General features: G+C 43.5%; 1 pseudogene; it reads right to left on the bottom strand.

Annotated features, from left to right (window-relative positions):
• Positions 1–34,468: 34,468 nt before the first annotated feature.
• LOC125548700 (uncharacterized) lies at positions 34,469–45,153 on the bottom strand (annotated as a pseudogene).
• Positions 45,154–72,089: the final 26,936 nt, after the last annotated feature.

Below are 72,089 nucleotides of genomic sequence, written 5' to 3'. Positions count from 1 at the left end.
GATCTTCATCAACCTCTCCTTCTCCCTTGCTGGATCAAGAAGGAGGAGACGTCTCCTGTCCCGTACGTGTGTTGAACGCGGAGGTGCCGTCCGTTCGGCGCTTGGTCATCGGTGATTTGGATCACGTCGTGTTCGACTACATATCACCGTTCTTTTGAACGCTTCCGTGCGCGATCTACAAAGGTATGTAGATGCATCCAATGACTCGTTGCTAGATGAACTCCTAGATGATCTTGGTGAAACGAGTAGGAAATTTTTTGTTTTCTGCAACGTTCCCCAACAGTGGCATCATGAGCTAGGTCTATGCGTAGTTCTTCTTGCGCGAGTAGAACACAATTAGTTGTGGGCGTAGATTTGTCAACTTTCTTGCCGCTACTAGTCTTATCTTGCTTCAACGGTATTGTGGGATGAAGCGGCCCGGACCAACCTTACACGTATGCTTACGTGAGACCGGTTCCACCGACTAACATGCACTAGTTGCATAAGGTGGCTGGCGGGTGTCTGTCTCTCCCACTTTAGTTGGAGCGGATTTGATGAATAGGGTCCTTATGAAGGGTAAATAGAAGTTGACAAATCACATTGTGGCTTTAATGTAGGTAAGAAGACGTTCTTGCTAGAACCCTAATTCAGCCACGTAAAACTTGCAACAACAATTAGAGGACGTCTAACTTGTTTTTGCAGCAAGTGGTTTGTGATATGATATGGCCAAAGTTGTGATGAATGATGAATGATCTATATGTGATGTATGAGATGTTCATGCTATTGTAATAGGAATCACGACTTGCATGTCGATGAGTATGACAACCGGCAGGAGTCATAGGAGTTGTCTTTATTCTTTTATATGACCTGCGTGTCATCGAGAAACGCCATGTAAATTACTTTACTTTATTGCTAAACGCGTTAGCCATAGTAGTAGAAGTAATAGTTGGCGAGCAACTTCATGGAGACACGATGATGGAGATCATGATGATGGAGATCATGGTGTCAAGCCGGTGACAAGATGATCATGGAGCCCCAAGATGGAGATCAAAGGAGCTATGTGATATCATGCCACGTTAATTATTTGATTACATGTGATGTTTATCATGTTTTGCGTCTTGTTTACTTAGAACGACGGTAGTAAATAAGATGATCCCTCATAACAATTTCAAGAAGTGTTCTCCCCTAACTATGCACCGTTCATAAAGTTCGTCGTTTCTAAGCATGCCGTGATGATCGGGTGTGATGGATCCTTACGTTCACATACAACGGGTGTTGACGAGCCTAGCATGTACAGACATGGCCTCGGAACACATGCAAAACATTTAGGGTTAACTTGACGAGCCTAGCATGTACAGACATGGCCTCGGAACACAGAAGACCGAAAGGTCGAGCATGAGTCGTATAGAAGATACGATCAACATGAAGATGTTCACCGACGTTGACTAGTCCGTCTCACGTGATGATCGGACACGGCCTAGTCAACTCGGATCATGCAATACTTAGATGACTAGAGGGATGTCTAATCTAAGTGGGAGTTCATTAATAATTTGATTAGATGAACTTAATTATCATGAACTTAGTCTAAAATCTTTGCAATATGTCTTGTAGATCAAATGGCCAACGTAGTCCTCAACTTCAACGCGTTCCTAGAGAAAACCAAGCTGAAAGATGATGGCAGCAACTATACGGACTGGGTCCGGAACCTGAGGATCATCCTCATAGCTGCCAAGAAAGATTATGTCCTACAAGCACCGCTAGGTGATCCACCCGTCCCACAGAACCAAGACGTTATGAACGCTTGGCAGACACGTGTTGACGACTACTCCCTCGTTCAGTGCGGCATGCTTTACAGCTTAGAGCCGGGGCTCCAAAAGCGTTTTGAGAGACATGGAGCATATGAGATGTTCGAAGAGCTGAAAATGGTTTTTCAAGCTCATGCCCGGATCGAGAGATATGAAGTCTCCGACAAGTTCTTCAGCTGTAAGATGGAGGAAAACAGTTCTGTCAGTGAGCACATACTCACTATGTCTGGGTTACACAACCGCTTGTCTCAGCTGGGAGTTAATCTCCCGGATGATGCGGTCATTGACAGAATCCTCCAGTCGCTTCCACCAAGCTACAAGAGCTTTGTGATGAACTTCAACATGCAGGGGATGCAAAAGACCATTCCTGAGTTGTTCTCAATGCTGAAATCAGCGGAGGTAGAAGTCAAGAAGGAACATCAAGTGTTGATGGTCAATAAAACCACTAAGTTCAAGAAAGGCAAGGGTAAAAAGAACTTCAAGAAGGACGGCAAGGAGGTTGCCGCGCCCGGCAAGCAAGCTGCCGGGAAGAAGCCAAAGAATGGACCCAAGCCTGAGACGGAGTGCTTTTATTGCAAAGGGAAGGGTCACTGGAAACGGAACTGCCCCAAATACTTAGCGGACAAGAAGGCCGGCAACACCAAAGGTATATTTGATATACATGTAATCGATGTGTACCTTACCAGTACTCGTAGTGACTCCTGGGTATTTGATACCGGTGCCGTTGCTCATATTTGTAACTCACAGCAGGAGCTGCGGAATAAACGGAGACTGGCGAAGGACGAGGTGACGATGCACGTCGGGAATGGTTCCAAGGTTGATGTGATCGCCGTCGGCACGCTGCCTCTGCATTTACCTACGGGATTAGTTTTAAACCTCAATAACTGTTATTTAGTGCCAGCTTTGAGCATGAACATTGTATCGGGATCTCGTTTAATTCGAGATGGCTACTCATTTAAATCTGAGAATAATGGTTGTTCCATTTATATGAGAGATATGTTTTATGGTCATGCTCCTATGGTGAATGGTTTATTCTTAATGAATCTCGGGCGTATTACTACACATGTTCATAATGTGAGTACCAAAAGATGTAAGGTTGATAATGATAGTCCCACATACTTGTGGCACTGCCGCCTTGGTCACATAGGTGTCAAACGCATGCAGAAGCTCCATACAGATGGACTTTTAGAGTCTCTTGATTATGAATCATTTGACACGTGCGAACCATGCCTCATGGGTAAGATGACCAAGACTCCGTTCTCAGGAACAATGGAGCGAGCAACCGACTTATTGGAAATCATACATACTGATGTGTGCGGTCCAATGAGTGTTGAGGCTCGCTGTGGCTATCGTTATGTTCTCACCCTCACTGATGACTTGAGTAGATATGGGTATGTCTACTTAATGAAACACAAGTCTGAAACCTTTGAAAAGTTCAAGGAATTTCAGAGTGAGGTTGAAAATCAACGTGACAGGAAAATCAAGTTTCTACGATCAGATCGTGGAGGAGAATACTTGAGTCACGAATTTGGTGCACACTTAAGAAAATGTGGAATAGTTTCACAATTCACGCCGCCTGGAACACCTCAGCGTAACGGTGTGTCCGAACGTCGTAACCGCACTCTATTGGATATGGTGCAGTCTATGATGTCTCTTACTGATTTACCGCTATCTTTTTGTGGCTATGCTTTAGAGACTGCCGCATTCACTTTAAATAGGGCTCCATCGAAATCCGTTGAGACGACACCGTATGAATTATGGTTTGGGAAGAAACCTAAGCTGTCGTTTCTAAAAGTTTGGGGATGCGATGCTTATGTCAAGAAACTTCAACCTGAAAAGCTCGAACCCAAGTCGGAAAAATGCGTCTTCATAGGATACCCAAAAGAAACTATTGGGTACACCTTCTACCTCAGATCCAAAGGCAAGGTTTTTTTGCCAAGAATGGATCCTTTCTAGAGAAAGAGTTTCTCTCGAGAGAAGTAAGTAGGAGGAAAGTAGAGCTTGATGAGGTATCACCTCTTGAACCGGTAAATGGCGCAACTCAAGAAAATGTTCCTGAGGTGCCTGCACCGACTAGAGAGGAAGTTAATGATAATGATCAAGATACTTCTGATCAAGCTCCTACTGAAATTCGAAGGTCCACAAGGACACGTTCCGCACCAGAGTGGTACGGCAACCCTGTCTTGGAAATCATGTTGTTAGACAACGGTGAACCTTCGAACTATGAGGAAGCGATGGCGGGCCCGGATTCCGACAAATGGCTAGAAGCCATGAAATCCGAGATAGGATCCATGTATGAAAACGAAGTATGGACTTTGACTGACTTGCCCGCTGAACGGCGAGCCATAGAAAATAAATGGATCTTTAAGAAGAAGACAGACGCGGATGGTAATGTGACCATCTATAAAGCTCGGCTTGTCGCTAAGGGTTATCGACAAGTTCAAGGGGTTGACTACGATGAGACTTTCTCACCGGTAGCGAAGCTGAAGTCCGTCCGAATCATGTTAGCAATTGCCGCATTCTACGATTATGAGATATGGCAAATGGACGTCAAAATGGTATTCCTTAATGGTTTCCTTAAGGAAGAATTGTATATGATGCAGCCGGAAGGTTTTGTCGATCCTAAGAATGCTGACAAGGTGTGCAAGCTCCAACGCTCGATTTATGGGCTGGTGCAAGCATCTCGGAGTTGGAACATTCGCTTTGATGAGATGATCAAAGTGTTTGGGTTTACACAGACTTATGGAGAAGCCTGTGTTTACAAGAAAGTGAGTGGGAGCTCTGTAGCATTTCTCATATTATATGTAGATGACATACTTTTGATGGAAAATGATATAGAACTCTTGGACAACATCAAGGCCTACTTGAATAAGAGTTTTTCAATGAAGGACCTTGGAGAAGCTGCTTATATATTAGGCATCAAAATCTATAGAGATAGATCGAGACGCCTCATAGGTCTTTCACAAAGCACATACCTTGATAAGATATTGAAGAAGTTCAATATGGATCAATCCAAGAAGGGGTTCTTGCCTGTGTTACAAGGTATGAAATTGAGCTCAGCTCAATGTCCGACCACGGCAGAAGATATAGAAGAGATGAGCATCATCCCCTATGCATCAGCCATAGGTTCTATTATGTATGCCATGCTGTGTACCAGACCTGATGTAAACCTTGCCGTAAGTTTGGTAGGAAGGTACCAAAGTAATCCCGGCAAGGAACACTAGACAGCGGTTAAGAATATCCTGAAGTACCTGAAAAGGACTAAGGAAATGTTTCTCGTTTATGGAGGTGACGAAGAGCTCGTCGTAAAGGGTTACGTCGACGCTAGCTTCGACACAGATCTGGATGACTCTAAGTCACAAACCGGATACGTGTATATTTTGAATGGTGGGGCAGTAAGCTGGTGCAGTTGCAAGCAAAGCGTCGTGGCGGGATCTACATGTGAAGCGGAGTACATGGCAGCCTCGGAGGCAGCACATGAAGCAATATGGGTGAAGGAGTTCATCACCGACCTAGGATTCATACCCAATGCGTCGGGGCCGATCAAGCTCTTCTGTGACAACACTGGAGCTATTGCTCTTGCCAAGGAGCCCAGGTTTCACAAGAAGACAAGGCACATCAAGCGTCGCTTCAACTCCATTCGTGAAAATGTTCAAGATGGAGACATAGAGATTTGTAAAGTACATACGGACCTGAATATAGCGGATCCGTTGACTAAACCTCTCCCTAGGGCAAAACATGATCAACACCAGAATTCCATGGGTGTTCGATTCATCACAATGTAACTAGATTATTGTCTCTAGTGCAAGTGGGAGACTGTTGGAAATATGCCCTAGAGGCAATAATAAAAGCATTATGATTATATTTCCTTGTTCATGATAATTGTCTTTATTCATGCTATAATTGTGTTATCCGGAAATCGTAATACATGTGTGAATAACAGACACCAACATGTCCCTAGTGAGCCTCTAGTTGACTGGCTCGTTGATCAACAGATAGTCATGGTTTCCTGACTATGGACATTGGATGTCATTGATAACGAGATCACATCATTAGGAGAATGATGTGATGGACAAGACCCAATCCTAAACATAGCACAAGATCGTATAGTTCGTTTGCTAGAGTTTTCCAATGTCAAAGTATCTTTTCCTTAGACCATGAGATCATGTAACTCCCGGATACCGTAGGAGTGCTTTGGGTATACCAAACGTCACAACGTAACTGGGTGACTATAAAGGTAGACTACGGGTATCTCCGAAAGTGTCTGTTGGGTTGACATGGATCAAGACTGGGATTTGTCACTCCGTATGACGGAGAGGTATCAATGGGCCCACTCGGTAATGCATCATCATAATGAGCTCAAAGTGACCAAGTGTCTGGTCACGGGATCATGCATTACGGTACGAGTAAAGTGACTTGCCGGTAACGAGATTGAACGAGGTATTGGGATACCGACGATCGAATCTCGGGCAAGTAACATATCGATTGACAAAGGGAATTGCATACGGGGTTGATTGAATCCTCGACATCGTGGTTCATCCGATGAGATCATCGTGGAGCATGTGGGAGCCAACATGGGTATCCAGATCCCGCTGTTGGTTATTGACCGGAGAGTCGTCTCGGTCATGTCTGCTTGTCTCCCGAACCCGTAGGGTCTACACACTTAAGGTTCGGTGACGCTAGGGTTGTGAAGATATGTATATGCAGTAACCCGAATGTTGTTCGGGGTCCCGGATGAGATCCCGGACGTCACGAGGAGTTCCGTAATGGTCCGGAGGTAAAGAATTATATATAGGAAGTGCTGTTTCGGTCATCGGGACAAGTTTCGGAGTCACCGGTATTGTACCGGGACCACCGGAAGGGTCCCGGGGGTCCACCGGGTGGGGCCACCTATCCCGGGGGGCCCCATGGGCTGAAGTGGGAGGGAACCCAGCCCATAGTGGGCTGGGGCGCCACCCCCCCCAAGGGCCCATGCGGCTAGGGTTGGAGGGGAAACCCTAGAGGGGGCGCCCCCTTGCTTGGGGGGCAAGCCCCCCCACCCTAGGCCGCCGCCCCCCTAGTAGATCCATCTACTAGGGCCGGAGCCCCCCCCCCTTGGCACCCCTATATATAGTGGGGGAGAGGAGGGACTTCATACCCCAGCCCCTGGCGCCTCCCTCTCTCCCCGTTACGTCTCTCTTCCTCGTAGTATAGGCGAAGCCCTGCTACTGTGACGCCCTGCATCCACCACCACGCCGTCGTGCTGCTGGATCTTCGTCAACCTCTCCTTCTCCCTTGCTGGATCAAGAAGGAGGAGACGTCTCCCATCCCGTACGTGTGTTGAACGCGGAGGTGCCGTCCGTTCGGCGCTTGGTCATCGGTGATTTGGATCACGTCGTGTTCGACTACATCATCACCGTTCTTTTGAACGCTTCCGTGCGCGATCTACAAAAGTATCTAGATGCATCCAATGACTCATTGCTAGATGATCTTGGTGAAACGAGTAGGAAAATTTTTGTTTTCTGCAACGTTCCCCATCACCCACATCCAAACTTCAATGAATAGAGGAACTACCACATGCATACATAAAGGCTAAAAAAACCTGTATAAATGAGGATATATCCCTGCATGGTTTATTGAAAGCAAAATATTGCACCTTCAACTATTCTGAAGGAATGATGACCAAGTGCAAGTATGCAAGGAGCTGTAGAACTTCATCATATCATCCAAGAAACACAAGGTCCAAAAAACACGATCACATATGAAAAACATATAGTATTAGAATCACAATATGAATTAATGTTGAATCATATCTATATCTATATCTATACCTACTAATAAAGCAAGTTGCATTTCTTTAATTTTTTCATCCGTTCACTATTAAAAGATTTTTTTCCTATCCGAGGTGGTACTAAACTTTTTTCGCCGTCTGTTAGCAAAGGAAAAACGATTTCTGCAGAATTATGTGCGTGAGCCGCGCGAGCTATGGCCCAGTAAAGTCAGCCCAGTTTTCCCTGCCCGCGCAGCAATAAAAAATCATATTTCCCGCACAATGTGACAAATAGTTCAGTCACGCACAGCGCGCCCAAGACTCGGCGGCCCATTTCTGTCTGTGTTTTGTTTCAATATTTCTTTTTCTGTTCCTTTCTCTTTGTAGTTCCTGTTTTTTTCCCATTCTATGTCTACTTTTCACTTTTTTCCGAAATTCGAAATTTTCAAAAAATGTATGCAATTTCAATTTGTATTCAAAATTTCGTGAAATGTTACGAATTAAAAAAATGTGTTGCTATTCTAAAAAATGTTTGGATTTCTTTTGTCATGCCAATAATTGTTCAAATTTTTAAAAATACTCCCATTCTTCTAAAAAATGTTCTTATTTAAAAAAACAAGATTAAAAAAAATCATTTGACAAATGTTCCAAATTTGAAAAATATTTTGTTTTAGCGATATGTGCAAAACTTGAAAATAATGTATTCATTGAAGAAACACATTTTTCAAAATTCTTACGAATTTTCAAAACATATTCCCATTTTCAAAAATTGTTCACAACTTAAAAAATAATCGTATTTTTTGTAAAGGTTCGTGTTTTAAGAAATTTATGTGAATTTCCGGAAATGTTCCCTTCAAATTTTTTGATCTATCTTTGTCTTAAAATCTATGGAATTTTCAAAAAAAATTGTTCATAATTTGGAAGATTTTTCACGTTGCCAATTATATTAGGTATTTCATGTTATGAATTCCAAAATTGTGTTCATTATAAAAACTGTTTACAATTTTAAATCTTTTGTCATTCTGAATTTTAAAAATTACTCCAATTTTTTGAAAAAATATTTGTGTTTTTACCGAATTTGTTGAAGATTTAAAAAATGTTACAAATTTTAAAAATATTCTTCTTTTAGTGATATGTTGAGAAAGTTGAAAATGTTTTTTGCATTAAAAGACACATTTTCTAAATTTATTCTATATGTTCAAAATATGTTCCCATTTTCCAAAATTGTAAACAAATTAAAAAATATCATACTTTATAAAACCTTCATGCTTTTAAGAAATGTCTGTGAATTTCAACAAATGTTCCGTTCAAAATTTTGTTAGTGTTTTTTGAAATGTTCGGAATTTTCAAAAAAATGTTCATAATTTGGAAAATTGTTCATGTTGCCAAGTATATTTGGCAGTTGATAGTAATCAATGTCTGAAAATATTAAACAATAAATAAAAATGTTTTGAAGCGGACGCTGCATTATATTCTTTAATGTTCATGCTGACCATTGGTTAGCAGGGCGTGTTTGTTTTTTTGGCTAGCAACATGTGGTCGGGTCTTTAAGGTCGTGAGTTCGATCACTCCCATCCTGGGCCTGCTCCGCATCTGGCACATCGAGCTAAGTTGGCTTGTTCAGAATAAGGGGCTTCTTAAATTATTAACGATGATAGCTTCCATATGCCAATAAAAAAATAATATGCAGGTTAATTGTAATTCAAAGAAATTGTGGACACGTGCCAATACAACAGAATATACTGGTTTGGCTCTAATTAAAGGGTGCTATATTGAACTAGAGAATACGGTCATGGGGGGATCTTGATCCATTCTTATATTGAACTAGAGGCATGTAATTTTATTATCCCGTCGCAACGCACGGACATGTGTCCTAGTACTCCAATAAACAAAACTACATTCATGGCAAAGAGAGAATTCTTTCGATGCTACACTATAAAAATGCATAAACTGTGATGGCAACTTGTGTTTGGTTTCATCCAAAAATTTAGTAGGAACTTTTTTTAGAAAGGAGGCTGTCACCTACCTTTAAACTAATGAAGCCCTCACAACCAACGAAACAACACAACACCACAGCACAAACAAAAACCAAAGAACAGAACAACAAGATACAAGGGTGCTTGGCAGCAACAACGACAAAGCACCATAAACGCCAGGCAAACATTTAGTAAGAACTCCCTACTAAAAGGTAGAAACACTCTTTTCTCTTCCTTAAGGTCATGACCATCTATTTTTCCTCACATTATTTTGTTCTCAAGTGGTCCAGATTGGGAGACTACCTCGTGGTAGTGTTTCAGAGTGGATGAGCCCAGTGGGATCATTACTGGTTAATAATGAATTAATCAAGCTAGTGGACCGGCAAAGGATTGACCAGATCAAGCCAGTTGTGAATATAATGCTAGCTACAGCTACAACCTGGAGCCACAGAAAATTTGTGAGAAAGGACCATATACATTTTTGTATTGACAGAAATGACCACCTGCAGACCGTATTGACAGAAAAAACCACCTATATCATGACGGTAGGTCCGGCAGCCAACACGTGGAATCTGCCGCCATAGCCGGAGGCGGCCTGACCTGCCGCCACAGGCCGTGGCGGCACCCCAAGCAACACAAGATTTCGATAATAGACCTATTTGATTAACATTTTTCAAATAAAAGATTTAAAAAATTAAATACACGGTCAACATTTTTTATACATACATTTAAAATTTTGAAATGCTTGATGAACACTTTTCAAATACATGACTATAATGTTTAGAACACATGGTCAACATTTTTTCTACACACATTTAACATTTTCAAATACTTGATTAGCATTTTTCAGATACAAGACTAACTTTTTAATACATAGTGAGCATTTTTGTATACGCATTTAGCGTTTTTCAAATACTTGATTAACATTTTTGAAATGCTTGATTAACACTTTTCAAATACAAGATTTAAAATTTCAGAATACATGGTCAAAAAATATCAATACACTTTTAACATTTTCAAATGCTTGATTAACATAGTTCAAATACAAAATAAAATATTTTTTGAATACATGGACAACACTTTTTGAACACATGGCAACATTTTTCTATACACACTTCACATTTTTTGAATGCTTGATTGTCAAATACAAGATTAACATTTTTTAAATACACAATCAATTTTTGCATACACATTTGCTTTTTTCTGTGTATATTTTATACATACATGAGAAACATTTTTTCTATATGCATTTTTTAATGCTTGGTTAACATTTTCAATTTTTTTTTATGTAAAATATTTTTGAATATATTTATTTATAATATTTGGATCTATAGGCATTTTTTATAGGTGCACCAACATTTTTTTAACACCTTACAAATATTTCCTCAAACTTAAGTTTTTTTTAAATATGTGTATTTTAGAATTTTTATTAAATATAAGAAAAAGTAAACAAGAAAAATATAAGAAAAGTAAAAAAGAAATCAAGTGAACCAACGTACGAATGAAAAACGATCGAGCGGACAGTGCCATTGGGCCGGCTCATTACTTCCTCGCTTCAAGTGAGCGGACGGTTTGTCTCGCTAGAAGCAAGACATAGCCGCGCCCGATGCCAATGCCTGAAACTCCCCGCCCAAAACATCAAACATAGGTACTCCCTCTGTAAGAAATATAAGAGCGTTTAGATCACTCTTTACAGAGGGAATACATTGTAAGGCCTATTAGGATGGCCCATATCATAGTTTTTTTTTTGCAAACAAGTGAGTTCATCATCCACAAGATCTTTCCCAACCAACACTAAAAAAGATTCTTAAAAAAAACCAACACTGCAAAAATACAAGAGCCAAGGCATAAACTCAGGCCTCACCAAAGAGTCACTGTTTAGATTTATTTGAAAGATAAATATCTCCTAGTTATATTACAATGATGTTTAGATTTGGGCTATTTTTAAATACCCAAATTCCAAAACATCGTACGGAAGTACCCACATCCAGACTTCAATAAATAGAGGCACCACCACATGCATTCAGAAAAGCTCAAAAAACAGTATAAATGAGGATATATCCCTACATGGTCTATTGAAACCAAATTATTGCACCTTCAACTATTCTGAAGGAATGATGACTGAGTGCAATTATGCAAGGAGCTGTAGAACTTCATTAAACCCTCCAAGAAACACAAGGTCCAAAAACGCGATCGCATATGGAAAACATATATTAGAATGAGAACATGGATTAATGTTGAATCATATACCCAGGAAATCAAACTACATTCATGGCAAAGAGAGAAGTCTTCCGGTGCTACACTAAAAAAATGCATAAACTGTGATAATAGCTCGTGTTTGGTTTCATCCAAAAATTTAGTAAGAACTTTTTTTTAGGAAGGAAGTTGTCGCCTGGCTTTAAATTAATGAAGCCCTTACAACCAATGAAACAACACAACACCGCACACAACACAAACAAAAACCAAAGAAAAGAGCGACAAGATACAAAGGTGCTGAGAAGCAACATCAACAAAGCACCGTAGACAGCAGGCAAACATTTAGTAAGAACTTCTACCATATGAAGTTCCTTTGGTGCAATCATCTGATCTACTAAAAGGTAGAAACACTGTTTTTATCTCCTTAAGGCCACGATCCTCTATTTTTTCTCAGCAAATAAAATTATTTTGTTGTCAAGTGGTGCAGATTGGGAGACCATCTCGCGGTAGTGTTTCAGAGTGGCAAGAGCCCAGTGGGATCAGTACTGGTTAATGATGAATTAATCATGTGGACCGGCAAAGGAGTCACCAGATGAAGCCAGTTGTGAATATAATGCTAGCTAGCTGCAGCTGGAGCCTGGAGCCACAAAGCTAACCAATCCACATCATAACTTACGCTCTGAATCTGCACCCACTCACTCTGCTCCTAGTATGACTAGTCTAACACTTCTTTGCTCATAAGCCCATAATTTCGCACTGCAAACCTTGGGGTGGGGCTAGCCGCAGCGATTACTATGGAGGGGTAGGTTATCAATTACCATGAGTGGTTAACAGTGAACTAATCAAGTGGGCGGGGCACACGAAATCAATGTCTACGTGAACAGAAGCCACTTGATTGTGAAACATTACAATTTACAAATGCTGCTTCAGCTTCACTGTTCCTCCACACACACACACACACACACACACACACATCCAGCAGCCAGCCAGCCAGCAGTTGATCTGCAGGAAGGGAGCAGAGCAAGTCAATGTTTGGCAGGAACAGAGGAGAAGATGAGGCCAAATTGTAAATGCGGTTTTACTGTGTGGTGGTGTGGGGGACGAGCGGCAGCACTCGGAATGTTTATGGGTGGAGACAAAGAATTGAGATCTCCTCCCCGCGTGCAGAGAGACGCAGACGTACTACGTAGCGTAGCGTAGGTACGTGGTCCTTCTTCTCTTCTCTTCTCCTCTCCATTGCAGATGGAGGGGCATGCAGGCCCAGAGAGTTGCAGCCATGCGCACTGTTGGCGCATGCACAGGCATTGATCCGACTGATCTCATCTCACTCGGCGTGCATGCCATGGCCAGTGAGGCCAACTCCACCGCACGATCTTAAATCTATACCCATTTTGTTCCGTATGGGATAAAAATAGAAAGAAAAAACGCCGGATAGAGGCCGGACAAATTCGCTGCACGCAACGCTGCTACCCCATTTTTACCCCATTTCACCAGCTGTCCGTCCTCGTCATTTCTTCGAACACGTAGCGGGCATAGCGAACTCGCCGCCGCGGCCGCCTCGTCCGTCCAAGCTCGCCTGTGCCGCCTCGCCCCGGGCCCACGCCAAGCCGCCCGTGCTGCCGCGCCCCTCGCCCCCGCCGCGCCCGCGCACGCCGCCCGTCGCCGCGCCCGCGCGCCCGCGCCATGGCTGCCCGCGGTGGAGTTGGCCGTTCCGTAGGGGCATGAAGAGCAGCCCGACGCCCGGAGAGGCGCGACCTTCTCCCCCTCGCGGTGGCGCCTGTCGCTCCGGCGCCCGGAGAGGCGTAGCCAGAAGTAGCAGAAGGCGAGGCCGTCGAGCCGGGCCAGCGCCGGGAGCGCGTCGGGCAGTGGGTGTACGAGGTGCGCGTGCCCGGGATCTTGGTGAAGTACTCCCCGCTCCCCTGGGCCAGGCCGGACACCACCGGCGCCACGACCCCTTCCCCGGCGCGACGCGTGCCGTTGGCCGCGCCGGCGGCCGCAGAGAGCAGCGCTGCCCTCTTCTCGTCCCGCTCCAGCCGGTACGCAAGCAGCTCGGCCGCGGTGGCGTTCTTTGAGCATTTCCGACGGGCTTGGCAGAGGCATGGGAGGCGGCAGCGAGCAGGAGAAGGAGCGTGGAGAGGGAGAGCAAAGGCGGAGGCGCCATGGGTGTGAACTGGAGGGGGGCCGGTGCTGCTGCTGTACTGGAGTGGCGTGGTGCGCGTGGTGGGCAGGTACAGAAAAGGAGAAAAAGAGAGACTGACATGTGGGGTCGAGGGCGGACACAGACGGACGACGAGGACGCGAAGACGTCCGCTTTCTGTCTGCTTTGGCCCCAAACCGAGATCAACTTTGGTCTGAAAATGAGGCAAAAGCGGACATAAACTGGACGAAACGTCCGTATGCTCCCATGCGTTAGGTCATTCGTTTTGTCCGTTTTCCCTCAAATAGACACAAGGACGATTTGTCACGCGATGGAGTTGGTCTGAGTGAGTAGTGATCCCTCCCCTCCCCGCCTCTAGCTAGCTTCCTGCTCCCTACCACATCCATGGCAGACAGACACACCAGCACCTACTGTTGCTGAGAGAGGGGCGTAGGAGGAGGAGGCAGAACAGAAGGTGGCGTGAGGGGGAAGAGAAGCAGGCAGAGGGAGGAATGAGACGAGAGAGAGAGATGATTTAAGAGATGATGAGGGAGTGGTCACATCATCCATAGACTGTAGGTCAGAGGATCCTGCCACTACAACACACCTGCATGCACAGCGCCGATCCATCCATTCACTCGCGATACGTCCATGATCCGTCGTCGTCTGCCATGTGATGCCCGGCTGTCCCTCCCTGCATGCGCGCGTACGCGTACGTACACGTACGTACATGCATGGCCATATAAGTGAGCCATGCACACACCTACATATGTGTACGCGTGACGATCGTGTAGGTCAGCTAGCTACAGTGCCTGCCACTGTGGCCAGCAGCTGCATGCAAGGCTTTTGTCACCCTTTTGTTACTCTGTCTGTCTCTCCACACTGTTTCCTTGAGAGGAATGCACTTCTTTCTCTTCGTCAACTGCATATTTGTACTAGTAAATGTGTTCTCTGCCATGCTTGCTTCTACTACTACTGTGCTAGTTTGCTGTGCCGCTTTGTATGCAAATGGCGCGTGCCGGAAAGTGGCCGGCTTTTTGGACCTTCGGTCCCCTTTTGTTATATATGGACACTGCCGTCCATCTTTGTCCCCCATCTTCTCTATCTCTCTGTAAGGCGATCTCCACCACACGACCCCATCCTATCCGGTCCCGTCCGTTTGAGATAAAAGGAACAAACGAGGCGGCCCAGCGCGCGACGGCCCGGATTCATCTTGTCCGTTTTATGTCCGGGCCGACCCATTTCGAGCGCAAACTTGCGCCGGGTTTGGGTCACGGTGGACACCAAACGGACACGCGCCTCGTCCGCGTCGGGGCCGCGTGACAGGCGGTCACCTATCTCCCACCCGCCCACATCAATGCACACGAGCGGGCGACCCCACCTGTCATCCGCACATCGGAAGGTCGCCGTCCTTCTTTAAGTGGGAAGCGTGGACCGGTCGTCGTCCACACTGCCCCACACCATCCCGCGGCCTCCTCGAAACCCGACAACCTCGAACCCTAGCCCTCCATTGTCCTCGAGCTCGCCGGCCGGCTACCTCGCCATGGGCTTCTGGAACCGCAAGGGGAAGCACGGCCGTGAGGTCGGCTCCTCCTCGGGGCGCCGTCGCGGCTCCGTGAAGAAGGAGGAGCCCGCGTCTCCGCCGCGCTCCTCCTGTCGAGCCCCCGCGCCGGCCCCCTTCACCATCAACCCTAGGCCCGCCGGCGAGCGCGACCGACAGTACCTGTGTGCCGGCGGTACTGGGATACGAGGACGCCGGTCCCGTGGAGCGACGTCGACCTCCCCAACGGCTGGCACCTCAGCGCCGACCGGGTCCCGATCCCGCCTGTGCCGGCGAGTGGCCGCGCGCGCCGCGAAGAGATCGAGCGCCGCCGACGCCTCCTCCCCGACGACCTGTACCACGACGACATGTACGCCCCGGATTCCTCCCTCTGGGACACGTGGCTCCGGGACGAGCACGACACGCGCCGCGCTTCATACTTTGCCGGCACAGTGTCGGGGCCGCGGCGGCCACGTCGAGAGGTGTGCGGGCGTACGCGCGTGCGCGGCCTGACGCCCACGCCGTCGCCTTCCCCGTCTCCGTCACCACCTCCACCTCCTCGCATGACAGCGGAGGAGGAGGCCCGGCTCGTGCAGCGTGTCATGGACGACTCCATGTGCACCCACGACGAGCGCCAATGGGACGGCTTGGAGGAGACGATGGCACTCTCTGCCACCGGCGACGTCGCCTTCCCCGAGCTGCATATGGTGGAGGAGAGGAGGGAGGAGGCGATGGAGGAGGAGCCGGTGGCCGCGTTCCACCCGGGCCTGCTGGGCTAGGGGTGGGGCTGGTCCTGCACTGCTCCGGAGATGGCCGCCGCCGTGGGCGTCAACTGGTGCGCCACTCCGCCGCGGTCATTGGAGCGGCAGGCGTCGCCACGGGAGGAGGTCGTGCAGGCACCTCCCGCCGTCCAGCCCGCCCCCGTCTACCACACACCGCCGGCCTACGCGAACCTCGTCAGCGACGACGACAACGCCGACGGCCACTGAAGACGGCGACGGCATCGATGGGCACGGGCACGAGCGCGCTGGCGGCGGCCATTTTTTATTTTCCTTTTTATGTTTAATTATGTCAAGTTGGACGTGAAACTGGGCCGTTTTGTGGCCATGGACCCTAACTTAAGTTTTAGGTTTTTTAAACTGCGTTTATTTATCTTTTTAAGTCTTTTTGTTTAATTTTTTTCAAATACGTCCAACACGAATAAGTTTTGGGGTGCGGCCGCGCGGTGGGCACACGCACGACCTAACGGACAGAGGCAGACACGGGCGAATCCATCGGTGTTTCAAAAGAACAAAATCCAAACAAAACGGACATCCGTTTAAAATTGCACGGTGGAGTTAGGCCTAAGTTTTAACCAGTGTGTGCATGAGCGGTGCTCTTGCGGCCGGGCTTGACGTGCAGCACGTCCGCTACATTGGATGGCTATCTAGATCCGTAGCATGGGGTGACACGATACATGACACTGTTTTCTGGATCCGTAGCTACTCACTAGTAGAAAAATGACTTTACGTGAGCCCTATTAGTCCCGGTTTGACAACGGCCCGGTACTAATGTGACAATTAGTCCGATTCCAACGACTAGGGGGTGTGGATCATTAGTCCCGATTCATGGCATGCCTCTAGTCCCGCTTTGTGTCACAAACCGGGACTAAAGGAGTGGTGGCAAGCTTGGGTCCCAAGAGCACAGTTAGTCCAGATTGCATGAGTGGTACCTGAGAGAGGTAAACAACGAGGTAAACAACGGACGGGAGGCCCTCATGGTAAAGTCAAGGCAGATCATTACTTCCATAAAAAAGATTTGTGGGTTGAGTTTTAAGAAATGTTTCAATTATTCAATCAAGACGCACTCGACAAATTTATCGTCAGTTGCTATTGTCTGTAAATGATTTCTTTCTGTAATTTAAGTCTCTAGCTATTTTTCTGTGCTATTATGCAGAATGAAGATTCATGAAATGAAAAGAGACGGACGCTATGGCATTGGGTTCATTGACCCAAATAACATTAATGAAAAGACATGGTCACGTGAGCAGAAAGACACAGAGAAATGCTTGCTACGGTTTTTGAAGCAACTAAATACCCAACCAGAAATACTACTTCCTTACAACTTCAGGTGAGTGCTACTTGCTTGTACTACAAATTCCGTTTTGCTTACTAGATGTTAATAAGTGTAGTTTATGAGTTATGCACATGCCCGCTTAATTATACAAACGTGTGCGCATGCAGTTTTTACTGGATCCTGCTAATCATTGAAGTTGATGAGGGAAAAGTTCAAGTACTGGACTAACTACTTATAAAGAAACTAAAGAATACTCAATCGTGAGGGGGATGATCGACAGGTAATTTCAATCATTATCGCACTATATCGGCCTCTTTAGTTCACTTCCTGATATCAACTAATTAATAAGTCCTTTATTCATTTTCTTTGCTGGCGGGCAGGGCAAAAGTTCATCAAAGATGTTCAAGGCCCATGAAAACAACACCTAAAATGGGTGCGACCCAAGGTAATTAAGTAGTACTAGCTAGCTATACAGCCGTGCATCTTTTTAATTCTAGTTTCAGTACCATTATCATGCTTGATTAATTATTATCTGATTAAATTCTATTCTCGTAAAGTGCATGAGCCAGGTGCAGGGGAATAATTTATGTGCATACTACGTTTGCAAGAACATTCACATTATGACATCCGAAAAGACCAAATCTGCAAGACAAATTTGGGTACGTTTGATAGAACACTATTCATAATTTTTATATAATTATCTAATATATACACACACAACTAATACATTCATATTGATCTCCTTCTTTAAAGATGTGGGAGATGCCGGATCAGCTCCTACCAACGGATCGCGCACGGGCAATTCAAGAGAAAATGACGGGATTTTTGCTTGACCAGATCATAGATCCCAAAGGAGAATAATATTACACCTAATGCCTGCATGTAATGATCTGCAAATTGTAGGAGAAATTGTATATACCAAATTGTATATATATATATATATATGTGTGTGTGTGTGTGTGTGTGTGTGTGTGTGTGTGTGTGAATGGTTGTACGAGAAATTCAATGATATATATATGATCGGTTCTACGAGAAATTCTATTTATATATATGCACAACGTGTACAGTATATAGTAGCGTAAAATATGTTTGAAATAAAAAAATTAAATGAAAAACACAAAATTAAAAGGAAAAACAAACCATAAACCCCTAAACCTTTTAGTCCCGGTTGGTGTCACCAACTGGGACTAAATGACTCCCAGCCCCGACGCGGCCTCGTGACACGTGGTGGGCCTTTGGTCCCGGGCCGTGACGAACCGGGACTAAGGGGGGGGGGCTTTAGTCCCCACCCTTTCGTACCGGTTGGTGAACCGGGACTAAAGGCCCTTACGAACTAGGACTAATGCCCAATTCTGCACCAGTGACTCTTTGGCCTGCATGTTATCGATCTCTGCGATAACAATGGACTCGGCATTGCTCATCTTTGCGTCTTGCAATATCGGAATTCCCCTTATTAGGTTATACACTTCAGCCAAGAATTACTTCATCAATTGAGAGTCAAACTAGACGTCCACGAGTACCGAATTATTGATCCGGCGACACTTCGTCGTCTAGGACAAAGATTGTTGAGAAAACTAGAGAGAACCGCCTAGTTCCGAAATAGACAAGATGGAAAGGTGGTCAATAGGGAGAGGGGCAGCAACCTTGGGATTGTGCCTTGATGTGCACCCCTCCCACCTATTTCTAGGAGCAAGGAAGGGGCAGATGCCTTGGAGGGCAAGCAATCCCTAGGGCCGGTTCACCCAGAGTTGGAGTCCTCCTAGGACTCTGTCTCCCAGCTTGCCGTCCACTCCTACTTGGCGCGCCCCACTATGGGGCCCATTAGGGCCCTTGTGGCATTGTCCCTTGGGCCTAGCCAAGGGTGTAACCCATTAGGACCCTCTGAAATATTCCAAAAGTTTCTAGAAACCTTTCGGTATATTCCAAAACATTCTGGAATGCTCCCTGGTACTTCGAGAACACTTCCGGCACTCCCGGGATGCTCCCTCCGGAATCCATCTAGAACATTTCAGGATCCATCTGAAACTTTTCTGAAACACTTATCTTATTCTCCTTTAGTCTCCTAGTTCTCTAACAAATCAATAGTCGTTAAGCGCGTCACCCTACAGGTTCGGTAATATGTAGACATGATCTGGAGCACCTTTCGGCCAATAATTAATAGCAGGATCTAGACACCCATGTTAACTCCCACATATAGTCGATCATATTTATTTGGTGAACCTTTTGTTTCCGCATACACTTCCCTTTGCTTCGAGATACCTTTAGAAAACCCGAGGCGACACAATATTTTCATGATCAACACTTTGATCACTATGCTTATTATCATCGTTACTAGCTTTGTTCTCTTTTCCTGATTCCATATTCTAGTATCCTTGTGATCACTATCACTATATCTAGATAGACAATAATGGATACCGTAACGAGTGAGTGTAAAGAGTATCTCTCCATCGTTGGAGGAGCAAATCACAATCTTTAATCATCAAGAACCTTGACATACTCTTCTGGTGTACCCCTAAGCTACCTTTATAATCTCCCAGTTAGGGAAACATTTGGCAACCGCAAAGTAGCCATCTGGCATGAAGGCCTATGATATTCTCATGGTCTAAGGATGTATGTAAATGTCAACTCTTTACATGACAATACCGACAACTAAGTGATGATGTTATCTCGAAGTATATCATAAGTATTCGGTCTACCCAACAACATTGTTCTGCTATCATGGTGTTCTCATTATTGCTAGCATCCTTGTTACTCTAACAATGTCCATGATTAGGAAAACAAGATCATCAACAATACATGATCTAGTATTAGAAGCGAGACCGTGGATCTATTAGGTGTTTATATTTCCACATATGCAACTGAGTTCTCCCGTGAATCTCTCATTCAAAAACCATTGCAATTATAGAAGATAAACATGAACTTAATTATGAACATGTGATGAGATTTTCATGCTCATCACACCGTTGTTTAAACCGATTTATGTTAGAAAATTTGAGAAATTCCCTCCGATATTATCACTATTGAAGAATGCAAGAGATCACGAAATCCTCTCTTAATTTTTTTCCACAAGGAAGGAGGCTATACATGGATAAAAATAAATATTTATAAGGAAAGAAGCACAATGGAGAAAGAAGGAATTAACGGGAGGATGAGTAGAAATTAAGGTTGTGGATGCTGATACATCTCAAACGTATCTATAATTTTTTATTGTTAAATGCTATTATATTATCATTCTTACATATTTTGGCCATCATTTTATTATTTATATTACTTTTCTGGGCTGACATATTAATCCAACACCAAATGCCAGTTGTTGTTTTCTACTTATTTTTCATTTTACAGAAAATTGATACTGATGAAGGTCCAAACATGATAAAGCTTTTTGATGATTTTTTTCTAGAACTTGAGACCCTAGAAGCTTCGAGGGAAGACCAGAAGACAGACGAGGTGGCCACAAGCCAGGGAGGCGTGCCATCCTAACTTGTGGGCTCCTCGTGGCTTCGTTTGCCCTAATCTCTGGCCTGTAAATTCACAAATATTCCAAAACCCTCGGCGCGAGACCCGAAATAGTTTCATCGCCACCACAAGCCTTTGTTATGACGCGATCCCATCTGGAGTCCTATTCTGACACTCAGCCGGAGGGGGGAATCATTGTGGAGGCCATATTCATCAACCTTGTTGCCTCCATGATGATGTGTGAGTAGTTCTTTCAGGACCTATGTGTCCATAGTAGTAGCTAGATGGCTCTCTCACTCTCTCTTTTGATCTTTGATACAAATGATATCTTCGGAGATCAATTTGATGTAATTCACGTGACATGTTTGTTGGGATCCAATGAATTATAGATTTATGATCAGATTGTTCATTGAATTTATTTGAATCTCTTGAAGTTTCTTTGTTGTGTAATTTTGTAGCTATGTATGCTTTCTGATTTATGAGTCTTCTTTGTGCAAGATAGATGAGTAGTTCTTCAGAGGGAGGGGCGCATAGTAGTGGGTTCAACCTTGCAGTGATCTTGTCCAGTGACGGAAAGGGCAAATGCACGCATTGTATTGTGTCCACTAAGGATAAAATGATGGGGTCAATCTTCTTGCTAGGTTATCTTTTGTCTATATTATGTAATTTTTCTTGTAAACTTAATACTTTGAGATGCATGGTGGATAGCGGTCTTGTGGTGGAGTAATAGTAGTAGACATTAGTAAGTTTAACAGTCTACTTATCACAGACGTATTGCCTATATGATATTATGGCATGAATTACCATAGTTAAAATTTGTGCTATTCTCTCAATTTCCCAATAGTAATTTTCCTACCATGCCATTGCATGCTTTCGAGAGAGATGCCACTAGTCACTACTGCAGGATACTTCTAACGCGACACTACGATCAGAGATCCTTTGCTAAAACTGTGTGCGATGCAATAATCGCAAACGGTGGTATAAAAAACCCGTCAAAAAAGGTGCAAAATGTTTGTGATGGTGGAGCCATCAAATAAGGTTCAGATTTTAGTTGCGTGTGCCATCAGGGCAGACGGTTAATCCATTCAAACTATTTGTGACGAGGCAGAACAACAGAAACGGGCAGCCATATCAATGTGTGTGCGATGCAGGACACACGGTTAATCCATTCGAACTGTTTGCGATGAGGTAGAACAACAGAAACGGGCAGCCATATCAATGTGTGTGCGATATACGGCATATGGTTCACTCAGACAAACTATTTTCGATTAGGGAACACAACAAAAACGGTTTAACTTAACAAGATGTATGTGATATGCGGCATCAGTTCACATGCATGAATTGTTTGCGAGGAGCCAAAAGAACACAACGAGTTGTGTAAACAAGATGTATGTGATACGTGGCAAACAGCCGACTTGGATGAACTGTTTGCAATGAGAAATTACAACACAGACTGTCAATACATTTAGTTTGTGTGTGATTCTGTGTGTACAAAAAACTTTGAAAAATGCAAGCTAGTTGCTTGCGGTGGCTAGGAGTATCACACACGATGCGTCTATGAGTACTCGTGTGCAATGATTAGTATGTTACACATACGTTTCCTTATGTTAACATGTGTGTGAATTTGCAATATGGACAATTAATATGCAAATGCCTTCTGGACATCGGGCACACGCTTAAACTCAATGAACTGTGTACGATACTAATACTTTCCATGAAAATTTATGAACTTGGGTAACAACGTTTGAGTAACATATATATAGTGGTTACACTATTCAACAAAAGGAGGATCTTCGTAACACGGTTTTGACAATCATATGGTCCATATCTACATACTTAACTGTTGGGGAACGTAGTATTTCAAAAAATTTCCTACGATTACGCAAAATCTATCTAGGAGAAGCATAGCAACGAGCGGGAAGAGTGTGTCCACGTAACCTCGTAGACCTAAAGCGGAAGCGTTTAGTAACGCGGTTGATGTACTCGAACGTCTTCGCGATCCAACCGATCCAAGCACCGAACATACGGCACCTCCGCGTTCCGCACACGTTCACCTTGATGACGTCCCTCGATCTCTTGATCCAGTTGAGGACGAGGGAGAGTTCCGTTAGCACGACGGCGTGGCGACGGTGATGATGAAGTTACCGGCACAGGGCTTTGCCTAAGCACTACGATGATATGAGCGAGGTGTGTAACTGTGGAGGGGGGCACCACACACGGCTAAGAAAAGACTTGGTGTGTCTTTGGGGTGCTCCCTCCCACGTATATAAAGGGGGGAGGAGAGGTGGCCGGCCCAAGGGGGCACGCCAGGTGTGGGGAGTCCTACTAGGACTCCTCTAGTCCAAGTAGGATTCCCCTCTCCTTTTTCCTTTTTTGGAATAGCAAAGAGGGAAAGAGAGGAGGAGTAGGAGAGGGAAAGGGGGGGGGGGGCGCCGCCCCCACCCCTTGTCCAATTCGGATTGGCAAGGGCGTGCCACCTCCCTGGCCTCTCCTCTCTCCTCCACTAAGGCCCATGTGTGGCCCATTAACTTCCGGGGGGGGGGGGGGAGGGGGTCCGGTAACCCCCTGTACTCCGAAACTTATCCGATACTTCCCAAAACTATTCCGGTGTCCGAATATAAGCTTCCAATATATGAATCTTCACCTCTCGACCATTTCGAGACTCCTCATCATGTTTGTGATTTCATCCGGGACTCCAAACAAACTTCGGTCATCAAATTACATAACTCATAATACAAATCATCATCGAACGTCAAGCATGCGGACCCTACGAGTTCGAGAAGTATGTAGACATGACCGAGACACATCTTCGGTCAATAACCAATAGTGGAACCTGGATGCTCATATTGGCTCCTACATATTCTACGAATATCTTTATCAGTCAAACCGCATAACAACACACGATGTTCCCTTTGTCATCCGTATGTTATTACTTGCCCGTGATTCGATCATCGGTATCATCATACATAGTTCAATCTCGTTACTGGCAAGTCTCTTTACTTGTTCCGTAATGAATCATCCCGTGACTAACTCATTATACACATTGCTTGCAAGGCTCATAGTGATGTGAATTACCGAGAGGGCCCAGAGATACCTCTCTGATACACGGAGTGACAAATCCTAATCTCGATCTATGCCCGCTCAACGAACACCATCGGAGACACCTATAGAGCATCTTTATAATCACCCAGTTATGTTGTGACATTTTGATAGCACACAAGGTGTTCCTCCGGTATTCGGGAGTTGCATAATCTCATAGTCAGAGGAACATGTATAAGTCATGATGAAAGCAATAGCAATAAAACTAAATGATCATTATGCTAAGCTAACGGATGGGTCTTGTCCATCACATCATTCTCTAATGATGTGATCCCGTTTATCAAATGACAACACATGTCTATGGTCAGGAAACTTAACCATCTTTAATTAACGAGCTAGTCTAGTAGAGGCATACTAGGGACACTCTGTTTGTCTATGTATTCACACATGTACTAAGTTTCCAGTTAATACAATTCTAGCATGAGTAATAAACATTTATCGTGATATAAGGAAATATAAATAACAACTTTATTATTGTCTCTAGGGCATATTTCCTCCAGTCTCCCACTTGCACTAGAGTCAACAATCTAGGTTACATGGTAATGATTCTAACACCCATGGAGTCTTGGTGCTGATCATGTTTTTTCTCGTGAGAGAGGCTTAGTCAACGGGTCTGCAACATTCAGATCCGTATGTATCTTGCAAATCTCTATGTCTCCCTCCTTGACTTGATCGCAGATGGAATTGAAGCGTCTCTTGATGTGTTTGGTTTTCTTGTGAAATCTGGATTCCTTCGCCAAGGCAATTGCTCCAGTATTGTTACAAAAGATTTTCATTGGACCCGAAGCACTAGGTATGACACCTAAATCGGATATGAAATCCTCCATCCAGATTCCTTCATTTGCTGCTTCCGAAGCAGCGATGTACTCCGCTTCACACGTAGATCTCGCCACAACGCTCCGCTTGGAACTGCACCAACTGACAGCTCCACCATTCAATATAAATACGTATCCGGTTTGTGACTTAGAGTCATCCGGATTAGTGTCAAAGCTTGCATCGATGTAACCATTTATGACGAGCTCTTTGTCACCTCCATAAACGAGAAATATATCCTTAGTCCTTTTCAGGTATTTCAGGATGTTCTTGACCGCTGTCCAGTGATCCACTCCTGGATTATGTTGGTACCTCCCTGCTAAACTAATAGCAAGGCACACATCAGGTCTGGTACACAGGATTGCGTACATGATAGAACCTATGGCTGAGGCATAGGGAATGACTTTCATTTCTCTCTATCTTCTGTAGTGGTCGGGCATTGAGTCTGACTCAACTTCACACGTTGTAACATAGGCGAGAACCCTTTCTTTGACTGATCCATTTTGAACTTCTTCAAAACTTTATCAAGGTATGTGCTTTGTGAATGTCCAATTAAGCGTCTGGATCTATCTCTATAGATCTTGATCCCCAATATATAAGAAGCTTCACCGAGGTCTTTCATTCAAAAATTCTTATTCAAGTATCCTTTTATGCTATTCAGAAATTCAGTATCACTTCCAATTAACAATAGATCATCCACATATAATATCAGAAATGCTACAGAGCTCCCACTCACTTTCTTGTAAATACATGCTTCTCCAAAAGTCTGTATAAAACCATATGCTTAGATCACACTATCAAAGCGTATATTCCAACTCCGAGAGGCTTGCACCAGTCCATAAATGGATCGCTAGAGCTTGGACACTTTATTAGCACCTTTTGGATCGAAAAAACCTTATGGTTGCATTATATACAACTCTTCTTTAAGATATCCATTAAGGAATGCAGTTTTAACATCCATTTGCCAACTTTCATAATCATAAAATGCGGCAATTGCTAACATGATTCAGACAGACTTAAGCATCGCTACGGGTGAGAAGGTCTCATCATAGTCAACTCCTTGAACTTGTCGAAAACCTTTTGCAACAAGTCGAGCTTTGTAGACAGTAACATTACCGTCAACGTCACTCTTCTTCTTGAAGATCCATTTATTTTCTATTGCTTGCTGATCATCGGGCAACTCAACCAAAGTCCACACTTTGTTCTCATACATGGATCCCATCTCAGATTTCATGGCCTCAAGCCATTTCGTGGAATCTGGGCTCATCATCGCTTCCTCATAGTTTGTAGGTTCGTCATGGTCAAGTAACATGACCTCCAGAACAGGATTATCGTACCACTCTGGTGCGGATCTTACTCTGCTTGACCTATGAGGTTCGGTAGTAACTTGATCAGAAGTTTCATGATCATCATCATTAGCTTCCTCACTAATTGGTGTAGGAATCACTGGAACTGATTTCTATGATGAACTACTTTCCAATTCGGGAGAAGGTAGAATTACCTCATCAAGTTCTACTTTCCTCCCACTCACTTCTTTCAAGAGAAACTCCTTCTCTAGAAAGGATCCATTCTTAGCAACAAATATCTTGCCTTCAGATCTGTGATAGAAGGTGTACCCAACAGTCTCCTTTGGGTATCCTATGAAGACACATTTCTCCGATTTGGGTTCAAGATTATCAGGTTGAAGCTTTTTCACATAAGCATCGCAGCCCCAAACTTTAAGAAACGACAACTTGGGTTTCTTGCCAAACCACAGTTCATATGGTGTCGTCTCAATTGATTAAGATGGTGCCCTATTTAACGTGAATGCAACCTTCTCTAAAGCATAACTCCAAAACGATAGCGGTAAATCAGTAAGAGACATCATAGATCGCACCATATCTAATAAAGTACGATTACAACGTTCGGACACACCATTACGCTGTGGTGTTCCAGGTGGCATGAGTTGCGAGGCTATTCCACATTGTTTCAAATGAAGACCAAACTCGTAACTCAAATATTCACCTCCACGATCAGATCGTAGAAACTTTATTTTCTTGTTATGATGATTTTCCACTTCACTCTGAAATTCTTTGAACTTTTCAAATGTTTCAGACTTATATTTCATCAAGTAGATATACCCATATCTGCTCAAATCATCTGTGAAGGTCAGAAAATAACGATACCCGCCGCGAGCCTCAACACTCATCGGACCGCATACATCAGTATGTATTATTTCCAACAAGTCTGTTGCTCACTCCATTGCTCCGGAGAACCGAGTCTTAGTCATCTTGCCCAGGAGGCATGGTTCGCAAGCATCAAGTGATTCCAAAAGTCCATCAGCATGGAGTTTCTTCATGCGCTTTACACCAATATGACCTAAACGACAGTGCCACAAATAAGCTGCACTATCATAAATTAAATTTGTATCTCTTGGATTCAATACTATGAATATGTGTATCACTACTATCGAGATTCAACAAAAATAGACCACTCATCAAGGGTGCATGACCATTAAAGATATTACTCATATAAATAGAACAACCATTATTCTCTGATTTAAATGAATAACCGTCTCGCATCAAACAAGATCCAGATATAATGTTCATGCTTAACACTGGCACCAAATAACAATTATTTAGGTCTAAAACTAATCCCGAAGGTAGATGTAGAGGTAGCGTGCCGACGGCGATCACATCGACTTTGGAACCATTTCCCACGCGCATCGTCACCTCGTCCTTAGCCAATCTTTGTTTAATCTATAGCCCCTGTTTCGGGTTGCAAATATGAGCAACATAATCAGTATCAAATACCTAGGTGCTACTACGAGCATTAGTAAGGTACACATCAATAACATGTATATCAAATATACCTTTCACTTTGCCATCCTTCTTATCCGCCAAATACTTGGGGAAGTTTCGCTTCCTGTGACCAGTCCCTTTGCTGTAGAAGCACTCAGCCTCAGGCTTAGGTCCAGACTTGGGCTTCTTCACTTGAGCAGCAACTTTCTTGCCGTTCTTCTTGAAGTTCCCCTTCTTCCCTTTGCCCTTTTTCTTGAAACTAGTGGTCTTGTTAACCATCAACACTTGATGCTCCTTGTTAATTTCTACCTCCACAGCCTTTAGCATCGTGAAGAGCTCGGGAATTGTCTTATCCATCCCTTGCATATTATAGTTCATCATGAAGCTTTTGTAGATTGGTGGCAGTGATTGAAGAAATCTGTCAATGACATTATCATCAGGAAGATTAACTCCCAGTTGAGTCAAGTGGTTGTGGTACCCACTATATGTTCACTGACAGAACTATTCTCCTCCATCTTGCACCTGTAGAACTTATTGGAGACTTTCTATCTCTCAATCCGGGCATTTGCTTAAAATATTAACTTCAACTCCTGGAACATCTCATATGCTCCATGACGTTCAAAACATCGTTGAAGTCCCGTTTCTAAGCCGTAAATCATGGCACACTGAACTATCATTGAAGTCCCATTTCTTTGCTCTGCCAGACGCTCATAATGTCCAGAGTTGCTCCTGTAGTGGGTCTTGCACCTAGCGGTGCTTCCAGGACGTAATTCTTATGTGCAGCAATGAGGATAATCCTCAAGTTACGGACCTAGTCTGTGTAGTTGCTACCATCATCTTTCAACTTAGCTTTCTCTAGGAGCACATTAAAATTCAAGGGAACGGTAGCACAGGCCATTGATCTACAACAACATAGACATGCAAAATACTATCAGGTACTAAGTTCGTGATAAATTAAAGTTCAATTAATCATATTACTTAAGAACTCCCACTTAGATAGACATCTAAATGATCATGTGATCCATATCAACTAAACCATGTCTGATAATCACGTGAGATGGAGCAGTTTTCAATGGCGAACATCACTATGTTGATCATATCTACTATATGATTCAAGTTCGACCTTTCGGTCTTAGTGTTCCAAGGCCATATCTGCATATGCTAGGCTCGTCAAGTTTAACCCAAGTATTCTACGTGTGCAAAACTGGCTTGCACCCGTTGTATGTGAACGTAGAGCTTATCACACCCGATCATCACGTGGTGTCTCGGCACGACGAACTGTAGCAAGGGTGCATACTTAGGGAGAACACTTATACCTTGAAATTTAGTGAGAGATCATCTTATAATGCTACCACCGTACTAAGCAAAATAAGATGCATAAAAGATAAACATCACGTGCAATCAAAATAAGTGATATGATATGGCCATCATCATCTTGTGCCTTTGATCTCCATCTCCAAAGTACCGTCATGATCACCATCGTCACCGGCTTGACACCTTGATCTCCATCGTAGCATCGTTGTCTTCTCGCCAACTATTGCTTCTACGACTATCGCTACCGCTTAGTGATAAAGTAAAGCAATTGCATGGAGATTGCATTTCATACAATGAAGTGACAACCATAAGGCTCCTGCCAGTTGCCGATAACGGTTACAAAACATGATCATCTCATACAACAATTTATATCTCATCACGTCTGGACCATATCACATCACAATATGCCCTGCAGAAACAAGTTAGACGTCCTCGATTTTGTTGTTGCAATTTTTACGTGGCTGCTATGGGCTTCTAGCAAGAACCGTTCTTACCTACACATCAAAACCACAACGATTTTTCTTCAAGTGTGCTGTTTTAACCTTTAACAAGGACCGGGCGTAGTCAAACTCGATTCAACTAAAGTTAGAGAAACAGACACCCGCTAGCCACTTGTGTGCAAAGCAGGTCGGTAGAACCAGTCTCATGAACGCGGCCATGTAATGTCGGCTCGGGCAGCTTCATCGAACAATACCGCCAAATCAAAGTAAGACGTTGCTGGTAAGCAATATGAATATTATCGCCCACAACTCATTGTGTTCTACTCGTGCATATAACATCTACGCATAGAACTGGCTCGGATGCCACTGCTGGGGAACATAGTATTTCAAAATAATTCCTACGATCACGCAAGATCTATCTAGGAGAAGCATATCAACGAGCGGGGAGAGTGTGTCCACGTACCCTCGTAGACCGAAAGCGGAAGTGTTTAGTAACGCAGTTGATGTAGTCGAACGTCTTCGCGATCCAACCGATCCAAGCACCGAACGTACGTCACCTCCGCATTTAGCACACGTTCAGCTCGATGACGTCCCTCGATCTCTTGATCCAGTTGAGGACGAGGGAGAGTTACGTTAGCACGCCGGCGTGGTGACGGTGATGATGTAGTTACCGGCGTAGGCTTCGCCTAAGCACTACGACGATATGACCGAGGTGTGTAACTGTGGAGGGGGGCACCGCACACGGCTAAGAGAAGACTTGGTGTGTCTTTGGGGTGCCCCCCTCCCACGTATATAAAGGGGGGAGGAGAGGTGGTTGGCCCAAGGGGGGTGCGCCAGTTGTGGGGAGTTCTACTAGGACTCCCTAGTCCAAGTAGGATCCCCCTCTCCTTTTTCCTTTTTCGGAATAGCAAAGAGGGAAAGAGAGGAGGAGTAGGAGAGGGAAAGGGGGGCGCCGCCCCACCCCTTGTACAATTCGGATTGGCAAGGGGGGGGAGCGCCACCTCCCTGGCCGGCCCTCTGTCCTCCACTAAGGCCCATGTGTGGCCCATTAACTTTCGGGGGGGGGGGGGGGTCCGGTAATCCCCGATACTCCAAAACTAATTTGATACTTCCCGAAACCATTCTGGTGTCCGAATATAACCTTCCAATATATGAATCTTCACCTGTCGACCATTTCGAGACTCCTCGTCATGCCCGTGTTATCATCCGGGACCCCAAACAAACTTCGGTCATCAAATTACATAACTCATAATACAAATTGTCATCGAACGTTAAGCATGCGGACCCTACGGGTTCGAGAACTATGTAGACATGACCGAGACACATCTCTGGTAAATAACCTATAGCGGAACCTGGATGCTCATATTGGGTCCTACATATTCTATGAAGATCTTTATCGGTCAAACCGCATAACAACAAACGTTGTTCCCTTTGTCATCAGTATGTTACTTGCCCGAGATTCGATCATCGGTATCATCATACCTAGTTCAATCTCGTTACATGCAAGTCTCTTTACTCGTTCCGTAATGCATCATCCCGTGACTAACTCATTAGAGACATTGCTTGCAAGGCTCATAGTGATGTGCATTACCGAGAGGGCCTAGAGATACCTCTCCGATACACGGAGTGACAAATCCTAATCTCGATCTATGCCAACTCAACAAACACCATCGGAGACACCTGTAGAGCATCTTTATAATCACCCAGTTACGTTGTGATGTTTTGATAGCACACAAGGTGTTCCTCCGGTATTCGGGAGTTGCATAATCTCATAGTCAAAGGAACATGTATAAGTCATGATGAAAGCAATAGCAATAAAACTAAACGATCATTATGCTAAGCTAATGGATGGATCTTGTCCATCACATCATTCTCTAATGACGTGATCCCGTTTATCAAATGACAACACATGTCTATGGTCAGGAAACTTAACCATCTTTGATTAACGAGCTAGTCTAGTAGAGGCATACTAGGGACACTCTATTTGTCTATGTATTCACACAAGTACTAAGTTTACGGTTAATACAATTCTAGCGTGAATAATAAAAATTTACCATGATATAAGGAAATATAAATAACAACTTTATTATTGCCTCTAGGGCATATTTCCTTCATTAACATAGTAACAACTATCACATTTTAAGAGGCTAAGGGCCAACAACCATATGGTCCATATCTACATACTTAACATATATAGTAACAGCTAGCACATTTTAAGAGGCTGAGGGAGAACAACCACAACTATCCACTGGAAGCAGCTTGATCACGGTGACTCGACATCTCATCAATGAAAAGGAAGAGCCCTCATGTGCCTTGGTAGAGCATGAGTAGAACAATGTCTTCAATTTTCCAATATGGATGCATTGCCACAAGAAATGAGAACTTGTTAATTTGAATGGTTCCATTTCTATGGGAAATGCAATACCTTGCAATCACCTTTGGCGTTATTAGCAAGCATAAGTGTATTTCGACCACGCCGGGAAATCGATCCAGGAACTGCTACAGGGGCAATTTACGTTGACATGTAGAATAAAAACCAATTGTAACATATCGTTGAAGATATATATAGTTTATGAGCATCAACATTAAAATAAGACTTTTTACAAGTGTTTTGTGCACACAATTGGTCTTGTTCAATGTGTGCACCATAGTTCTAATTAATCCCATCCAAAATCCAGCGTTCATACGCTGTGCTATCTCTGTCAGATTATCAACAAAATTTATGACATGCTTCAAGTCCTTCTAGTGAAATTTGGTACGCTTAGTAACATATAGGTCGTTCACTATGCATCCAACATATCTTGCTTAAAAGGTGTAAAGGTATTATTTATTCAAAACATGACAGAAGAATATATAGTGCGCTTAAATTTGTAAATAGAATTTGTTACTGCCTAGGAACGAAGTCAGAATATGAAATCACAATTGGTTGCTTAAATAGTGATCAATTAGTCAGAACAAACACCCTAATTTTGCTAAGAAATATGACAGCACAGAGAAAGTTGAAAGGACACTAACCTCGATCAGACTTTGATCGGCTGATGATGTTGGGGAAGTAAACATCCATGTTAATTAGACCAGGCTGTGGTGCACGCACTAGAATTTTATTGCCAGCTTTCAGTTCATAACACTTAGACATTTTTCTCCAAAGGTCCGCATTAAAATAGGAGTGACCATCTTTATCAAGTTTTACACTAACCATCATTGTAAATCCATGCCGCGTTGTCAATATGACATCTTGGGAGTCATCAACAAAGTAAAGCCCAAGATTTCCTTCTACTTTTGTTCTTACAAAGCAATGGATGTACTGCTTGAAATGAAAATTAAGATCGTAAATTAGATATATTGAAATAACAGAGCAAGATGCAAATATGAGAATAACTGATAGAACAGATCAATATATAGATGAAAGCAAAGTACAAAAATATAGAATTAAAAATAGATAATGTAACAAAGATTTGATGTAAATATATAGATAATGTAGCAATAGATGGTATATTTTCACAAATTTAGGCCATGCCGACCGTGGTAGGTTGAGATTTAACATACTGAGCGCTCCCTAAAGTCATCCGGAATGGTGAGATAGAACTTCGTTTCCGACTGACCACGACCACGGTTGCCCGATTTGTGCTCGCACTGTGGACACATGAATGAACACCCAGGAATCAGCCAGAACAAAAATGATTCCACGGCGATTTCCGCCGGTTGATTAATAGCAATGAACGGACTGCGATAAGAGATGACTGAATATTTCTCTAAGTTGATTACCTTCTCCATGAAAAAAATCCCTGGCTCAATTCCGCAGAAAACCCCAGTCGACCAGAGTCTAGAATGTCGGTGCAGATAGGCGGCGGAAAGCGGTAGGGGCGAAATCCCATGCCGTTTGGAGTGCGACCTACGCCCGCCACCAACAGCCGTTGAGCTTAGGGTGCAGACTTGAGGAGGAGTCCGCGGCGAGTGAGTGGGCACGAAGTGGGCAAGGGTTTTCTTTTTTTCCTTTTGCATGTGTGAGCATGGTTCGCAGAGGCGACGGAGATGAATCGTGTGCGATAGTAAATCACCGAGATTGAATAGGAATCCAAATTTCCTTTGTCCTTCATCCATGAGTTTTTTTCTACGTTGAAATTTGACACTTTTCTGGGTTCATTTACAATATTTAGGGGATTATGTGCATTTTGTAGGCATTAATGCACATAATTCAAATTTAAACAATTAGTTCTTGAAAAGGTGCACAAGAATCACTACAAGGATCCGGGTCTATTGCAACAAAACTGTTTGTTGCAATACATGTTGTTTCGTGGCGATAAGTACCTATTGCCACGAAACGACATTCGTTGGCAACCGTTGCGACTGGACACATGGTAATAGGTTATTACCACGAAAAAGGAATTGCGGCAATAAAGCGTGCTATCGCAACATCTATGCGGGAAGTTGCCACATGTTTTCCCGTGGCAACACTCACCTGATGCTACAATTTGATTTGTGGAGATAGCTTTAATGCAACATGTAACGAATCGTGGCGACTGATATCTCGTAGCGATAGACATTTGTGACAACAACCTATGCCAACGACGACCGTTTTGTGGCGCAATACTCTTCCGTGGCAATAGTCAATTGTGGCAATAAACTATGGCCACAATCCTTATTTTTGTGGCATTATGCATGTTGCCACGACCCACCACACTTGCGGCAATAAACTATGGCAACAATCCTTGTTTTCCTCGCATTAGGCATGTTGCCACGACCCACTGCACTTGTGGCATTAACTTATAACAACAAATATTCCAGTCGTCATAACAGTAAATTGCAACATACTTGTTTTGGTAGTGATAAATAGGTATCACAACAAGTAAAGTCTTTGTAGCAAAAAACTATTACGACAACTTAACCTTTCCGTGGCGATACTCTATTTCAACAAAACGTACTTTGGTGGTGAAATAGTTATCGCATCATGAAAACAATTATGGTGACAAGCTATTACGACAATATAAAGTGCTCTGTTGCAACATCCTAGTGCAACAAAACAGGTAGGCGTAGAGACTGAGATATGACGCAACAATATATTTGTATTGGTGCTAGCATGTGGCAACCAAAAGTGGGTTGTGATAATAACCTATTGCAACCGTAAAAAAATACAGGCTTTCAATTACAATATTCAAAACCATACGTATAATATGTAAATTCATAAAATTCATAATTCTCATAGCAAATATCCATCAAATGAAACTCAAATGTAATTTCGCCATCCTAATTAACTGCGAAGACTAAAATGTCTGTGATCTAGAGTCCAGTCCAGCTAGTTCTTTGGATCCTGCAATCAAGAAATAAAAAAGGTTCTAGTTAATGAGTCGAACATAACATACACCATACAATTATTCTAGCCCCATTGTTAAAAAGAACTATCGTCAAACTAACTAGACTAATACTGTGTCAGCAAGCATGTAACTGAGGGATCAGAACAATTATACAAGTGTAAACGTGTAAAGCATAAGCACTAGTACATCTACTAAAAGCTTCTCTTTTGAGAAAAAACATTACTTTATAACTTAAGGATGCTGGGCTGAATCACCCAAAGCACATGCAACCATAAGGGCTGGTACATCGGCCTCCCATTCCCAGGGCCGGCCCTGAGGGGGTGGCAGGGGGCGGCCGCCCAGGGCCCCCGAAATCTAGGGCCCCCCTCCAGGGTTCGCAAGGAGCCCATGGCCCAGACCATAAGGAGGCAGCGACCTAGACGCACGTAGTCCACGAGTATTCATGTTTTTCCTTCTTTTTATCGCGAGTTCGCAGCTTCGTGACGATACTATTCCCTCGAGGGCCCCGATTGTGAGACGCGCCGCTGATGTAGATCGCTCTCCGCCATGTGGCCGGCTGGTCTTCCTCCAGGTCCCCGGGCCCGTTGTGTTATCCCGCATTCGTGAGATGCCTCTCATGTGCAAGACGAAGCCACCCTACTTATAAGGTCATCCCTAACTTCCTTTTTCTAGTTGGTCACGTTTATATGGTGCAGCAACAGTCAGATCTTAGAAGGTCTCGCATATGATGCAATACAAAATTTTGATTTCGTGTGCCCATTGCTCTATTTCTTACTTCAATCTGGACTTTATCAATAGAACACCAATCGCCTTATCTATTGAAAAAATTTCCTACTATGTGTTCGATTGTCGGTCTTTGCATTCTCTCTCCAAATCATCATGACTGCAAATTTAACTTAAAAATTGGAAGAAGGTCTCAGCTATTCTTACACGCATAATTTCAATCCAAGCATGGTTATATAACAAGCCACTCAGACTCCCATAGCCATCAGGTAGGTAAATGATCTTTTATTGTTGCAAATGAAGCTTTAAAACTTTATAAACCTTTCATCTTGATGTTTGCCCTCTATCATGTATTCGATTTGTCTAATTAAGTAAAGGAATACACCATTTACAAATTTTGTGTTATTTTGGAACAATAGACAATAATAAGTTAAGTAAAGGAATGAACTAAAAAATGAGATTATTATTTTGATCTTTATAGTAGGGGCCCTGGTTGTAATTTCGCCTTGGGCCCCCGAAATATCAGGACCGGCCCTGCCCATTCCACATAGTGGTTAGGTTTGTACATCCTACCAAGACTAGCAAGCTCGTGAGAAAAGAGTTTGTCGAGCGACGACATACATTAATTTCATAATAAGAAAACCATAATTTGAGCTGGTACTTGGTATCCTCAATAATAAAAGCTTCTGCTATTGATTTAAGTTGTGACTCGATGTATAGTTTCAGTAAAGTTCATGTCCCTGGCTAGCACATATTCATTTTTTGTTTAAGTTGTGACTTGATGCAACAACAACACATGGTAAAAGAGAACAAGCAACTAGCTAATTATGAAGGCCAATGACGTATAAAATGTAGGTGAACATGAAGAGAAAGCAAGGTTGTGACTTACCATTGCTTTAAACATTCGAGAATTCCTTGCTGCAGCTTGTATGAGCGCATTTGAAGAAATAGCAGTTGGCCTTGAACCTGAAGTCTTATTAGGAATAGATCTTTGTAATAGAATATTTTGCAAGTTTGGATTACTATTTTCTTTGTTGTCAACCCTCTTCGCAGGCACCTGTAAATAGAAGTGCACTTTTAGCAATGCAAGTAAGCAACATAAATCTTACAAGGTCAAAAGCGTATGACTGTAATCACCTGTTGGGTTCCCATCTGTTGGCTCAATTCTACAAACTTTGCCATCATGTTTTTTTTTCAAATTCCAGTCTTGATGTTCGCTCCTCTTGCAATAATCTTTCCCTTTCAGCACACTCTTCTTTTAACCTCTCCTCAAGTTGTTCTCTCTCAGCACACTCCAAGTTAATCCTCTCTTGTGTGTTTGCATGTTCAGCTTGTAGTTGATCTTCCAATTCGTTGACCTGCTGGCTGAGCTGAGAGTTTCGCTCTCCTGGGTGGCTGCTATAGCACGAGCTTGCTCTTCAATCTGGATACGAAACCTTTCAGAACCAGTTGAATTTTTCGCCATCTATCCGTACCCACGAGGCTGCGATGACTTGCATTCCAGAGTGTCTTTGTATGCGGTCTGAAAAATATTGTTTTTCTGCTCACTTGAAAGTGGACCTTCAGTTTCAGTTTCTTTGTTTTTAACCTCTTCAAGTGCTTTGTCCTAAAAATGAAAGGAACAATTATAGGTGCGACATCAATGTTGACACTATAGAAGATGAAACAAGAATAACACGGTCCAACACATGAATAATCCCATCTCATGATGAAACATGCCGAATGCACATCATTGACTAACTATAGAATAACCAAAAGTCAATGTACTCACGTAAACTTTCTGGGAATCTGTGTTAGACCATGTTCCATCGTTCGTGTGGGTGAGTTCCCATAGAGCAATACAATCTGGCTCTTCTCCAGTTTCCAAGTTTCTCTGCAAGTAATATAACAATAAGATGCTTGAAACATGACACCATATTTAGCAACGAGGCATACATATTTAGTTGGACTCATACCTTCTCAAAACTAACTTGCGAGTAAGATTTTGATCCGATTCTGTGTTTTGTCTTCTGTTTCTTACGGTTATCGGCGTTCTTTTGGCTACGATCCTAGCAATTCATTGGAACCAAATATAACGTGAGACTAGCCATTTCATCTTTACACATAGTAGACAAACAGTGATCATAGAGATAACCTAGAATTTTGAATCAGTGCCAAAGTACTCAATCATCCATTCTCACTCTTCTGGTTGTAAATCTTCCAGTAGATTAGCCAATCTAGCTGCATCTATTTTGTATGCCTTGTAAGTGGAGCTTAGAGTTGATCGCCAGCCTCTATATCGCTCTTTCGCAGTTTTGAGAACCTTTTCTTCTGTTTCTGGTGTATCTTCCAGGTCCCATCTGTCCTGTAAACATACAACAAATAAATATACATAAGTAGTGCATTATCGATGGTAAAATAAGATAACACATGTGGAAAAGATTGTACGCACTATCATATCTACAACAATGAGTCGATGGATTATAGGGTGAATGTCCGACCATGTCCTCACTCCTATGAGTGGTAACTTTCTTTTCATTATGACTACCACGTCATCCTTGAACGAACGATAGTTCATTCCTACTGTACCACCCATTTTTCCAGAGAATGTAATATTTAGCTTTGCAGATCCATTGGCAAAACGCTTCTTAGATGCTTTAAAACCTTTGAAAACACCTTGGCCTTTCTTCTTCTGTCCACTAGCTTCTACAGCCCAAATCATACAAAAAATTTGTATTACTCGGTATTAGATTGTAAGAAATGATGACACAAATGTAAACGAAAGCAAGTACCATCCTGTAGTAGCGCATGATACGTCTCCAATGTATCTATAATTTTTGATTGCTCCATGCTATATTATCTACTGTTTTGGACTATATTGGGCTTTATTTTCCACTTTTATATTATTTTTGGGACTAACCTATTAACCGGAGGCCCAGCCCAGAATTGCTGCTTTTTTCCTATTTCAGTGTTTCGGATAAATGGAATATCAAACGGAGTCCCAACAGAAAAAAAATCTTCGGAAACATGATTTTCTCACCGAACATGATCCAGGAGACTTGGACCCTACTACAAGGGATCAAAGAGGTGGTCAAGAGGGTGGGGGGCGCGCCCCCCTAGGTCGCGCCCCTGCCTCGTGGGCCCCTCGGTGCTCCACCGACGTACTCCTTCCTCCTATATATACACACGTACCCCCAAACGATCAGAAGAGGAGCCAAAAACCTAATTCCACTGCCGCAACTTTCTGTATCGACGAGATCCCATCTCGGGGCCTGTTCCGGAGCTCCGCCGGAAGAGGGCCGTCATCATGGAGGGCTTCTACATCATCTTAGCCCCTCCGATGAAGTGTGAGTAGTTTACCTCAGACCTTCGGGTCCATAGTTAGTAGCTAGATGGCTTCTTCTCTCTCTTTGAATCTCAATACAAAGTTCTCCCCCTCTCTTGTGGAGATCTATTCGATGTAATCTTCTTTTTGCGGTGTGTTTGTTGAGACCGATGAATTGTGGGTTTATGATCAAGTCTATGTATGAATAATATTTGAATCTTCTCTGAATTCTTTTATGTATGATTGGTTATCTTTGCAAGTCTCTTCGAATTATTCGTTTGGTTTGGCCAATTAGATTGGTAGTTCTTGCCATGGGAGAAGTGCTTAGCTTTGGGTTCGATCTTGCGGTGCCCTTACCCAGTGACAGAAGGGGAAGCAAGGCACGTATTGTATCGTTGCCATCGAGGATAACAAGATGGGGTTTATTTCATATTGCATGAATTTATCTCTCTACATCATGTCATCTTGCTTAAGGCGTTACTCTGTTTTTAACTTAATACTCTAGATGCATGCTGGATAGCGGTCGATGAGTGGAGTAATAGTAGTAGATGCAGAATCGTTTCGATCTACTTGTCACGGACGTGATGCCTATATACATGATCATGCCTAGATATTCTCATAATTATGCTCAATTCTATCAATTGCTCAACAGTAATTTGTTCACCCACCGTAGAATACTTATGCTCTTGAGAGAAGCCACTAGTGAAACCTATGGCCCCCGGGTCTATTCTCATCATATCAATCTCCATCACTTTTATATTGTTTTGCTATTTACTTTGCTTTTACTTTTTAATTTGCGCCTTTATATCAAAAATACCAAAAATATTCTATCTATCAGATCTCACTCTCGTAAGTGACCGTGAAGGGCTTGACAACCCCTAATCGCGTTGGTTGCGAGTAGCTATCTCTTTGTGCAGGTACGAGGGACTTGAGTGTGGGCTCCTACTGGATTGATACCTTGGTTCTCAAAAACTGAGGGAAATACTTACGCTACTCTGCTGCATCATCCCTTCCTCTTTGGGGAAAACCAATGCAAGCTCAAGATGTAGCAAGAAGGATTTCTAGCGCCGTTTCCGGGGAGTCTACGCAAAAAGTCATATACCAAGTACCCATCACAATCCCTATCTCTCGCATTACATTATTTGCCATTTGCCTCTCGTTTTCCTCTCCCCCAATTCACCCTTTCCGTTTTATTCGCCCTCTCTCTCTATCCTCCCTCTCTATTTGCCTCTTTTCCCTCGCCATGAAAGAACCAAAAAGAGTTGGGGGTTCTCTCCCAAGTTCTAGTGAATTAGACAATCTTGCTATCTTATCTAAACTCATAAATCGGAATGCTATAGAACAACTTGCCGGAGTTATCAATGAGAACCTTAGTAATTTCGATGAAGATGATTCTGGAATTTTTCGTTATTTACTTGATGAATATTTGAAAGATGCTTGGGATAGGCTGTTAAGGATCCGGGCTAGCTATGTACCCCAATATCAAATTGAGGTTTACTTAAAAAGCTTTTATGTTGGGCTACCCGCTTCATTCAAACAAGTCTTAGATTCTATTTTCGAGGGGGGTTTTCTTGAAGGGGACCCCATAGATACCTATGAGAGGATGAAAACTATATTTGGGCACCCCATTAATGAGAAAACTGAAATCACATCTCTCTTGCTTTCTTACCAAAACAAATCTATTAAAGAGATAAAAGCTAGCCTAGATGCCAATTTCCGCAACATTCTTAATCTTTCTTCTACCATTAATGGACATGTACTCTGTCAAAATAGACAGATTAATTCCATAGATAACAAGTTTGCTCTCCTTTTCTCTAAAACCAAAGATGGCAATACCTAGATCTATTCTTGCTCGTTATGCCTAGCTAGGGGCGTTAAACGATAGCGCTTGTTGGGAGACAACCCAATTTTATTTTTATTCCTTGCTTTTTGATCCTGTTTAGTAATAAATAAATTATTTAACCTATGTTCTGGTTGTGTTTTTTGTGTTTAATTAGTGTTTGTGCCAAGTAGAACCGTTGGGAAGACTTGGGAAAAGTCTTGTTGAACTTGCTGTAAAAAACAGAAACTTTAGCGCTCACGAGAACTGCTGTCATTTTTATTTGAAAAGTGATATTTAGTTAATTCTTTTTGCATATGATTAATAGATAAATTCCTAACGTCCAGAAATTTATTTTAGAATTTTTGGGGTTCTATATCTTACGCTAGCTACAGATTACTACAGACTGTTCTGTTTTTGACAGATTCTGTTTTTCGTGTGTTGTTTGCTTATTTTGATGAATCTATGGCTAGTAAAATAGTTTATAATCCATAGAGAAGTTGGAATACAGTAGGTTTAACACCAATATAAATAAATAATGAGTTCATTACAGTACCTTGAAGTGGTCTTTTGTTTTCTTTCGCTAACGGAGCTCACGAGTTTTCTATTTTGAGTTTTGTGTTGTGAAGTTTTCAAGTTTTGGGTGAATTCTTTTGATGGATCATGGAACAAGGAGTGGCAAGAGCCTAAGCTTGGGGATGCCCCCGGAAGGCATCCCCTCTTTCGTCCACTTCCATCGGTAATTTACTTGGAGCTATATTTTTATTCACCAACATGATATGTGTTTTGCTTGGAGTGTCTTGTATTATTTGTGTCTTTGTTTGCTAGTATGCCACAATCATCCTTGCTGTACACACCTTTTGAGAGAGCCATACATGAATTAAAATTTGATATTATACTCTATGTGCTTCACTTATATCTTTTGAGCTAAGTAGTTTTGCTTTATGTGCTTCACTTATATCTTTTGAGCTAGATAATTTTGCTCTATGTGCTGCACTTATATCTTTTGAGCTAGATAATTTTACTCTATGTGCTTCACTTATATCTTTTGAGCTAGATAATTTTTCTCTATGTGCTTCACTTATATCTTTAGAGCGTTATAATTTTGCTCTATGTGCTTCACTTAGATCTTTTAGAGCACGGTGGTGGATATGTTTTAAAGAAACTATTGATCTCTCATGCTTCACTTAAATTAATTTGAGAGTCTCTTAATAGCATGGTAATTTTCCTAATAATAATATGCTTGGTATTCAAGATTTGTGAAACTCTCTTTTGAGTGTGTTGAATACTAAGAAAAGATTGAAGAATGATAATTGTTTTGAGTTATGGAGGTGATAATATTAAAGTGATGCTAGTTGAGTAGTTGTGAATTTAAAGAATACTTGTGTTGAAGTTTGTGATTCCCGTAGCATGCACGTATGGTGAACCGTTATGTGATGAAGTCGGAGCATGATTTATTTATTGATTATCTTCCTTATGAGTGGCGGTCGGGGACGAGCGATGGTCTTTTCCTACCAATCTATCCCCCTAGGAGCATGCGCATAATACTTTGCTTTGATAACTTCTAGATTTTTGCAATAAGTATATGAGTTCTTTATGACTAATGTTGAGTCCATGGATTATACACACTCTCACCCTTCCACCTTTGCTAGCCTCTCTAATACCGCACAACTTTCGCCGGTATCATACACCTACCATATACCTTCCTCAAAACAGCCACCATACCTACCTATTATGGCATTTCCATAGCCATTCCGAGATATATTTCCATGCAACTTTCCACCATCTAGTTCATCATGACACACTTCATCATTGTCATATTGCATATCCCGGCACACCGCCGGATGCATTCACATAGAGTCATATTTTGTTCTAAGTATCGAGTTGTAATTGTTGAGTTATAAGAAAAATAAAAGTGTGATGATCATCATTATTAGAGCATTGTCCCAGTGAGGAAAGAATGATGGAGACTATGATTCCCCCATAAGTCGGGATGAGACTCCGGACGAAAAAAAAGAGGCCATAAAAAAAAAGAAAAGGCCCAAACAAAAAAATGATGAGAGAAAAAGAGAGAAGGGACACTGTTACTATCCTTTTACCACACTTGTGCTTCAAAGTAGCACCATGATCTTCATAGTAGAGAGTCTCTCATGTTATCACTTTCATATACTAGTGGGAATTTTTCATTATAGAACTTGGCTTGTATATTCCAATGATGGGCTTCCTCAAATTGCCCTAGGTCTTCATGAGCAAGCAAGTTGGATGCACACCCACTTAGTTTCTTTTTGAGCTTACATATACTTATAGCTCTAGTGCATCCGTTGCATGGCAATCCCTACTCACTCACATTGATATCTATTGATGGGCATCTCCATAGCCCGTTGATACGCCTAGTTGATGTGAGACTATCTTCTCCTTTTTGTATTCTCCACAACCACCATTCTATTCCACCTATAGTGCTATATCCATGGCTCACGCTCATGTATTGCGTGAAGATTGGAAAAGTTTTGAAAAAGTTAGAGTATGAAACAATTGCTTGGCTTGTCATCGGGGTTGTGCATGATTTAAATACTTTGTGTGGGGAAGATGGACCATAGCCAAACTATATGATGTTGTAGGGATAACTCTCTTTGGCCATGTTATTTTGAGAAGACATAATTGCTTTGTTAGTATGCTTGAAGTATTATTATTTTGTATGTCAATATAAACTTTTATCTTGAATCTTTCTAATCTGAATATTCATTCCACAATTAAGAAGATTTGCATTGAAATTATGCCAAGTAGCACTCCGCATCAAAAATTCTCTTTTTATCATTTACCTACTCGAGGACGAGTAGGAATTAAGCTTGGGGATGCCTGATACGTCTCCAACGTATCTATAATTTTTGATTGCTCCATGCTATATTATCTAATGTTTTGGACTATATTGGGCTCTATTTTCCACTTTTATATTATTTTTGGGACTAACCTATTAATCGGAGGCCCAACCCAGAATTTTTGTTTTTTGCCTATTTCAGTGTTTCGGATAAACGGAATATCAAACGGAGTCCAAACAGAATAAAATATTCGGAAACGTGATTTTCTCACCGAACGTGATCCAGGAGACTTGGACCCTACTGCAAGGGATCAAAGAGGTGGTCACGAGGGTGGGGGGCGCGCCCCCCTGCCTCGTGGGCCCCTCGATGCTCCATCGACATACTCCTTCCTCCTATATATACACACGTACCCCCAAACGATCAGAAGAGGAGACAAAAACCTAATTCCACTGCCGCAACTTTCTGTATCCACGAGATCCCATCTTGGGGCCTATTTCGGAGCTCCGCCGGAAGAGGGCCATCATCACGGAGGGCTTCTACATCATCCTAGCCCCTCCGATGAAGTGTGAGTAGTTTACCTCAGACCTTCGGGTCCATAGTTAGTAGCTAGATGGCTTCTTCTCTCTCTTTGAATCTCAATACAAAGTTCTCCCCCTCTCCCATGGAGATCTATTCGATGTAATCTTATTTTTGCGGTGTGTTTGTTGAGACCAATGAATTGTGGGTTTATGATCAAGTCTATCTATGAATAATATTTGAATCTTCTCTGAATTCTTTTATGTATGATTGGTTATATTTGCAAGTCTCTTCGAATTATCCGTTTGGTTTGGCCAACTAGATTGGTAGTTCTTGCCATGGGAGAAGTGCTTAGCTTTGTGTTCGATCTTGCGGTGTCCTTACCCAGTGACAGAGGGGGCAGAAAGGCACGTATTGTATTGTTGCCATCGAGGATAACAAGATGGGGTTTATTTCATATTGCATGAATTTATCTCTCTACATCATGTCATCTTGCTTAAGGCGTTACTCTGTTTTTAACTTAATACTCTAGATGCATGCTGGATAGCAGTCGATGAGTGGAGTAATAGTAGTAGATGCAGAATCGTTTCGATCTACTTGTCACGGACGTGATGCCTATATACATGATCATGCCTAGATATTCTCATAATTATGCTCAATTCTATCAATTGCTCAACAGTAATTTGTTCACCCACCGTAGAATACTTATGCTCTTGAGAGAAGCCACTAGTGAAACCTATGGCCCCCGGGTCTATTCTCATCATATCAATCTCCATCACTTTTATATTGTTTTGCTATTTACTTTGCTTTTACTTTTTAATTTGCGCCTTTATATCAAAAATACCAAAAATATTCTATCTATCAGATCTCACTCTCGTAAGTGACCGTGAAGGGCTTGACAACCCCTAATCGCGTTGGTTGCGAGTAGCTATCGCTTTGTGCAGGTACGAGGGACTTGAGCGTGGGCTCCTAATGGATTGATACCTTGTTTCTCAAAAACTGAGGGAAATACTTACGCTACTCTGCTGCATCATCCCTTCCTCTTCGGGGAAAACCAACGCAAGCTCAAGACGTAGCAGCGCACGGTTGCGGCGAGAATGGGATGGTCATTCATCAAGGGAACACATGTCATTAGCAGACACTGGAGTGTCAGATTGTTCTGGAGTTCCTGTAAAAGATTTAGTAGTCTTGAAGGTTTAGCTATTTAACCCACACCAAGATTTTATGCATTATAACTAGTGCTAAACAATTTACCAGATCTGGGTTGTCCACGTTGGATTTTGTATGCCGTTATACTTTCCATCCTTGTTAAGAGAACATAGCCTTTCTTTACTGCACACAAAAACAATCATGGGACTTAGCATTAACAAAGCATTGATGTTCTGCACCATTCAGATAGGTGATTATGAAGTAAGGATGTTGTGTACCAGGAGCATCCTCCGTAAAATTCATCATTGTGCCCTTGTGTAGGTAAACCATGCATAAAATTTTGAGTCAATTTAAGAAGAAATGCAATGCATTAAGCAGGCATAAAATCAGTTTAACTCATATTAAAATGAATTCACGCAATTTGTTTGCTCCTTCTGTTTTAAATGGTGTAGGCCTTGATGAAGCTGCTGAAGCGGATGAAGGTGGTGAGGCAGACGTATTGGATGTCGTTGATGCAGAAATTATAGTGCCAAAGATTACAGTACCTGAAGACATCACTAGTTGGTGCAGAAATGATGATGAAGGATTCAACGTTGATGTTTCAGTCATAGAAAATATAAAACCTGTTGAGTTTGAAGATGTCCAGTTCGAATATGATGATGATACTGATGATGATGAGGCTTACGTAAATGATGGGCATGTTGCTCCTTTGGGACAAGAAGAATCAGATGATGACCAAGGGTTCTTTGTATTGTTTTTAATCTCTTGGTAAGGTGCTTTTCACATGTTTAAGCCATGAATATAAGTCCCTGAACTTTTTTGATGGTCACCTATGAGTAGTATCTCTCCTGAAGTTTAATCTAATGTGAAACAGGTTCAAACAAGACACCCCCTGCATAGTGTCATCTGATGTGGCAAATGAGAACAAAAGCTAGTGCCCAACACTACCAGTTTGGTGATGAAGAGAAGAGAAGAGTAGTTGATGTTCTTTTAGTGATGTTGCTATTTTGACAGTGATTCTATGTACGCACTGTTGCTATGAACTTGTGGTTTTTAGTGTTGTTATTATTTTCATTACTTTGCCGTCAACTTATGGTCTTTTGTGTGAACAATCTATACAAGTATGGCTGCTGAAACTTGTGTGCTTTCATGTTGAAACTTGTGTTATATATCTCGCTGAGATAGTTTGTTATATCCTACTAAAATCTTGTGGCATATGTCTATATATATATATATATATATATATATATATATATATATATATATATATATATATATATATATATATCTTGATGTAGTGTTGTTGATCCGCTGATGAATTCTTGCTTGAAATTAGCCTGGGATACAACTGTTATGCTGCTCAATTGGTGGCTGAAGAGCTGTTTAAATGGAGCCTAGGAGTGTTCGAAAATAGCTAGTATGCAGCTTTGCTCAATTTCTCTGTTTAACACATAATTTTATATGGAATTTCCTTTTTATTAACAACACACATAAATACATACAATCACATCAAGCAAGATAAAGAAAAATTAGGAAGAGAATGTGTGCTGCTCAGTGCTCACGACTCACCTTTGTGAGAAGGGCACTGCGCTTGCCGTCTTTCTGGTGCCGAGGACGACCTTGCTACCGGTGGAGGTCAGTAGAGCAAGTGAAGGGTGTCCGCGAGTGTGCAACGCTCCACACGCACGTGAGCGAGCGTTCCTCCAAGTTGTGGTACAACCGATGTCCATTTTGCAAGATATGTGACTAAAATGCAACTTAGGTGCAAGTTGTGGTACCTAATGTGTTAATACCTCTATAAACTAGTACGCCTCTTTAACCAGATCCTAAGAAATAGTATGATAAATCAAGGGAAAAACCAGGAGCACTGTAGAGAATATCGTTGCAATATCCTGCTCCTTTTTGGCAACACTAGAGGATTGTGGCATTATGTTGTACGTATGACCATGGATGCTCAATTTGTCGCAATATGTAATAGTTATTGCAACGCAACGAAGATGAGGCAAAAGTCACCCTATTACAACCAATACATGCTTTGTTGCAATACGAAGCCATGTTTTTTGCAACAGTATCTATGACTAGCGCCACATGTCAGAATTGTTGCAACATATGTCTAAATATAACCACAAAGATGTACTTTGTTGCAATACCTAGCCTTTATTGCAACAAGATGACACATTCACGCAACGGGACGGAACTGTTGCAATAGCACTATCACATTGCAACGGCGATGCAGCTTGTGGCAATACATGGCTTCTATTGCAACAAAACGAGTACTTAGGGCGATGAAATGAAATTGTGGCAATATGTAGATCCTGTTACCACAAACTAGAATTTTGTGGTAATATAGCATTTTATTGCAACAAAAGATAGTTGTAGCAATAATTTTTGTTGCAATAGACCGGAATCCTTGTAGTGAATGGTCTGGAAAGACCATACGCGTGGTATTAGTAATTTCTCAAGCCTTTTAGAAGGAATGGGCAGATATTTCAATGGAATGCGTGGCAATAGTCAACCACAAACGCGTCATTTACTGCGTTATCAACTATAGAACAATGAAATACGTGCTTGAAAAACATGACGCCAGGCATGGTGCCATGGTGTGGCCTCACCGTGCCCTGGTTAAAAGCTGAGAAGCCTTTATTTATGTCGTCATGTACTCCCTTCATAAATCGAACAATCACCGAGTAAGTTCAATGCTTTCGAGAGGTAAATCGCCAAGATTGAAGGGGAATCCAAATTTCCGTCCTATTTTGTCATTCAGTTTTTTTTTCCAACGATCAATATACCGCCTCAAATGCAACGTGTTTGTGACACCCCAAGACCGGTGCTCCAGATGCCTTCCATGGATTCCAAGATTTGTCGTGTGACTTGTTTGGTTCGTTGCATTCATCATTGCATCATTTTCATTGCATCATGTCATCGTGCCATCATATCATTAATTTTATAACTCTTTTAAATAAATTGTATGGATCTCCGATCCATTTAAATCGAGGGAAGGGTGACTTCTCTTTATAACTTATCATCCCAATATTAGGGAGCTATTATAAAATATTCCATTGATGTGGAATTAACCACAACACACTTGCAAAACATTGCATGCCTTTGTTATCTCAATTCTTGGTCTCCAACTTTGCCCTAAATTCTTTCATCACTTTCCCGAGCAACACCTAAATCCTAAACATTTTTGGACCTTCACAACCCTCACTTCCTATTCAAACCATTTCAATTTAAATCAAGTGAGTTTGAATTTAAACTTTCACTCATGCCCACTTCTATTTTTCCTGGAACAATCTCATTTTTGCGAGTCTGACAAAATTAACCCCATGCCCTGCTCCTTGACATTTCTCTTGACATTTCTTCCAAGTTTCTGTTTTTTAAATAGAGAGAGAGAAGAGAGAGCCTAGCCAGGCCTCTTGGGCCTAGGCCAGCCAGGCCGCCCTGCTCCTCCCAGGCCCACCTAATCCTAATCCTAACCCTAGCCCCGAACCCCCCTCCTCTCGATCTCTCCCTCACTCGTCCCCCTTTCTCTCCCGTAGTGCCGCCACCTCTCCCTCGATCCCGACGCTCAGCCACCCAGCTCCCTCTGTCGATCAAGCCGCCGCCCTGAAGCATCTCCACTGGAGCACGCCAACCGGAGCCCCCGCCGCCCCTCGTGCCCCTGCATCTTCTCTCCGTGACGCGCTCCTCTGCTGTGTGCTACTTGATCGTCTCGCGCTGCTCCTCCATGCCCCATCGGCCTCCTCTGCATCTTGCTACCCGAGCCGCCAGGGTGCTCCGCACGCCATGGCCATCTCGCCTCCTCTGATCCGCCCGCACCTCGCCTCTGCACCTTTTCGTCGGCCCTACTGCTCGCCATCCTTCCTCTGCCTCGTGCCGTGTTGGGCCCCAACCTCTTCCCACGCCCGAGCCCAGCGCCGCCCTCTCCTTCCCTTGCGCCCAACCACCGCTTCAGCGAGCTTAAGCACCACCTCGCGTCGCGCCTTGCTTGCTGACTCCTGTTGTTTCCCTGCGTCGCCTCCTTCTCAGACCGCTTGTCGTTCCCTGCTATGACCGGCCTAGCCTCGGCTCCGCCCGCCCCCTGCATCGCTTCCTCACTAGGAGCTAAGCTCCATCCAGATCGGCTCCACTCCCTGTACAAGGTCAAGGACGCATCTGTTCGCCTAGGTTGTTCGTCCTCTGCTTGGTATGCACCTCCACGCCAAGTGGCACCAAGTCCCGGATGGATCTTCCAAGTACCACGACTACCACATCGGAATGCCAAGTACAAGGATATGCGAGGTTGCTCTCTGAACATGTACGAATACGCCCGGTGATGCGACAAGTACCTCTACCGACGACCCCGAACATCTACGAAAACGTGTACCACTACCATCACCGAAGACCCGTGTAATGGAACCGTCAAGTTAGACTACCTTCGTGTGTACCACTATTTCCCACGACGACAGATACGTCTCCAACGTATCTATAATTTTTGATTGCTCCATCCTATATTATCTACTGTTTTGGACTATATTGGGCTTTATTTTCCACTTTTATATTATTTTTGGGACTAACCTATTAATCGGAGGCCCAGCCCAGAATTGTTGTTTTTTTTGCCTATTTCAGTGTTTCAGATAAACGGAATATCAAACAGAGTCCAAACGGAATAAAATCTTCAGGAACGTCATTTTCTCACCGAACGTGATCCAGGAGACTTGGACCCTCCTCCAAGGAACAAAAGAGGCGGTCATGAGGGTGGGGGGCGCACCCCCCTAGGGCGCGCCCCCTGCCTCGTGGGCCCCTCGTTGCTCCTCCGGCGTATTTCTTCCTCCTATATATACACACGTACCCCCAAACGACCAGAACGGGAGCCAAAAACCTAATTCCACCGCAGCAACTTTCTGTATCCACGAGATCCCATCTTGGGGCCTGTTTCGGAGCTCCGCCGGAAGAGGGCCATCATCACGGAGGACTTCTACATCATCATAGCCTCTCCGATGAAGTGTGAGTAGTTTACCTCAGACCTTCGGGTCCGTAGTTAGTAGCTAGATGGCTTCTTCTCTCTCTTTGAATCTCAATACAAAGTTCTCCCCTTCTCTTGTGGAGATCTATTCGATGTAATCTTATTTTTGCGGTGTGTTTGTTGAGACTGATGAATTGTGGGTTTATGACCAAGTCTATCTATGAATAATATTTGAATCTTATCTGAATTCTTTTATGTATGATTGGTTATCTTTGCAAGTCTCTTCGAATTATCCGTTTGGTTTGGCCAACTAGATTGGTAGTTCTTGCCATGGGAGAAGTGCTTAGCTTTGGGTTCGATCTTGCGGTGTCCTTACCCAGTGACAGAAGGGGCAGCAAGGCACGTATTGTATCATTGCCATCGAGGATAACAAGATGGGGTTTATTTCATATTGCATGAATTTATCTCTCTACATCATGTCATCTTGCTTAAGGCGTTACTCTCTTTTTAACTTAATACTCTAGATGCATGCTGGATAGCGGTCGATGAGTGGAGTAATAGTAGTAGATGCAGAATCGTTTCGATCTACTTGTCACGGACGTGATGCCTATATACATGATCATGCCTAGATATTCTCATAACTATGCTCAATTCTGTCAATTGCTCAATTGTAATTTGTTCACCCACCGTAGAATACTTATGCTCTTGAGAGAAGCCACTAGTGAAACCTATGGCCCCCGGGTCTATTCTCATCATATCAATCTCCATCACTTTAATCTTGCTTTGCTTTTTTACTTTGCTTTTACTTTTTACTTTGCATATTTATACCAAAAATACCAAAAATATTATATCTATCAGATCTCACTCTCGTAAGTGATCGTGAAGGGATTGACAACCCCTAATCGCGTTGGTTGCGAGTAGCTATCGCTTTGTGCAGGTACGAGGGACTTGAGCGTGGGATCCTACTGGATTGATACCTTGGTTCTCAAAAACTGAGGGAAATACTTACGCTACTCTGCTGCATCATTCCTTCCTCTTTGGGGAAAACCAACACAAGCTCAAGACGTAGCAACGACCCGTGAATGACTACTTCCCTCGACGATTTTGAACCACCCCGAAATGCATGCTTCAAAGGTATAATGGTGAGACGACCGCCCGTGAGTGAATGTTTTGTGATGTATGAGATGAACCCCGTGTTTTCACCGTGCCCATTGGTTTCATGCACATCCCTCGTTTGCGATGCCACCGACACATGGGACAACCGGTATCCGGGATCACTCCCCATTGCATTGCACATTCCATGCATCCCATGTTTCTTTTGCACCGACGTCTCAATGAGTTGTCGGAATCAGAACAAATGCCTTGGCATCATTTTTGTTATCGCCGCCGTGGCACCCCTTTCATTCCGTCATGGTGACCAAATTCTCCCTATCATATTAAATGTCAACATTTTCATAAAATTGCATATGTCATCCGCATTATGTTAACAACATTTAAAATGTTTAAAATTGTTGTTTGCATTAAATTGCTATATGCACATGAGGATTTACTGGAATTGTTTTTTGATGTTCCGGCCTCATTTAAACTTGGCTAAATTGTTAGTTTTATTATGTTTCACCTCTTTCCATGTTTAACAACATTTAATATTGTTGGTGTACATAAATGAGAGAGAACTAAATAAATGAATGTGGTGGTTTGTGAATGTGCAACTCGTTGCATATTGAGCTCCACTTAATTTGTAGTATTGTTTGTTGCACTTTGCCATGCCTCTTTAAATCGGACATGCATCATACTTGATTGTGCATCATGCCATGCTGATGTGATGGTTGTTTACTATGTCGTTTGTTTCTTTCCAGTTGGGCTTCTCCTCCCGGTTACGTTGCGATTGTGAGGATCCATTCGACTACATTGGTTCGTCTTCTTCATGGATCCAGTCTTCTTCCTAGCGGGATTTCAGGCAAGATGACCGTTACTCTGGATACCACTACTATCTTTGCTATGCTAGTTGTCTCGATGCTATCGCTATGTCGTGCTACCTACCACTTGTTTATCAAGCCTCCCAAATTGCCATGAAACAGCCTCTAACCTTTTCACCATCCCAGCAAACCGTTGTTTGGCTATGTTACCGCTTTGCTCAGCCCCTCTTATAGCGTTGCTAGTTGTAGGTGCAGTTGCAGTTGTTCCATGTTGGGATATGGATATCGTGGGATATCACAATATATCTTATTTAATTAATGCATCTATATACTTGGTAAAGGGTGGAAGTCTTAGCCTTTTGCTTGGTGTTTTGTTCCACTCTTTCCGCCTTAGTTTCCGTCATACCAGTGTTATGTTCCTTGATTTTGCATCCCTAACATGATGAGGGTTTATGGGCCCCTCTTGATAGTTCGCTTTGAATAAAACTCTTCCAGCAAGGCCCAACATTGGTTTTACCATTTGCTCAAGATAATAACTAAACATGATATTAAATTTGACGCATAGGGAGTTAGCGCTACCTGAGGAGTACTTCCACATAATACAGGGGGCCAGTGCTAATGCTATTGGTCCCAAACTAGAGCACTGTGCGAGGCCGCCCCGGGGCAACCTGGGTTATTTTCTTTGGCACCTGCACACGTAGCTCATCCGTCGTGGCCCGAGACGAGATACGCGCGGCTACTATCAGAGTGTCGGCACGTCGGGAGGTCTTGCTGGACTTGTTTTACCATTGTCGAAATGTCTTGTGCACCGGTATTCCGAGTCTGATCGGAGGGTCCCGCGATGGAGGATTGTCTCTGCGGATCCTTAGCTTGTCATGGGCTAAGTTGGGACACCCCTGCAGGGTTTAAAATTTTGAGAGCCATGCCCGCAGTTATGTGGCAAATGAGAATTTGTTAATATCCGGTTGTAGTGAACTTGAAGTAAACTCAACTAAGATACATCAACCGCGTGCGTAACCGTGATGGTCTCTTTTCGACGAGGTTCGGGAAGAGAACACGGTGGGGTTATGTTTGACTCGTAAGTAGTTTGGGATCACTTTTTGATCATTACTAGTTCGCGACTGTTATGCGTAGTAACTCTTCTTACTCTTGTGTTTGTAAGTTAGCCACCATACATTGCTTAGCCGCTGCTGCAACCTCACCACTTACCCTTTCCTACCCTTTAAGCTTTGCTAGTCTTGATACCCATGATAATGGGATTGCTGAGTCCTCTGGCTCATAGATTACTACAACAACAGTTGCAGGTACAGGTAATGCGATGATCTGATGTGAGAGTGATGCTTGATTGGTTTTGGAGTTCTTCTGCTTCTTCTTCTTTGATCAAGGGATAGGTTCCAGGTCGGGGGAGCCTGGGCTAGCAGGGTGGATGTCGTTCTTCTTTTTCATTTGATTTCATCCGTAGTCGGATCCTGCTCTTCTGTATGATGATTGCTATGTATTGATGTTGTAGCTTGTGGTAAGTGTAAGCCTTTACCTTGTATTCTCATCTATTCAGTACATGGTATGTTGTAATGATATCCACCTTGTTATGCACTCGAAATGCGGTTATGCTCCAATCATGAGTTCATCACATGATTGGGATAGAATCGATTCTTGGGCGCTACAATGTTCAAATTTAACATTTTTCCGAACTCATTTACCATATTTAGGGGATTATGTGCATTTTCTAGGCATTAATTATGCACATAATTCAAATGCGAACAATCGGTGCATGAAAAGGTGCATAAGAACGGCCTGGAAAACCATGCTCGTGCTATTTAGTACATTCTCATGCCTTTTCCAAGGAATGGGCAGATATTTCAAGGAAATGTGTGGCAATAGTCAACCATAAACGCGTCGTTTACCGGGTTAACAACTATACAAAAATTAAATACATGCTTGGAAAACATGACGCCTGGTGTGGTGCCATGGTATAGCCTCATCGTGCCCTGGTAAAAATATCATCATGCATGCCTTTCATAAATCGAACCATGCATCACTTAGGAAGTTTCATGGTTTCGAGCAGAAAATCACCAAGATTGAAGGGGGATCCAAATTTCCTTTGTCCTTTGTCCATGAGTTTTTTTCTATGATGAACATACAACCTGCAAATCACCGTGTTCAAATTTGGCACTTTTCCAGGTTCATTTTCCATATTTAGGGGATTATGTGCATTTCCTAGGCATTAATGCACATAATTCAAGTTCAAACAATCGGTGCATGAAAGGGTGCACAAGAACGGCCTGGAAAACCATGCTCGTGCTATTTAGTAAATTCTTATGCCTTTTACAAGGAATGGACGGATATTTTGATGAAATGTGTGCCAATAGTCAACCACAAATGTTTGTTTGTTGGGTTTTCAACTATAGAAAAATGAAATAAATGCTTGAAAAACATGACGCCTGGCATGGTGCCATGGTATGACCGCACCATGCCCTGGTAAAAATTTGAGAAGGTTTGGCTTATGTTGTCATGCATGCCCTTCATAAATTGAACCATCACCAAGGAAGTTCCATGCTTTTGAGAGGGAAATCCCCATGATTGAAGGGGAATCCAAATTTCCGTCCTAGTTTGGCATTCAGTTTTTTTCCTATGATCAACATACCACCTCAAATGCAATGTGTTCAAATTTGACATTTTTTCGGGCTCATTTACCATATTTAAGGGATTATGTGCATTTTCTAGGCATTAATGCACATAATTCAAATTCGAACAATCGGTGCATGAAAAGGTGCACAAGAACGGCCTGGAAAACCATGCTCGTGTTATTTAGTACATTCTCATGCCTTTTACAAGGAATGGGCAGATATTTCAAGGAAGTGTGTGGCAATAGTGAACCATAAACGCGTTGTTTACTGGGTTAACAACTATACAAAAAATGTTTGGAAAACATGACGCCTGGCGTGGTGCCATGGTATGGCCTCACCATGCCCTGGTAAAAATTGGAGAATGTTTTCCTTATGTCGTGATGCACGCCTTTCATAAATTGAACCATCATCAAGGAAGTTTCATGGTTTCGAGGGGGAAATCACCAAGATTGAAGGGGGATCCAAATTTCCTTTGTCCTTTGTCCACGAGTTTTTTTCTACGATGAACATACAACCTGCAAATCACCGTGTTCAAATTTGGCACTTTTCCGGGTTCATTTGCCATATTTAGGGGATTATGTGCATTTCCTAGGCATCAATGCATATAATTCAAGTTCAAACAATCGATGCATGCAAGGGTGCACAAGAACGGCCTGGAAAACCATGCTCGTGCCATTTAGTAAATTCTCATGCCTTTTACAAGGAAGGGACAGATATTTTGTTGAAATGTGTGGCAACAGTCAACCACAATGTTTGTTTATTGGCTTTTCAACTATAGAAAAATGATATAAATGCTTGAAAAACATGACGCCTGACATGGTGTGCCATGGTATGACCTCACCACGACCTAGTAAAAATTTGAGAAGGCTTGGCTTATGTCGTCATGCACGCCCTTCATAAATTGAACCATCACCAAAGAAGTTCCATGCTTTCGAGAGGGAAATCACCAAGATTGAAAGGGAATCCAAATTTTCTTTGTTCTTTGCCTTGGATTTTTTTCTACGACGAACATAGACCCTGCAAATCACCGTGTTCAAATTTGGCATTTTTCTGGGCTCATTTACCATATTTAGGGGATTATGTGCATTTTGTAGGCATTTAGCGCATATAAATCCAATCCAGCTACAACTGCACGGGTGTGATGTGAGGGACGTGGATTGCCGTTCGATCGTGGAGCATTCTACGGTGCACACACACGATCCACGTGGCTGGGGTTCCGGCCAATCATAACGCAACACACAATAGGCTCAGCGCACACTGTTTCCAGAAGCGACGGAGATGAACCGTGTGCGATAATGAACGAGCAAAATTGTAAGGGAAGCCAAATTTCTGTTGTCTTTTGTCATTGAGCTCTTGAATACCACCGCACTGTACGGCTGCCCGGCCCCTCCGTCCCAGAGCTCTCTCCAGGCGTTGTCCATGGCACCACGACGCACAGTAACTGGTAAGGAAGCGATGTCATCCTGCCGCGCCGCGTTTCGCGACCGCACACATGGTAAGGAAGCGATGGCATCTCGCAACGCCGAGTTCTTCGCAGCCGGTGGCCAGACAGTTACATGGGCGGACTTTGAGGCTGCCATGGCCGAATGGGTGGTGGATCTAGAGGCGGCCAAAGCCACACAGAAGGAGTGGAAAAGGCAGAAAGCATTCAAGAAAAGAGTGTCCCGCCGCCACAAGAAAAAAGAGGTCACACGCCGGGGTGAGGAGAGCTTGGCGGAGATCGAAGCACGGTGGGCTGCTGCCTAGAGGGCCGGGAAGGAGAACGCCGGCGTCTGGCCAGCATGCCCCGATGGCAGCATGTGAGAAGTAGTTTAAGTTTGTAGTATTAGAGCAAATTACCAGTAGTACTTTAAGTTTGTAGTATTAACATACAATGTCGGTAAGAGCATCCTTTCAGGGCTTTGAGCATTGATTAGCATGTGTGGCCGTGTGCGTTTTTTGCGTTAATCATTAGAAGATCACAAAACACACAGTTTCTACGCCGTACCCGTTTGCATTTTGTGTGTGTTAATGATCCATACGTCAGTTACCTGTGCGTTGTTTCCTAATAAACCAGGCGTACCATTGACCGAAAAAATCAACTACACGTGTACATTTTTTGGAGACGGGATCTGCCAACTTTCTTTTTTCTTGCACATCAGTATTTTACGTGCTTCGTCTGCGTTGTGTGTTTCCCTCGCCCAAGTTTCAAGTTTCACAGCGAAATTTTAATTAGGCGCGCGATTTCAGAATTTATTCCTCCAACCCCATCCCCACCCTCAGTATCCCTCCCGCGCCTCCCCCTACCAGCATCTCAAACCGCCGCTGCCGCCGCAACCACAACTTCAACCACATCTACGTTATGCTCGGATCTAGTCAGGTAAGCCATTGATCTCTATCACGAGCCCGGCCTGATTGCTTAAGGGTGTGTTTGGTTGAAGTCACCAAGTAGAATGTAATGGGTCGATTCCGTTCCGGAGGCCCGTTCCAGTGTTTGGTTCGTCCAAGGGAGAGGAACCCACCGATTCTAGGGAATGGCATATTCCCCCTTTATGCCGAACCGAGTGATTCCTCGAAATCGGGCGGACTAGGCAGAACGGCTCGCTCGCTCGCGTGTCTCCATCTCTCGTCTCTCCCTCACATCTGGCAGGCACCGGGAGGCAGCTCCGGAAGGAGGCGAGCAGCGGCAAGTAGGAAAAGGAAATGGTGGATCGATTCCAAGTCGTGCTCCTAGCCTCACCGCCGGCAAGCAGCAACAAGCACCGGCGTCCCCTCCCCTTCTCGTCGGATCCGTCTAGGTCCAGCGACGGCGGCAGCCATCTATGGTAGCCTGTAGGTCCTCTTTCTCCCGCTGCCGTCGGACCCCGCGCCATGGAGCTGCTGCTTTCTCTTGTGTGTGTCGTGCTCGTGGCCGGCCCTTGCTGCTCGTGGCCTGCACTTGTTGCTGCTACTGTTGTTGTGTGCCGTGCTGCTATACTGATGTTGCTTGTTGTGCTCCCTCTGAATTTGATATTTTGTGTGCAGAATGCAGATGACATAAAATGTGATGAAGTTTTGAGGCAAAGTGTTGCTGATGGCTGATTAGTACTACACAAGATCATCTGCTCTACACTGATACTAGCTGCTTGGATCTGGACACTTGTTTTGGGCATATAACCATCATTTATAGAATTCAAAGAATTGTTTTATATTATTTTTGTGCCACTATATATGTGTCTTGTTCATGTTTGATGCCAAATTTCAATATATTGTACATAATCACAAGAACACAAGTGGAGAGATGAATAAGTCCATTCCATTCCATCTATGAAACCAAACAACAAAATGTAACCACTCCATTACTTTAAATTGCCCCTACCAAACACAAGAAAGGAACCGACCCATTCTAGTGGAATGGAACCATGCCATTCCATTCCACTTCATTCCTGAACCAAACACACCCTAAATGGCACCTGCGTAACATCCTCATGACTCCAAATCCCCACCGCCAGGAGCTGATGGTGGTCCATGGCGCGATGGCCGCTGTGTGTGTTGACCCGGAGGAACACCTTGCCTCCTCCGCCGCCGCCGACATGGTGCAAGCTCTGGCCCAGATGAAGTGCCCCAACGACTACCCCCCGGGACTTAGCAGGTAAGATCTGACCAGCTAAATCTTACCAATACCACTTGCAATGGCTATGATTTGTACAGTTGATGTATTAAGCATGTTCGTGCCTTGTTTATTTCAGTACTGCACACTGTGTGATGTTCAAATATTACCGTGTCTAGCTCAATTTCACCAATACCAGCAACAAACTTACAATACATGACTCAGGATATCACTAGAGATGCTGCCCATTTTCTATTTTTAGTGGATGCTAACCCTGTTGTACTTAACATGCCTGTCCATGTACTTACGCAGGGTCATAACGGCCAATGCTGTTGTTTGCCGTCGAGGTTAGCTGCATCTCATGTCTTGCAATATTTCACATCATTTGTGCAATTGCAGTTTAACTTCTACCATTTACTGGTACACATGTCAGTGGCACTGATCCACGCTTCGACCCGGAGGAACAGCTCACCTCCACCGCCGCTGATTTTAGGCGGGCTCTGGCCAAGATGAAGTGCCCCAGCAACTACCTCTCAGGACTTACCAAGTATGTACTCACTAGTTCAATCTTACCAATACCAGTTGCAATTAATGGCTATGTTTTGTACGGTCGATGTATTAAGCATGTTGTAGTAAACATGCCTAACACATTTATTTTCCCTACCTTTTTATAGACAACTGGGCCATTATCTGCTCTGGCAGCACCTGCCCTGTGATGTTTAGCTCTGCCAATTGCATTTTTATCAGTACCGGTTTCAATGGCCATTAAGCCTGTTGCAATTAACAGTTGTATCCATTTTTAAAGAGTTTTATTTCAATCTCTACAAACTTACAAAACATGAATTAGGATGTTGTTAAGCCTGTTGCAATTAACAGTTGTATCCATTTTTTAATTTGTCCCTTTGCTACCGTGCTACTCTTTCACAATGAAGATATCACTACAGATGCTGCCATTTTATTACCATTTGCTATTTTTGGTGGATGTTAACCTTGTTGTAGTTAACATTGGCTTTCCATGTACTTACACATGGCTACAATGGGCGATGCTGTTGTTTGCCGTCGAGGTTAGCTGCATCTCATGTCTTATACACCATCTATTCCTAAATATAATTATTTTTAGAGGTTCCAATATAGACTGCATAAGGAGCAAAATGAGTGAATCTAGATTCTAATCTAAACTATATCTATAATTCTATATACATCATATGTAGTTCATATTGAAATCTCAAAAATACTTGTACTTAGGAACATAGGTAGTTGTATTTTACATCATTTGTGCAATCTCAGTTTAGCTTCTAACATTTACTGGTTGCTTGTAGGTACATATATGAGCGGTACTGATCCACGATTTGATCCCTTTTGTGTATGGGGCAATGAGATATTCATGAACAAGCGTCAAGTGAGGAAACTAAGAAATATTGTTAGGCGAAAGAAACAGGTGATTGGAATTAAGCTATTTATTTACACTGTGTACAAGACAACAGTGAACTTTAGGATGGTAAGTAATGTGTTGCCTTTTCCCCTGCCCACAACAAGTTACTCTATTAGATCTCAGTATCTAATATTTTTCTCTTTTTAGTGGTTTTCGAAGCTATTTACTGATGATTACCTTGCAAACTACATGACCGGAGTGGAGGCAACTAAGGTTAAAGTATATAATTCATGCTACCCTGATAATGCTCTAGAAGTGTTCCTGAAGGCAGTGAAGGATGGGCGAGCGATCGTCACAAGGGGTTGGACAAAAGTGGTTCGTGCCTATGGCATGCAGGAATGCACATTATGGGCATTCTGCCTCTTCAACACCGTCGGCAGTCAAAATTATTTACACTTGTCTCTTCACCTTTACCGCCTCTAAATATTGTAGTTCATCATAGTTAATTACTGCCTAATCCTGTAATTACTAAACATATTGTACTGGCAAATTTATTTATGGATTCGTTGTTGAACCATTGTGCTGAGAATTTGAATTGCACATTTCATATTTCAAAATTTCCAATTTGAATAATAAATTACAGGAACATATAAAAATATATAGGAGCTAATAAAATAATGTGCACATGGTTAGAAAGAAAACAACATGTGCGATGTAAAAAGAGAACAGACGGTCATGGAACTTTGCAAACGGTTCTGGCAGTAAAAGCGCTTGTGATGGATAGCCCAATTGCCACACAATTTTCTACATCAAATCGTGTGTGATGTAGTTCATAAAAGCAAACAGTTAACCAAGGCTGAGCGTGTGTGATAGTTACACCTTTCAAACACGAGCATATACATAAAACTGTGTGGGATGTACATACGAAAGGAAACGTTTTCCCTGGATTGACCGTGTGGGATGTACATAAGAACGAAAACATATTCCTTTGATATACTGTGTGTGTTATACATATGAATGGCAATGTTTTTCTGGGATTCGCCATGTGGGATGTACATATGAACGGAAATGATTGGGTTTCGATGCTTCACCCGATCGCACACGAGCTCATTTGGCCCCAGCCTATGTCCCAGGTGGGCCTATCCCCGACGATTTCTAGGTCGTGTGGGAAGGACCACCCTATCGCCCACACTCACTTGGCGACGGTTCCAAATACCATCGCGGAAAGGGGTTAAAAACCGTTTGTATAGCACCGACGCGTACCAGTGAGTGAACCTATGGCCCTCGAATCTATTTTCCATCAAGACAAAAAGTACTACAATTGTTTTTACTTTCTTTTAAATTCTTGCCACTTTGCCCTATCACCTTTTGCTTTTAATCTTGGCATTTTACTTTATTAAACTATAAATAACAGAGAGTAAACTAGGATTACATAAAGTTTTGCTTATGGAATTCATCGACCACATGCCCCTCAAAAGAATCCATTAGTAAGGTTGATCAAGTCTCATTAACAATCTACTTCTGAGTAACATGAAACCGAATAACTTTTGTATAGCACTAGGTTACCTTGACTGGGATATGCTTTGTGTCGGCGTTTTGGGAACGGGGGTCCCCAGACCTGCCTGCCTGCGACCCATGGCAAGGCTAAGCCAGCAGGCCGTACAACCCATCTTCATCAAACAAGGCATCCAAGACCCTCGCGAGGGGCCAAGCCTCGCGAGGTGGACGACGCAAGACCTCCTCTAGAGTGGCCTAGTCAGGCAGGCTCACGAGGAGCGGAGATATCAAGGCGAGGCGAACCTCATGAGGCTCTCGTGACGTGAGCCATGACGATCGACACCAGGCGGGCGCCAGCGCGCGCAGCGTCCTTGTTTCCACTTTGGTGCTAAGGAGGCCAGCGCAGGCGAGGAGTACCGAGGCATCAGGTAAAGGTTGCCATTTTGGTGCAACAAGACTAGGACCAGAAGGATGACAAGACGGAGGTCATCATGGAGCCTGATACGTCTCCAACGTATCTATAATTTTTGATTGCTCCATGCTATATTATCTAGTGTTTTGGACTATATTGGGCTTTATTTTCCACTTTTATATTATTTTTGGGACTAACCTATTAACCGGAGGCCCAGCCCAGAATTGCTGTTTTTTTGCCTATTTCAGTGTTTCGAAGAAATGGAATATCAAACGGAGTCCAAACGGAATAAAATCTTCAGGAACGTGATTTTCTCACCGAACGTGATCCAGGAGACTTGGACCCTACTCCAAGGAACAAAAGAGGCGGTCACGACGGTGGGGGGAGCGCCCCCCTAAGGCGTGCCCTCTGCCTCGTGGGCCCCTCGTTGCTCCTCCAGCGTACTTCTTCCTCCTATATATACACACGTACCCCCAAACAATCAGAACAGGAGCAAAAAACCTAATTCCACCGCCACAACTTTCTGTATCCACGAGATCCCATCTTGGGGCCTGTTTCGGATCTCCGCCGGAAGAGGGCCGTCATCACGGAGGGCTTCTACATCATCCTAGCCCCTCCGAAGAAGTGTGAGTAGTTTACCTCAGACCTTCGGGTCCATAGTTAGTAGCTAGATGGCTTCTTCTCTCTCTTTGAATCTCAATACAAAGTTCCCCCCCTCTCTTGTGGAGATCTATTCGACGTAATCTTATTTTTGCGGTGTGTTTGTTGAGACCGATGAATTGTGGGTTTGTGATCAAGTCTATCTATGAATAATATTTGAATCTTCTCTGAATTCTTTTATGTATGATTGGTTATCTTTGCAAGTCTCTTCGAACTATCCGTTTGGTTTGGCCAACTAGATTGGTAGTTCTTGCCATGGGAGAAGTGCTTAGCTTTGGGTTCGATCTTGCGGTGTCCTTACCCAGTGACAGAAGGGGAAGCAAGGCACGTATTGTATCGTTGCCATCGAGGATAACAAGATGCGGTTTATTTCATATTGCATGAATTTATCTCTCTACATCATGTCATCTTGCTTAAGGCGTTACTCTGTTTTTAACTTAATACTCTAGATGCATGCTGGATAGTGGTCGATGAGTGGAGTAATAGTAGTAGATGCAGAATCGTTTCGATCTACATGTCACGGACATGATGCCTATATACATGATCATGCCTAGATATTCTCATAACTATGCTCAAGTCTGTCAATTGCTCAACAGTAATTTGTTCACCCACCGTAGAATACTTATGTTCTTGAGAGAATCCACTAGTGAAACCTATGGCCCCCGGGTCTATTATCATCATATCAATCTCCATCACTTTAATCTTGTTTTGCTTTTTACTTTTTACTTTGCATCTTTATACCAAAAATACCAAAAATATTGTATCTATCAGATCTCACTCTCGTAAGTGACCGTGAAGGGATTGACAACCCCTAATCGCGTTGGTTGCGAGTATCTATCACTTTGTGCAGGTACGAGGGACTTGAGCGTGGGCTCCTACTGGATTGATACCTTGGTTCTCAAAAACTAAGGGAAATACTTATGCTACTCTGCTGCATCATCCCTTCCACTTCGGGGAAAACCAACACAAGCTCAAGACGTAGCAAGAAGGATTTCTGGCGCCGTTGCCGGGGAGTCTACGCAAAAAGTCAACATACCAAGTAGCCATCACAATCCCTGTCTCTCGCATTACATTATTTGCCATTTGCCTCTCGTTTTCCTCTCCCCCCAATTCACCCTTGCCGTTTTATTTGCCCTCTCTCTCTATCCTTCGTCTCTATTTGCCTCTTTTGCCCACTTGCCTTTTTGTTTGCTTGTGCGTTAGATTGCTTGTTTGTCGTGATGGCTCAACCGAGATTTGGTGATCTTCACCTTAAAAGGTTAGAGGAGATCGAAACCAACATCAGGAAGTTTATGGTTTTGCAATTTGAGCATGATAATTTCTTTAGAAATGAGCTTAAGGAACAAAAAAGTTTTATGAGTTATATGAATAAAGAGCTAGATGATATGTCTAAAGAATTTGATGGTATAAGATCCCAAATTGCTCGTCTAGAAAAAATGACTACTGAAATTTCAGATATGCAAGCCACCTTAGTTAATAAGATGGCTGCTAAACTGGATTCCTATGAAAATCAAGATGAAGATCTAAAAGTTATTGATGTGTCCCCTATTAACTCTTTATTTTGCAATATGAATCTTGATGAAACTGAATATGATCTTCCTTTACCTAGAAGGCGTTCTAAAAATTCGGAGTATTTAGATCTTAATGATGAAATTGATGAAAGTGGGATTGAAAGAAATAAAAATCTAGATGTTGCTAAACCCACTATATTGGATTTCAAGGAATTTAATTATGAAAGTTGCTCTTTAATTGATTGTATTTCCTTGTTGCAATCCGTGCTAAATTCTCCACATGCTTATAGTCAAAATAAAGCCTTCACCGAACATATTGTTGATGCCTTGATGCAATCTTATGAAGAAAAACTTGAGTTGAAAGTTTCTATCCCTTGAAAACTCTATGATGAGTGGGAACCAACTATTAAAATTAAAATTAAAGATCATGAGTTTTATGCTTTGTGTGATTTGGGTGCTAGTGTCTCTACTATTCCCAAGACTTTGTGTGATTTGCTAGATTTCCGTAATTTTGATGTTTGCTCTCTAAACTTGCATCTTGCGGATTCCACTATTAAGAAACCTATGGGAAGGATTAATTATGTTCTTATTGTTGCAAATAGGAATTATGTGCCCGTAGATTTCATTGTTCTTGATATAGATTGCAATCCTTCTTGCCCTATTATTCTTGGTAGACCTTTCCTTAGAACGGTTGGTGCGATTATTGATATGAAGGAAGGGAATATTAGATTTCAATTTACATTAAAAAAGGGCATGGAACACTTTCCTAGAAATAAAATAAAATAAAATTACCATATGAAACTATCATGAGAGCCACTCATGGATTGCCTGCCAAAGATGGCAATACCTAGATCTATCCTCGCTTTTATGCCTAGCTAGGGGCGTTAAACGATAGCGCTTGTTGGGAGGCAACCCAATTTTATTTTTATTCCTTGCTTTTTACTCCTGATTAGTAATAAATGAATTATTTAGCCTCTGTTTTGGTTGTGTTTTTTGTGTTTAATTAGTGTTTGTGCCAAGTAGAACCGTTGGGAAGACTTGGGGAAAGTCTTGTTGAAATTGCTGTAAAAAACAGAAACTTTAGCGCTCATGAGAACTGCTGTCATTTTTATTTGAAGGGTGATATTTAGTTAATTATTTTTAAGATGATTAATAGATAAATTACTCACGTCCATAAATTTATTTTAGAATTTTTGGGGTTCCAGATCTTGTGCTAACTACAGATTACTACAGACTGTTCTGTTTTGACAGATTCTGTTTTTCGTGTGTTGTTTGCTTATTTTGATGAATCTATGGCTAGTAAAATAGTTTATAATCCATAGAGAAGATGGAATACAGTAGGTTTAACACCAATATAAATAAAGAATGAGTTCATTATAGTACCTTGAAGTGGTCTTTTGTTTTCTTTCGCTAACGGAGCTCACGAGTTTTCTATTTTGAGTTTTGTGTTGTGAAGTTTTCAAGTTTTGGGTGAATTCTTTTGCTGGATCATGGAACAAGGAGTGGAAAGAGCCTAAGCTTGGGGATGCCCATGGCACCCCCAAGATAATACAAGGACACCAAAAAGTCAAAGCTTGGGGATGCCCCGGAAGGCATCCCCTCTTTGGTCCACTTCCATCGGTAATTTATTTGGAGCTATATTTTTATTCACCAACATGATATGTGTTTTGCTTGGAGCGTCTTGTATTGTTTGTGTCTTTGTGTCTTAGTATGCCACAATCATCCTTGCTGTACACACCTTTTGAGAGATCCATACATGAATTAAAATTTGATAGAATACTCTATGTGCTTCACTTATATCTTTTGAGCGTAGTAGTTTTGCTCTATGTGCTTCACTTATATGTTTTGAGCTAGATAATTTTGCTCTATGTGCTTCACTTATACCTTTTTAGTGTTATAATTTTGCTCTATGTGCTTCACTTAGATCTTTTAGAGCACGGTGGTGGATTTGTTTTAAAGAAACTATTGATCTCTCATGCTTCACTTAAATTATTTTGAGAGTCTCTTAATAGCATGGTAATTTGCTTAATAATAATATGCTTGGTATTCAAGATTTGTGAAACTTTCTTTTGAGTGTGTTGAATACTAAGAAAAGATTGAAGCATGATAATTGTTTCGAGATATGGAGGTGATAATATTAAAGTCATGCTAGTTGAGTAGTTGTGAATTTAAAGAATACTTGTGTTAAGGTTTGTGATTCCCATAGCATGCACGTATGGTTTACAGTTATGTAACAAAGTCGGAGCATGATTTATTTGTTGATTGTCTTCCTTATGAGTGGCGGTCGGGGACGAGCGATGGTCTTTTCCTACCAATCTATCCCCCTAGGAGCATGCGCGTAATACTTTTCTTTGATAACTTCTAGATTTTTGCAATAAGTATATGAGTTCTTTATGACTAATGTTGAGTCCATGGATTATACGCACTCTCACCCTTCCACCTTTGCTAGCCTCTCTAATACCGCACACCTTTCGCCGGTATCATACACCTACCATATACCTTCCTCAAAACAGACACCATACCTACCTATTATGGCATTTCCATAGCCATTCCGAGATATATTGCCATGCAACTTTCCACCATCTAGTTCATCATGACACATTCATCATTGTCATATTGCTTAGCATGATCATGTAGTTGACATAGTATTTGTGGCAAAGCCACCATTCATAATTTCTTCATACTTGTCACTCTTGATTCATTGCATATTCCGGTACACCGCCGGAGTTGTAAATAAATAAAAGTGTGATGATCATCATTCAATAGAGCATTGTCCCAAAAAAAAGAGAATGGCCAAAGAAAAAAAAGAAGGCCAAAAAAGGGGTAATGCTACTATCTTTTTTCCACACTTGTGCTTCAAAGTAGCACCATGATATAGCGAGTCTCATATTTTGTGCTTCAAAGAAGCACCATGTTCTTCATATAGATAGTCTCATATGTTGTCACTTTCATATACTAGTGGGAATTTTTCATTATAGAACTTGGCTTGTATATTCCAATAATGGGCTTCCTCAAATTGCCCTAGGTCTTCGTGAGCAAGCAAGTTGGATGCACACCCACTAGTTCCTTTTGTTGAGCTTTCATACATTTATAGCTCTAGTGCATCAATTGCATGGCAATCCCTACTCACTCACATTGATATCTATTGATGGGCATCTCCATAGCCCATTGATATGCCTAGTTGATGTGAGACTATCTTTCCCTCCTTTTTGTCTTCTCCACAACCACCATTCTATTCCACCTATAGTGCTATATCCATGGCTCACGCTCATGTATTGCGTGAAGATTGAAAAAGTTTTGAAAAAGTTAGAGTATGAAACAATTGCTTGGCTTGTCATCGGGGTTGTGCATGATTTAAATACTTTGTGTGGTGAAGATGGAGCATAGCCAGACTATATGATTTTGTAGGGATAACTTTCTTTGGCCATGTTATTTTGAGAAGACATAATTGCTTTGTTAGTATGCTTGAAGTATTATTATTTTTATGTCAATATAAACTTTTGTCTTGAATCTTTCTAATCTGAATATTCATACCACAATTAAGAAGATTTGCAATGAAATTATGCCAAGTAGCACTCCGCATCAAAAATTCTCTTTTTATCATTTACCAACTCCAGGACGAGCAGGAATTAAGCTTGGGGATGCCTGATACGTCTCCAACGTATCTATAATTTTTGATTGCTCCATGCTATATTATCTACTGTTTTGTACTATATTGGGCTTTATTTTCCACTTTTATATTATTTTTGGGACTAACCTATTAACTGGAGGCCCAGCCCAGAATTGCTGTTTTTTTGCCTATTTCAGTGTTTCGAAGAAACAGAATATCAAACGGAGTCCAAACGGAATAAAATCTTCGGGAACGTGATTTTCTCACCGAACGTGATCCAGGAGACTTGGACCCTGCTCCAAGGAACAAAAGAGGCGATCACGAGGGTGGGGGGCGCGCCTCCTGCCTCGTGGGCCCCTCGTTGCTCCTCTAGCGTACTTCTTCCTCCTATATATAAACATGTACCCCTAAACGATCAGAACAGGAGCCAAAAACCTAATTCCACCGCCGCAACTTTCTGTATCCACGAGATCCCATCTTGGGGCCTGTTCCGGAGCTCCGCCGGAAGAGGGCCGTCCTCACAGAGGGCTTCTACGTCATCCTAGCCCCTCCGATGAAGTGTGAGTAGTTTACCTCAAACCTTCGGGTCCATAGTTAGTAGCTAGATGGCTTCTTCTCTCTCTTTGAATCTCAATACAAAGTTCTCCCCCTCTCTTGTGGAGATCTATTCGATGTAATCTTCTTTTTGCGGTGTGTTTGTTGAGACCGATGAATTGTGGGTTTATGATCAAGTCTATCTATGAATAATACTTGAATCTTCTCTGAATTCTTTTATCTATGATTGGTTATCTTTGCAAGTCTCTTCAAATTATCCGTTTGGTTTGGCCAACTAGATTGGTAGTTCTTGCCATGGGAGAAGTGCTTAGCTTTGGGTTTGATCTTGCGGTGTCCTTACCCAGTGACAGAAGGGGCAGCAAGGCACGTATTGTATCATTGCCATCGAGGATAACAATATGGGGTTTATTTCATATTGCATGAATTTATCTCTCTACATCATGCCATCTTGCTTAAGGCGTTACTCTGTTTTTAACTTAATACTCTAGATGCATGCTGGATAGCGGTCGATGAGTGGAGTAATAGTAGTAGATGCAGAATCGTTTCGATCTACATGTCACGGACGTGATGCCTATATACATGATCATGCCTAGATATTCTCATAACTATGCTCAATTCTGTCAATTGCTCAACAGTAATTTGTTCACCCACTGTAGAATACTTATGCTCTTGAGAGATGCCACTAGTGAAACCTATGGCCCCAGGGTCTATTCTCATCATATCAATCTCCATCACTTTAATCTTGCTTTGCTTTTTTACTTTGCTTTTACTTTTTACTTTGCATCTTTATACCAAAAATAACAAAAATATTATATCTATCAGATCTCTCTCTCGTAAGTCACCGTGAAGGGATTGACAACCCCTAATCGTGTTGGTTGCGAGTAGCTATCGCTTTCTGCAGGTACGAGGGACTTGAGCGTGGGCTCCTACTGGATTGATACCTTGGTTCTCAATAACTAAGGGAAATACTTACGCTACTCTGCTACATCATCCCTTCCTCTTGGGGGAAAACCAACGCAAGCTCAAGACGTAGCAGAGCCCGAGACGACGTCACCACCAGAGCCTTTCGCAGGCGAAGACCACTTTTGTCAGTATGGCTTGTACTAGTTGTCCCCCTTCAAATTATCCCGTCGTTGTTGGCTCCCTTCCCGCTCAAGATTTGGGAAGACGACCAGGGCATATATAAGTAGAGCTTGCCACCACCGAGCAGGGGACGATTGAGATCAATCTCACCCACACAAGTTAGCCAAGCACAAGAACACCTCAACCTGAGGAGGCCGTTCTTCCCCTTGTATTGTTCATCATCAGCCCAAGAGGCAATCCGCCACCACCACACTGGAGTAGGGTATTACACCACAACGGTGGCCCGAACCAGTATAAATCTTGTGTCTTTCTATATTACGAGCGCGTCGAGTTCGTCCCGAGATCTTAGAGAGCTAGGACGTAGATCGGTGGGAGGAAAAGACTTCGCGTGCACCCCAGTGTTTGAACCTTAAGGGTTTGCCGGAACCCCACCTCCAACATTTGGCGCGCCAGGTAGGGGTGCGCCATAGCTTCCCCTCCGTCGATCTGTGCTCCGTCGCCACCGCGCTTCGCTCACATGGCAGGCGCCCTGCCGCCGACTCCAATGGTCAGCGTTGACAACAGGGCCAGGGGGCTCCGAGCCCTGGCACCCTCCCTGCGGCGGGTGCAGTGGCCGCCCAAGTTCAGGCCGGATATGTCGCCGCGCTACAACGGCGTGGAGGACCCGTCAGCTTTCCTGCTGGCGTACGAGGAGGCCGTCCTCGAAGCCGGGGGTGATGACAAGGTCATGGCCAACTGGCTTCCCATGGCCCTCGCCGGCGAGCCACGCGCCTGGCTGCTCAACCTTTCCGGATCCACGATGGCATATTGGGAGGAGCTCTGCGACCTCTTCATTGCTCGCTATGCGGTGCCGGCGCACCACGCAGTTGCGGCCCTGCTGGGCGGCACTCAAGCACCGCCGCCAGACCGCCACGCTAAGCCGTTCCTCCGTCAGATCGGGGCCACCTCCAGGTGCCCGGGGGCTCCGCCAGGCCGGGCTACGCCAGAGGTCGACCTTACCTTCGGCTCAAAAGACCACCCCGACTCCATGGCCCGCTCTGAAATGCTCCCGATGCTCTGCACGCCCACCATCTGCAACGTGGCCGTCACCAAGACCCTCATCGACGGTGGAGCTGGCCTCAAATTGCTCTCCGTGGAAGGCTTCATCCTTCTCCACGTGCCACTCGAGCGGCTCAGCCTCAGTAAGCCCTTCACGAGAGTAGGTGGTGGAGCTGCCCACTCCCTGGGACAGATTCGCCTCCCTGTCACCTTTGCCACACGTGACAACTACCGCACCGAGCTGGTGGACTTCGACATCGCTCGCATCGGTCACCGATACAACGCCATCCTTGGGTACCCGGCTCTCGCTCAGTTCATGGCAGCGACTCACCCGGCTTACAACCTCATTTAGATGCCATGGAGCAAGGGCGTCCTCACCATCAAGGGGGGCACTAAGGAGGCCATGACGGCGCTCAGGCTCGCCTTCAAGACCGCGGCAGCAGCACAACCCGCCGGCGCCGGTGCCCCCGCGGCCAAGGAGGCGCGCCCACCAAGAAGAGGCAGCTGTTCACCCAAGACAAGGCGGAAACCAAGAAGGTGCCGGTCAGCGAGGACGGGCCTTCAGGACCCACCTTTACCATAGGAGCCGGTCTCGACCAGGAACAAGAAGAAGCCTTGGTGAGGTTCTTGCGCGCGAGCAAGGAGATATTCGCGTGGGAGCCCAATCAGCTGGTAGGGGTCCCGAGGGAGGTGATCCAGCATCATCTAAGAGTATGCCCCAACATCCGTCCTGTGAAGCAGCGAGCAAGACGGCAGTCCACTGAGAAGCAGGCATTCATCATCCAGGAGGCACGCAAGCTAGAAGCGGCAGGTGCCATCCGAGAGGTCTGATACCCCGAATGGCTGGCAAACCCTGTCGTGGTGCCAAAAAAGGCGGGAAGGAACGGATGTGCGTCGACTTCACCAATCTTAACAAAGCCTGCCCTCAAGACCTGTTCCCACTCCCGCGCATCGACCAGATTGTTGACTCCACCGCCGAGTGTGACCTGTTGTGCTTCCTGGATGCATTCTCAGGGTATCATCAAATCAATATGGCGGTGGAAGATGTGGAGAAGATGACCTTCCTGACACCATGTGGGGTGTACTGCTACACCTGCATGCCCTTCGGGCTGCGCAACGCGGGCGCGACCTTTCAGCAGTTGATGCACATCGCTCTGGGGCGGCAACTCGGGAGGAATGCAGAGGCTTACGTCGATGTCATAGTGGTCAAGTCTCGCGAGGCAAGGACATTGATTCAAGACTTGGAGGAGACCTTCGAGAGCCTGCGCCAAGTGAACTTGAGGCTCAACCCGGAGAAGTGCGTGTTCGGCGTCCCCTCCGGCAAGCTGCTAGGATTCCTCGTATCCCACAGAGGGATCGAGGCGAACCCAGAGAAGATCAAGGCTATCGAGGACATGAGCCCGCCGCAGACCCTCAAAGAGATGCAGAAGCTAGCAGGGCGGGTGACCGCGTTATGGCGTTTCATCTCCAAACTGGGAGAGCGCGCCTTACCATTCTTCAAGCTCATGAAGAGGAAGGGCCCGTTCGAGTGGAACCCGGAGGCCGACCGGGCCTTTCAAGACCTTAAGAAATACCTTACTAGCCCCCCAGTGATGGTGGCACCACGGCCCCTCGAGCCTCTGGTACTCTACCTTGCTTCCACCCCGTACTCCGCCAGCACGGCATTGGTGGCGGTTCGGGAGGAGCGCTAAGCCAAGGGCGCGCCCTGCCAGGCCAAGGCTGAAGTAGCGCGGGGTCAGGAAGGCGCAGTAAAGGCATCGGCGATGGAAGGCCAAGCTCGGCAGGGTGGCGTCGCAGAAGCTCCTGAGGACAGTTGGGTCTCAGGGACCCTTCCACCTCAGGATATGTCCCGATCTCCGCAGGACCCGAGCCTCGACATCATGCCAGCCCTCGTCGAACACCTGGTGTACTTTGTCAGCAACGTACTACGGGACACGAGAGCGCGCTACCCCATGCCCCAGAAACTCCTGCTTGCATTCCTGGTGGCCTCACGCAAGCTGCGACACTACTTCCAGGGCCACCCATCAAGGTTGTCTCACCCTACCCACTGGAAAGGATACTTAGGAGCCCTAACTCAGTCGGAAGGGTCGCAGAGTGGAACATCGAGTTGCAAGCATTCCAGTTGGAGTTCAGCACTACTAGGGTCATCAAGGGGGCCGCACTCGCTGACTTTGTGGCAGAATGGACGGATGCCCCGACACTTGAGGAAGGAGAAGACCGGTCCACCTCCCCAGGAAGTGAGGCTCCGGACGGTTAGGTCATGTATTTCGATGGCGCCTTTGAAGGAAATATGCCCTAGAGGCAATAATAAAGTTAT

Source organism: Triticum urartu, chromosome 1A (genome assembly GCF_056163025.1).
Source record: "Triticum urartu cultivar PI428250 chromosome 1A, HENAU_Tu73, whole genome shotgun sequence".
Taxonomy (NCBI): domain Eukaryota; kingdom Viridiplantae; phylum Streptophyta; class Magnoliopsida; order Poales; family Poaceae; genus Triticum; species Triticum urartu.
The sequence above is the reverse complement of the archived record's forward strand: the minus strand, read 5'-3'. Positions and strand labels throughout refer to the sequence as shown.